Genomic DNA, 72,089 nt, shown 5'->3' with positions numbered 1-72,089 from the left:
TCTGGAGAACAATGAGGGAGAGGGCAGGGCTGTGGAGCACCCACCCATATCTTGCTGTGCCTCAGTGAAATGTAAGTGATGCCCCACAGATGTGCGTGGACTTTCCAGGACATGAATGCTCAAGAGGTCAGTGGTGCCAGCTGTGAAAATGACCACCTCCCCTTTGCTTCCCAGAGGCCTATGGACCAGTGAGAAATGCCCAGTGAGGCTCTGGGAACCCTTTTCCACAGGATATATCCAAATGAATGCCACGCTGCAGGAAAACAGTGCATGAAGGAACTAAAGTGGCTGCCAGCACAGAGAGTATACATCACACCAAACACCTCCACCCTGCACCCAAGCAAATTGGAAGCAAAGCTTCCTTGTGAAAAATAAACTAATCAAATCCACACACCAACAGCTAGGCCCGAGTCTCCCATTATAAAAATGTCATGACTCCTCCTGTTTTTTTTATTTAAGAAAAAAAAATAAGGTTAAACCACTTCCAAGACTCAGATAAATAAAGCTCTAATAAAATTTAAGAACTCTAAATAGCAATGGGAAAGAGATTCCTGAACTAAAGGGTTTCCCTGGGAATTCTTCAATTTTTTCCTGCTGTAAATGAACGCTTTTGTGAAAGATATGGAAAATATGAAGGCCATCTAATTACTCTTTGTAAAAGGATGCTTTACCTTCCTAAGCTACTTTCCAAATTACATTGAGAGGATTTTCCCCTGTAGGTTTTTAAATAGACTCTAACACATTCACCTCTAGTTCTTGCTTCCATGTGTCCTAATAAATCACTGCCCACTTTTACTAAAGCAGTTTCCCTCTGGAGATTTGGATGTCCTGACTTGAATAATTATCTTTTACTAACTGGACTTGGTACCTCCTCAAGCCTTTCTTTCTTGTTACCATCATATTTTAAGAATCTGTGTCTGTGAACTGTGGATAGAGATGTCCTGTTCTGTCCCGGCCTCCAGCCATCCTGTCTGCTGCCTGAAGGGCAATTGAGAATGTCTCAGAGCCTGTGTCTAGACAGGCAGAGTCCCTCCCAATGTGGCCATGGCACCGCCTCATTTCTTTTTTCTACTGTTGCCTCAACCTCCTGGACTCAAGCAAACCTCCCACCTCAGCCTCCAGAGTAGCTGGGACTGCAGGCACACACCACCATGCCTGGCAATTCTTTTGTTCAATTTTTTTTTGTAGAGACAGGGTCTCCCTTTGTTGCTTACGATGGTCTTGAACTCCTGGCCTCAAGCAATCCTCCCACCTCAGCCTCCCAAAGTGCTGGAATTACAGGCATGAGCCACTTATCTGGCTGAAGTTCTATTCAGCAGGCTTATTCTACAACAGTGGGTGTCTGATTTGACTACTGTTCTTTTGCCATGGTTCACTTTTCCAAGAGCAAGTAGATAAAGAACTTAGCAATAAAACCTAAATTTTATTGAGTACTTGCTACATGCTAAGGCATTGTTCTAAATGTTTTGCTTATAATTTTTCATTCAATCCACCTTATATTCCCATAGTATAGGTACTACTGTTATTCCTATTTGCCATATGGAGAAACTTGTTTGAAATATCACCATATAAGCAAAGCAGATGGTGGTGGTGTAACCAAAAAGCATGTCAGTTGCTCACTGCATGCAAAGTGTGATTAACAAGAGTGAGGTCTAATACCAAACATAAGTAAATGTATTCCAAAGCTGGTTTGGGGGAAGGGGCAGAAAGTGGCCTGCCTTTAAATGCACCGTCTTCCCTTGGAGGCAGAAAGCGGGCACTTTTACAAGGAAGGGTGGAAGTGAGCAAAGGTAGAGGGTCTCCCTGCTAGCCTGGTGCCTTATCTACTGAGCTGGTGCTGAGTTGGCACCTTCCTGGGCAGAAGTAAGTTGTGAAAGAGGCCAAGGGGATATGCTTTCCAACAAGCCCTCCGGGGGCAAAACCCCCTGGAGGTGAGCGTGCCATGGCGACTTGCTTTCCTCTGCAAATCCACTGTCAGCTCTATGGGGGGAGGAGAGATCCCTCTTAGAACATATACATGAACTTGCCCTGTAGGGAATATCTGATGAGGAGGAGGTGAAAGGTTATATTTGCATTTTCCAAAAGGCTAAGCAGGAAGCCAGGAAAGGGTAAAGAAGAAAAGAAGAGAAAACAATTAAAAACTAATAATTAAACTATCTCTTAGAAAAATGGGAGTATTCCATTACAGTGGTGATCAGGGAAGAAAAATATTGTATTCTGTTTTGTGTTTTTTTGATTCTTTATTTATATATGTTTTTTGAATAGCAGCGGATATTTTCTGAAAGTTTAGTTATTGAAAATATATTGACTGAAATGTACAGATTTATTGACCAAAATATACCATTTAATCTCAGACATACTGTGTCTTACAAATCCAGTAAATTTCTTCATCCTTATGAGTTAGTTTTAGGAAAAACATATTCATGAAGTTTGGTGGTATTTGCAGCATTCACTACAAAAAATAAGATACCAATAACGACATGAAAATGGTTGATGATCTCACTACTCTTAGACATGCATATTATGCATCTTACATTCTATTTATATCTCTGTAAGGTCTTCATCATCCCTGCATTTGTTGTCTGATCCTCTCAAGTTATCAGATTCCATAAAGATGGAATAGTTGTCAGCATAAGAAATGTCAATTGCCGAAGTGACCTCTAATAAACTAGTCCTGTGGGAAAGAGCCATACCTGCCTTCTCTGATCCCGTCAACATCTCTGCTATCTTCCCTGGTCAGACTGTAGCCAATCATCCAATATAAACAGGAGCAAATCAATTGCAATGTGATTTGTATACCTTTCAAGATTACATAAGTTCAGTACAAGTGATATTGGAGAAGCCCTGGAATTAAGCAAAGCTATTGACAATGAAGATCCAGGCAGGATCCAATCTGCTGCAAGACATACAAATGCTGACAGTTACCGACTGATGACAAAAAAAGTCAACAAAGGCAATTAGTGAGCACAAAGCTTTAATTTGAATATCAAAGTGTGACAGACTCTCCCTAAGGTGGCTCCTTATAATTTAGATATCAAAACATATACCGATAGATATTTCGAGTGTACCTGAAACTGCACTAACATTTATTATTAGCGGGGAATCAGTATCCCTCTCTGATCTTTGGCCACACACTTGTTTCTGTCCATGCTGTTTTTCTTTTGAAAATGATCACTTCACTCTCTAGGCTCGATTGACTTTTGTCCATCCTTTAACACTCAGTTCAGTTGTGACTCTCTCAGAGAAGCCATCTATGTCTCCATCCAGTTCTGGTCTGCCTCTTTCATGTCATTGCACATTTAATAACAAACCATAATTAAATACTTAATCATTTAATTGGCTATTTAATACCGCTTCCCTCGAAAACCTCTAATTTTTATAGCATCAAGGACTGTGGTTGCCTTGATTATCACTGTTCACCCAGCACTTAGCATGGGTGTACAGCAGGTGCTGTATTCCCAGCGTCTGCTTAATTATGCAGCGAGTGAGCCCCAGAGGCAGTGTAAACATGTTAGTCTGAGATGTGTTAGAGTAACGATTGGAAACTAGCAATGTGGCAGTCACTGAAGGCTTGTAACTAACACCCACTCTTAATTCTTTTGTGCCTTGTCTACCTCCACTACATTGGTTGAAAAAGTAAATACTCATTTTTCCAGGTGCTGATATCACACAGCTCTGACCGATGAGACAGAACGAGGTACCTGCCGGGGGCTTCTGGGACTGCGTTGCTTTCTTGATAAATGAGACAAACATCACTCTTCCACATTATATGGCCTGCTTGAATATGGCTGTGATGCTTGGAATTACAGCAACCATTCTATGGCCCTGAGGGAACACCTGAGCCAATCATAGAAACTCCAAACCTAATATTTTTTAAAAAAGAACTGATGCCAGTAGCTGCTCACCTCCAGGCATCTTGCTACATCAAATAAAATAAAACACTATCAGTCTAAGCTGCTTGAGTTATCTGTCACTTGCAGTCAAAGCATTTGTAACAGACATAACCAATGTGTATGTGATTAAGGCATCTCAACATTGAGTCTCCATTTCTTCATTTGTGAAATTAAAAAAGGATCTAATATTTCTTACATCCAACAGTACTAAAATGAATTCTCAGGCAATTCACACTTTAGAATCTGGTGACTTGTAGAGGAAGGAGGAGGAAAGATTAAAACACAGAGTTACATAGGAGACATTTTAATTTATACGCTGGTCTCACCAAAAGTGAGTCTATCATTTTCTCTCACTCCCTCCATATTACTATGAATAGTTCAGCAATATCAAGTAAAACCTTCTAATGATGTGATACCAAGTATAATGTATACTTCTTCAAAACAGTAGGAAGCCACTACTGTGGCTTCACCCCTGACATTAATTAAGTAACTAACTGACATCCAAATACTTGAATTCTGATCTTTTGATTTCTTCATGTCAGTTCATTTTTTGAATAAAAAAAGCAAAGAATGGTGTTTCTCTATTCTATGAATAGGTATAATTAACTCCAGAAATATCTGTCATTTAGCAATACACAGAACTTCTTACAGTCATCATGGGTGTCACTGATGAAATACACATTGGCACCGCACTCTAAGAGCTCCTAATAAGGCAAGGCTTAGATGTTACTTCTCCACTGAAAGTTTATTTCCTACCTTTGAGTGGCTGCTAAATTATCAGCAAACCTCAACCACTGTGATCACAGATCAATTTCAGGATCCGAGATTTGGTTACTTAATAGAAATCGAGAATGAGCTGGATTTTTCATATGCACATATACCCACAGGCTGCCTTTTGTTGTATCTTTGTTCAAATATTATAATGCATTGTGTGCTAACTGCATTTACATTTCTAACACGATATCCATTATATGGGAAATTTACCTAGAAATAGCAAATAAACAAATCCTGCTTCTGTACCTGTGGTCTGCGGTTCTTATTGCCAGCAAATTTTATTAAGGTCTTTATTAACCTACTCAGTGATGAAAACATTATATATGCTCATAGATTTTCGCTGTGCAATCCAGCTCTGTTGCAAAATGGAATCTAACTCTTTCTTTTTTTTCTACAGCATGAGACCAACAAAATTGAGTTATTGAATTTATGCCATAAGAAACTTTGGAAATATCCACCCAATTTCATTTCTTATCAAGTCACCAATGTTCTCCTTTCCCCCTTCATTCAGCACATAATTATAAGTGGCTAATAATCACCAAGGGGTACAAGTTGACCAACTAAAACTTCAAAATATTGCCAAGCAGCAGTAAGACCAGACCAGAAAAAAAAAAGGAATACGGGTCTTTGCATTAGAAATTGCGTTAAGAAGGCTTGGATAAATACCCTAGAAAACCTCTTTAGTGAGACAATATTCCACCTCTCTCCCAGTCTCAGGTTGAACACTGGAAAGAAACATCTAGGACCCACAGAACTGATAAATTACAAGGCTGTCAAATTGCTATTACTTTTAAGACTAACGGCCTTCTATTTCTAGACAGTGAAAAAAAAAACTATAGTTCTTGAAGATGAGTGGAGCTGAGATGTGTATCATACAAATCCTCAAGAAAATTGAGATGCTGAAGAATTTCCTTGTGCCTTAGTAGAACTTACGTTTAAAAATTTATTTCAGATTTAAGGAGGAAGAAATTCCAGAGAAATGGATTTCAGGAAGTTGGAAGATTTTAATGCCTTTCTTGTTTGCTAACAATTTCTTCCACACGAATCCTAAAGGAAAATCACTGATAAGGAAATCCAAAGTCCAGAGCAGGATCCTGTGTATCTTCCAAGCAGAGGCACCAATTAATTCATTCATTTCACAACTAAAATCTGTCCTCTTGAAATCTCTAAACTGATGATGATCATGAAAAGTATGAGTCAGGCAGCCAAGACAAGGATCGAGGTTCTGACTTAGAGAACCTGGGAGTTGGTTGGATTTGTCCAATCTTACTTTATTACTTCCTATCACAAGGTACGACAGCACAAGAGTTAATTATTGGATTCAAAAGCTGAACCTGTGTCCATTTCACAAATACTTACCAAGCACCTATTACATGTTGAGTACTGTCCTTAGCTCTGGGTAAATAAAGTTGGAAAATTCAGACACAGCCCCTGATTGCATAAAGCTGGCATTCTACAGGGGATCATGGATGCGAAATAAATTAGATTATTTCAGGGAATGAGAAATGCTAAAAGCTGGGAGACAGGGGAGAGAAAGAGAGTGTTGTAAGGTCTCTTTGGTATGGAGAGGAAAGGCTCTTTAGAAAGAGGCATTGTTTGGGCTTAGAACTCACTGATAAGAAGCCAGTCATGTAAAGACATGAGGAAACAACCTTTCAGACAATGAAAAGAAGAACAACAAAATGTCTTGAGGTGAGAACAATCTTGCAATTCAAGAAACCCATGGAAAGTCCACGTGACTGGAACACCAGACCAAAGGGTTGGAGCATTGAGTGTTGTAAGAGGGTGTCAGAAAGGTTAGCAATGTGTTAGAGAAGTTCTTGAGTTAGTGAACATAGGGTCTGGATTTTTGTCACACTCTGCCATGGCCCACATATTCACAACCCAGTCTTTATCAAGTTTACAAAGGGAAAGAAACTCCTTTTCCTCTTTAAGCCCAATCAAAATTTCAGATAACAAGATGATCATTAAATCAGACCCTTTGGCTATATAATGAGAAGGGGGATTGCTGGATCACATGGTAGTTCTATGTTCAGTTTTAGAGAAATCTCTATATTGTTTTCCAAAAAGGCTGTACTAAGTTACATTACCACTAAGAGTACACAAATGTTACCTTTCCTTCACATCCTTGCCAACACTTGATATCTTTCATCTTTTTGGTAATGGAAATAATAAGTATGTGAGGTAATGGATATGTTAATTATCCTGATTTAGTGACCCTACAATGTATACATGTATCATAACATCATACTGGAATTCATAAATGTATACAATTATTTGTCAATGAAAAATTTGTTAAAAGTTAAAAAGTTCAGATCCTAAGCAATGTGAAATCACTCAGTAGTATTTCTTTCTTCTAAGGAAGTAACTCCTCATATTGATCCTGAAGTCTCAACACCAAGAGCAGGCAGAAATGTCCTTAAGTGAAATTCAGCAGAGTACAGGCACTGTATAAAAGTTTGGAGTTCCATTTGGAGGGAAAGTATCAATATATTTAATAAGTGTGGAATGCAAATACATTGCCATAGTGAGAACAAAAATCACTGCTAAGGACCCTGGAGGTTGGTGCAAGATTTTTAATACAGTATTTCAAATTTAATTCAAATCGACAAATATTTAATGAGCTCTAACAAGCTGCCAGTCCTGTGCTGGGGATGCAGAAACAACCAGTCAGCAACTGTCTGCAAAAGGTACATAATCAGAGTGGCAGACACGAATTCAGATAATGCTCTGAATAAAATATAAAGAGAACAAAGAAGAAAGTGTGCATAATGATTTGCAAAGAGCTTTGTGGATTTAGACTATGTGGCTCAGAAAGCATGCAATCTTACATAATTAAAATATCTAATTTCATAATTCTGGATTATAAATTATAATAGTATGTAATACATTATCTTCTTCCTTTCTCTAAGTGATCTTTGAAGTCTTCTAAGTGACAATAAGCTGTAATCAACCTAAAACATGACAAGAGTAGTTTGTTTTTAATGGAATTATAGAACTAAAATGTATACTCCACTTATAGAAGAAATCAGATGAAACTGTCACCGAATGATTCCCCTCTAGGTAGAATAAAAAATACCACAAAATGCAATTTGTAAGCCTTTTTAGTGCAGTCATGTTGAATTTCTTTAGACTTGCTTGCTGCACAACTCATTAGTAGACAAAAATAAAACTTTAAAATGTGGAAGAGGCAAATTAAACCAGCTATGTATAAATGAATTAAATGCAAAATTGCAAAAATCTAATAGACCCAGTCAACTACTTTTTTTTAAGCACAAATCTCTAAAGTGAGTGAAAAGGGGAGGTAGCTATTCAATGGTTTCCTGGAAATGCGCATGGAAAACTGACAAATTCTTTTAGGCCCTCAGGAAATAAGGCTGTCTTTACCTCAAAATTCTGGAACTCACAATCTCATTTCTGCCTTTGCACAGGGTCAAGTTAATTTCAGCATTTACAAAACAAGAAAATAAAATCCGAGTTAGATATTGGGTCCCTCTCCAGGTATAGGGTGTGTTTTCTCATCTACTTCCCAGCAAAAATGTCTTGAAAGAAGATGATTTTGTCTTCATTCTTTGTACCACATTTATTTTACATTTATGTGACAGAGACTGCTCCCTGTGTATTCAATAGAATTCCACTTCTGTTTCTAGGGAACAGAACCCTGATTTTGTTGGGGCTGGAAATACATCAAGCCTGAAAAATTACATCATCCAGATCCCCTTGGGATAAGATTAGCTAAATGTCACAGTTCAGGGCAAGGAGACATGGAAACAGGTGCTGGGTAGGGGAAATGGGAAAGTACCTTAAAGGGATGTGGACTCAGTTGCTATGCGTCTGTTTGGCCCCTTCTTTTCCTGCTATCTCTTGCTTGGATGACGTGATGACTGCCATTTGAACTACCTCCTTCTAGGTCTTTTAGACCTCAACTCACATATCAGCTCCAGAGGCAGATCTTCCCTGACCCCATCAAATTGTGGTACATGATAGAAGCTTCAAATCAGCCATACTGAAGTATTTACACCACAAACATTGGCAGATGCTATAAATTGTGGGCTTTTCCCCAGAGAGCTACTTGTTAATCATTTACCAATACACCTCTGCCTCCCATGCAAGATCAGACGATCTCCTCAGCAGGCTTAAATTTTCTTGTTCAATATCATAGTGCTCAAAAATGAGTTAAATATGCATAAGGGAAGATATTATACCTGACATGCTCTATTCCTACCACTCAGAAACATTAGCAACTAGAATAAGTGCTTTATAACATTCATGGAAAGGAGGGTGGGAGAGAAAAAAGGGATTCTACAAAGCTGAAAAATGAAAAGCAGGATAAGTAGGTAACAAATTCTGGGAACATAGATTTTAAAGTGCATGCCACAAGTATAAAATACTTACAACCACAAAGGATTAAAATCTAGACTATATAAGTAATTTTTGCTAATCAATGCAAAAAGGAAAGCAACCCCCAAGGAAAACTGGACAGAGGAGATTCACAGAAGAGAAAATCCTGAAGTCTAACATGAATATGAAGAGCACTTCCAACCCATAACTGTCAAAGAAATGCTTCTGAATATACACCATAGAAATTCATACTGGTATCCATAACGTAATCCTCGTAAGAAGATAAACATCACGGAATTATTTGGGGACCAGGAAGTTGGAGACAATCTATAAGTCAATTTGGTGGGTGACCCCCATAGAGAGCAGCCTTTAGAAGCAATGGTTGTAGCACAGCAAGATGGATGGGTATAAAAAAACCCAATGTGGAATATGGACCCATATGTATATATAATTTTATAAAGCAATAACATTTATGCAGATTATAAACATATGCAGAAGAATCAACAATATACATCCTGAAAATAACACCTACACCTACACACACACCCATACACCAAGACATGCATTACCTATGGGTGAAAAAACAAGAATGGAGAATGGAAATAAGATGAATAGATGAATGAATCAACCAATCAATCAAGGGATTGGTGTTGTGTGGGGTTGACTAATTGTAATAATCTGCCGTCGACTGAGTTGTGTGATTAACTCAGCCTTTGCATCCTGGGTCCAGCAAACCACACACAACCCCAGGCTCTTCTAGTTCTACACATCTCTGGCAGCAAGCTCCACCAAGCCCAACCCCATGCCATTTCCTATTTCCTCTTCTCCTGTTGCCTCCTTCTCTGTCCATTGACCATATGCTCATCTACCAAGGTAACAACTTGGGTTCAGAATCACCCTTGACTCTCTCCCGCATTCCAAATTCAGTTGGTCACTAGGTTCCAGTGTGTACACCTCCCAGAGAAGACACAAATAGTCCTCGCTGTCCATACCCCACCTAATCACTGCAAAGAAGGACCTGATTCAGGCCTTGGGCATCCCTCTGGGTACTGGTGGCATGCTCTCCTACTGGTCTTCCTGTATTCATTCACCCATCCACCACCACAGTGATTTTTCACAGCAGGAATAGTTATTACTCCATTCTTGAAAAGCTACCAGTTGCAACACTTTACCTATAGATTTACTTAGCTAATTCTTTGCCAAGACATACTGTGTCCTGCCCATACTTCCTAAAGCCCTGGGCTCCAGCTGCCACTGTCCCTCTTTGGTGCTTTGGGTCAGATTGTCTTCAAGACTAGCATGTTCATCTTCACCGTGTGCATTGGATGAAACTTTACCATCTTTTAAGGTCTTGGTCAAATATCGCCTCCTCCCTAGCTAGAGTTTATTTGTCCCTTTTCTATGATTTGAGCCTCCGTCATACCCCTTCTCTCACAGATCTCTTGTGAAATGCTCCTGCCTCAAGTCCTTTGCACTTTGTGGCTTCTTCCGCCTGCAATCCTCTCCCCTGACCTGTCCACGGCAGGCTCCTTCTCATTATTCAGATCTCAGCTTCATCTCCTAACAAAGACTTTCCTTCCTAGATTACAATTTCTGACTATCCCTTTTCACCACTCAACCCTGCTGATAACTCTCTCACCTATTACTGGGGCTTATCTTCTCCACATTGCTTTCTACCATTTGAAGTGAGCTTGTGGATGGATGGGCAGTTATGGTCTTATTCTGACTTTCCCTCTACAATGTATGCACTTGACAGCAGGACATGTCAGTTGGGTCACCGTTATATGCAGCATGGGCTAGAACTGAACCTTAAACAAAGTAAACCCTTGAATCTCCCCACACTGTAGATGAGGAAACTGAGGAAGAGAGATGTTAGGGGACTCATCCACAGTTGCAGAGCTAGAGCGTGCTGGTGCTGCAATTCCAACCCACATAGTCCCAAGCAGCAGTGCGCTGCCCCCTTGCTCACACCCATGTCGGGGCTGGAACTCAAAGAGGAGTTATGTTTCCGACCTCCCCAGGCCAGGGTGCCTTCTGGAGCCCTGGAGATCATTCCATCACCAATAGGAGAAGGGGCAGAAATACATCTTGCTCTGTTAGCAGCAGGCTCCCAATACAAAGGAGAGAGATCAGGATGTCAAGTCAGAGGGTGACTTCAATGACCTCAAATTTCTACCCCAACACAATATCTCAACATTTGGATTCACTTTCGTGGTAGGCATTGTCCCCAAAGATGTTCGTGACCTGAAACTGGAACCTGTGAACATGTTACACTGCATGACAGAAGGAAATTTGCAGATGGAATCAAGATTGGGGGCCTTAAAATGGATTATTTTGGATTTTCTTGGTGAACTCATAATAATCACATTATTAAAATGTGATTATTAATTAAAATTATTAATTATCAATTAAAAGTGGAAGAGGAAGGCAAAAGAGTCAGAAAGGGAGAGGTGAGGCCAGAAGAAGAGGCGGAAGAGACCTGAAGCATGAGAGGGACTCTACTCGCTGTCTTTGGCTGATGAGAAGGAGAAAGGGAACTATGAGGCAAGGAGTGAGGACATCTTCTATTAGTAGAACCTGGGGGTGGCCCTCAGTTAACAGCCAAGAGGGAAACAGGAACCTCAGCCTACAAGCACAAGAAAGAACCTGAATGGGCAAGGAAACCAATTATCCCCTAGAGCTGCCAGGAAGAAACACAGCCCTGCAGACACCTTGATTTTAGCCTGGTGGAATTCACAGTGGATTTTCAACTTATTAAAAAAAAATGTGAGATAATAAATTCGTGCTGTTTCAAGGCACTATGTGGTAATGTGTTCTGGCAAGAATCAAAAACTAATGCAGATTTAGGCAGAAAATAATGTTTTGCCTGGATCACGGAGCTCGTCAATCTTTCAGGAGACTCATGAATTGATAAGCTTGAATTTGTAAAGAGACCAGCAGGGGTTGCAGCAGGCATCCTCATCAATCAGATGCAGCTTGATTGGCAGGCCAGGAGCATTAAAAGCAGTGCATTGCCTTCAGCCTCATCTTAGTGCATTGTAGATGGTTCTGTCTGCCTCACAGATGTACCTGGGCACAGATGTACTTCTGATTAACCATTATATTAAAAGAAACCACTCAACATCCCAGTGGAGGGAGCCTTGTATTCCTCCTGTGAGCCCAGGCTGCGTGACATGCCATCCCTGGAAACCACCCAGCTGTCAGCCAACCACAGCAAGCACGCATAAAGTGAGGAGTTCTGGCTCAGAATGTGTGGCCAGAAGAACTGAGGCAGAAGGAAAGGCTGTGGTGAATGAACTTCAGGAAATGAAGAAAAGTTTGCAGATAATGTCAGTAGAGTCTCATCACCTAATATCCAGTTATCTCCTGTTTGTGGAAATGTCTCCTATTTTCTTACTGGGAAGCCACCCTGACTTGAGTAAGCCCATGTCGCCTGGGTGGAGCCCAGTTGCTCTAGGGATGGACATAGGACCAGAATATTCCATTCTCTGTGTCACAGGAATCTGTCCAGGGATAAGCTTCTATCTCAAATTTAGCCAGCGAGAAGCAGTCCCGGTATCTGTACTACAACCTCAGTGTTTAGGACAGCAGCTAGCACATAGTAGGTATAAATAAACATTCAATAAATAAATGAACCACAGTAATTTGTGCTGTTACTTAATATATGTATTTATTTGTCAATGGTTTAATTAATGTTTCCAAGAGTCATGGTTTGGTATAATTTGACAATGGTTTAATATAATTCATATATAATACAGTTTGTCAATGGTTTAAATTGCAATATAATAAAAAACCCATAACAAATAAATTGTCATGGTTTTGTATAATTTGACAATAATTTGTCAATGGTTTAATATAATTTACTTATAATTTGTCAATGGTTTAAAATAATATAATTTTGTCAATAATTTGTCAATGGTTTAATTAATGTTTCCAACTCTGGTCTGTATGGGTGTGCTTCTCTCTTTTGGTATATTTCCCTTGAAAGAGTCTATGTTCCACCAGGGGAGGGACCACATTTCTACTGCTTCCTGTTGGATCCCCAGTGCCTAGTAGAATTCCTGGCACACTGTCGGCACTCAGGAAGTACTTGCTGAGTGAGTGAATGAATGAATGAATAAATGAATGGCCTCTAATTCTCAGCCTTAATACTGGTGTTCTTGCTGGATTTTTGTTTGATGCTCTCTGGGTATTTAGCTTGGCTTCTGGTTCTTTGATCTGAGAATGTGGAGCCCAAGGAGATACAACCTTTTCACCCTAATTCAATAACAAACAAGCACCAACAGCAGACCCACACTCTCTGGCCTCCAGGAAAGCCCTGGCCAGCTCGTGAGGTCCCCTGGGGGCATAATTCAGTCCAAATAACTGAATATTTAATATGCATTATATGCCAAGCTGAGCCCAGACACATGTTAATGTACCTATCTGTCTGTCACCAACCACTTCAAAAAAAATCCCTTTGTTTTGGAATTTACAGACAATGTGCTAGCAAGACCACTTGACTGCCATTACTTGAAATTTATAATAATGTAGTATATAGAAAATAATATGACACCCATGTTCCTACCACAAACATTAAGATTTGTCCATGTTGAAACATGCAGCATGAATTAATTTTCCCTGCTGATTAACATTTCCTTACATGAATATAGGAATACGTGTGTATCCATTCACCTGCTGTTGGGCATTTGAGATTAACTGCCTTGTGATAGGTGCATCCATGAGCACAGCATAGCAGTGAGAATTCAGATCCAAGAATAAAAAGACCTGGGTTCAAATTTAGCTTGTTTAATTTTATTCCCTTATGAAAAAAAAACTGAGCCTCAGTTATCTTATCTGGAAAATGGGGATCATAATCATTAATATTTCTGAAAACTATTGTGAGGAATTGAATAAGATGGGTGAGTAAACAACACTTAGCAGTTTTCACACCTCTGTCATATGGACAGAGTTAAAAATTCTAGGGGTGTAGAACTTCCAACCACATTTTACCAATGTCCCATGAATACCATTAGACTTTCACCAGGTTGCATTTTTCAAACCTACCCTGACTCCTCCCTTCAAGCCTCCTCCTTTAGGAAGGTTCCTATGGTTCCCCCTGGGCTACACTGATCTCTTCCTTTTGTGAGGTCACACCCTGTCTGCATCACTTCCTCAAAACCTTAAACAGTAGACCACATGGTCACAGAATCTCTGGCTCAATGGTTTCTAACTCTCACTGCCCTGTGAGATCTGAGGCTCCTTCTGTGATGGGAGAAAGGGCTGTTACTAGAAATCAGGAATGAATTTTCACAGGATCTCACATTTTCCACATACCAAGCTCAATTTGATTCCAATTCAGCATTGCCCTGCCCCTAGTACGACACCCATTCCAAAGCACTTATTTAATGTATCTAAATATAACTCACTGAAAAATAAATTCAGTTTTGGCTAAAGCTGTTGTTACTTCCCAAATTCAGACCGAATTAGCAATGTAACATGAAAGCAGAAATTTCACAAGAAAAGATACAAAAATGGCTCTCAGACATAAAAATGAGTTCAAATTTACTCATAATTAGATGACTATTAAGAAAACACTGAGATATGCAGATTGGTACAATCCTTCTGGAAGGAAATTTGGCAATACTTGGCAAAACTTCATATTCTCTTACCTTTTGGCCCAACAATCTTACTTTTAGAAATCCACCCTGAAAATACACCTCCAAAAGTATATTTTTAAAAGGTGCAGTTTATTCACTGCACCATTGCTTGTAATTGCAAAATATCAGAAACAATAAAAAATGTTCATACAGAGAAGACTAAATTATGTTACACCTACACATGAGGTACGACGCAGCTATTCAAAATAATACCGAAGAATGCTATGAACTAAATTGGAGTAATTTCCAGGATATACTGTTAACTGTACAAAGAGAGAGAAAACACTATGCTATCCTTCATATAAGACAGAAGATCTGAGAAAATGTACAGCTATTTGTTTATTGCTGCAAAACAATTACAGGAACGATAAAACAGAAACTGAAGAGAACGAAGGTGATGTGGAACGAAGTGGAAACGGTGGGACAGGGATGGGGAGGCAGGCACTCCTCCCTGAGTAGAGTTTTTCTATAATTTTAACTCAGAACCACAGTTATGTTTCTACATACTAAAAACGAATAAATGGTTTTTAAAACCAGGATGGGAGGGAAAGCAAAATGGAATATAAACAGTAACAATGAGCCTAACTGTATTACAAATGAGTAACATAACCACACGAAAAGAAGTGATAAGGAAAAGAACTAGCCTAAGTAACTTTAGAAACTACATTTTGCCGGGCGCGGTGGCTCACGCCTGTAATCGCAGCACTTTGGGAGGCCGAGGCGGGTGGATCACGAGGTCAGGAGATCGAGACCATCCTGGCTAACACGGTGAAACCCCTTCTCTACTAAAAATACAAAAAAATTAGCCAGGCGTGGTGGCGGCCGCCTGTAGTCCCAGCTACTCAGGAGGCTGAGGCAGGAGAATGGCGTGAACCCGGGAGGCGGAGCTTGCAGTGAGCAGAGATCGCGCCACTGTACTCCAGCCTGGGCGACAGAGCGAGACTCCGTCTCAAAAAAAAAAAAAAACAAACAAAAAAAAGAAACTACATTTTGACTCAGTCTAGTAAAGCAAAATACAGTTAGCAATTCTGAAACAGACACTAGGATTAAGCCAATAAGTAAATATACAAGGAACATGAGAGCAAGTTTTCTCACTGTCAGAGGAAGAAATGTCAAATAAGGGAAAGGGGAAACCTAGAATGAACCTTGGTGATATATCCAAATCAGGGGTGCCAATGCAAATCATGTTTTTAATAGATAGAAGATAGATAGATAGACAGACAGACAGATAGATAGATAGAAGATAGAAAGATAGATGTATATGTGTATACAATAATTAGTATAACATGTATATCTCTTAGCTTTCTGTACCGAAGGGGATTAAGAGCAATGATACCCCAGTGTCAATAAGCACACCTGTGAGACTTTAGTGCAGAAGGACATTCAGCAAAACTCCATAAGAATATTCTCTCCAGGCACAGTGGCTCACACCTGTAATCCCAACACTTTGGGAAGCCAAGATGGGAGGATCACCTGAGGTCAGGAGTTCGAGACCAGCCTGGCCAACATAGTGAAACCCCATATCTACTAAAAATACAAAAATTAGCTGGGCATGGTGGCTCATGCCTGTAATCCCAGCTACTGGGGAGGCTGAGAAGGAGAATGGCTGGAACCCAGGAGGTAGAGGCTGCAATGAGCTGAGATCATGCCACTGCACTCCAGCCTGGGTGACAGAGTGAGACTCTGTCTTAAATATATATATATATACACACATATATATATACATATATATACACATATATATATACATATATATGTGTATATATATATGTATACACATGCAAGATAAAAACATTTGAAGCAGACATACTGACAACCAGGTTTGGGAATAAAACATTCAAACTGTATCTTTTAAGTAAATATTTAAATTATCCATGAGTTTCACACACAGAAAAGGAAATTAAGGAAATGCAAATCTTAAATATGTTTTCTTTAATTATCAATGGGCTTATTAACCCTAAAATATACCTCCCAAACATTGATTTACACAAGAAATTTCAGGCAGCATCCTCCCTCTTCACAATTACAGTAAATTCCTCAGGGAGTTCTGGGAGGTTTATACTCCTGTCCCACCATGCCACAAGCAAAATGTAAGACAAATTTTGTCTGAAAGCTTTTATGGAAAGTCATAAACATCAGCTGGCAGGTCCTCATTTTTGTCCTCGAACCAGCTTGCCACAAAATGTGATATCAGAATTTAGGAACATTTTATGAAGCCACAGGGCTGTGTATGGAGAAATGGCTTACGCAGTGACAAGCCATCATTCCTCCGTTTAATCTCCAATGCCAGTATACTAGCATCAGTCTTTTTCCCATCAGTAGGTGACACACTGTTGTCCATGTCGCTTTCACCACCCTGCTGTATGAGACATATCCAGGAGCATGAGATCGCCTTTTCAGGGGCCCAGCTATAAAAGGCTTCTTGACATTGCCCTCATTATGAGCCATACGAAGAATTAAGTTCAGAGCTTCCAAAAGAGAGCAAGATCCCATAATGTGCACCAGACAGAAAGAAGCTCCCAGAGAAGATATCCTGCCCTGGCAATGCCAAGAAAGCTGGCTTCCAGAAAGCCCCAGAGAGCTTCAAGGAAAAATTCATGGCCTTCTGCTATGCACGGCACCAGGAATCCTGCCAGAAATGCCATGACACAAAGGGCTTGAGTGCACAAAACTTCCTTGTGCAAATCTTTACCTGGAACATATGAATCATCCTGGAAAAGTGTCATATTCAGGATGGGCACAACCTCTCCCTCCAAGTACACAGGCAGTGCAGTGTGAACCCTGCTACAATATCCAGTCTTAAAATTGACCCTTTCCATTAAAATTCCACATGTCCCTGCAGAGCTAACTACCAATCATACGGCTGCTGGTCACCAACCTGAGAGTGAGGACCTGGGTGTTTCTGGAGTTGAGAGCATTTTTCTTACTCATGAAGGACAGTTTAGAACAATTAAGCTTATTTGTAATGGCCTTACTAGCTGTAAGGTTGTGAATAAGTGTATGTTAAGAATGTAACAGTATGACCTCTAACTTGGTTTCCTATGCTGCTGCATAGGAAGAAAACTATCATAAATGTAGTAGCATAAAGCAACACCAATTTATTATTGTACAGTGCTGGAGGTCAAAAGCCCTGAAACCAAGATATCAGCAGGGCTGTATTACTCTGGCAGCCCTTGGAGATAATTCAATCCCTTGACTTTCTCAGCTTCTAGGGCCACCTGTGTTTCTTGGCTCATGGCCTCCTTCCATCTTCAACACCATCAAGCTCATCACTTCAGCTTCTGCATCAGTAATCACATTTCCTTCTCTGATGCTAACTATACAACCTCTCTTTCACTTATAAGTACCCTTCCAAGATAATTCCCCATCTCAAGATCTTTAATTTAATCACATTGCAAAGCCCAGGATACTATGTCAGCAAACGTGTTCACAGGTTCCAGTGTTTAGAACATGGACATTTTCAGGGGACTATTATTCAGCCTGCCATAGACCTCAACTGCCTTGAACATTCACCCATTTAAATATTGTTTATTTGTTCAGCAAGCCCTTGATTTAACCTCTAGTACAAATAAAAACTTAAGCCCAATGCCTAAATTAATTTCCCAAGAAATGGTGTAAATGTTCCAACAGAGAGTATTCCATACAGAGCTGTCAAAACAACAACAATGAATGGAAGAAATCGTCCTGCTCTCAAAGGATTATAAAGGCACAGAGAATTTAAGTAGCTGGTCCCATGTCACAGAGCATGTGATGGAGTTGGGATTTGCAGCCAGCAGGCTAGCTCTGGGGTTCACACTTCTACCAATATTCTGTGCTACCTCCTTTAACATTTTAGAGATGGTTATTCCCTTTTGGCCAAGGAACTGCTGGAATCCTAACCCCCATCTGCCACTTTCTTTGCACCCACACAACAGCCAGTTATGAAATTTAGTTTAGTCAGGTCTTCATCATCGCTTCTGACCTCCAATGAGAAAACTCTGTGGAATAAATTCAATGAAGAGAAACTCAGGAGATAAACACACACACACACACACACACAAATCATCACATTAACCTCAAGCATCCACGCTATGATCTCCCCAGTCAAGGGATCAATTTTCAACAGATTTACTGGGGTTATTGATGGCTAAAAACCCAGTCCTTCATTCCCTATACGTAACAGAGTGCTTGCTGTATCAGGCCTGAACTAAACACTATCAATGTGAAAATGAAGAGGACATAGCCCCCGGCCACAGAAAGCCCTTAGGCTGGTGGAGACAGCAGATCCAATCAGAAATTAATTAGACACCTTAGGACAAACCACCAGTGACAGAAGAGCAGACCAAGAGTGGGGATCAGCAAGGGAGCAAGAACTCTGAGAAGGCACAGCCAGTCATGCAGGGCCACAGCAGGGCCACAGCAGTTAATTAGGTGTGGGTGGCAAGGTGCTTACTCCTTTTATCTTTTTATTTTGAGATAACTATAGATCTGCAGGAAGTTGAAAAAATAATAGAGAGGTCTCTGTGTGCCTTCACCGAGCTCCCCCATGGCGGTTACATCTTACGAAGCTATGGTACAGTATCAACATCAGGAAACTGGCATTGGCCCAATGTGTGTGCATAGTGCTATGCCATTTTATCACGTGTAGTCTCTGTTTCCCAGCCCCATAAGTTTATCATTTCAATAAATTGTATATACATGGAATCATGTATGGCATTTTGAGAGTGGCTTTTTTGTTCCACTCAGCATAATGCCCTTGAGATACATTTGAGTTTCTATGTCTGTCAGCAGTCCATTTCTTTTCATTGCCGAGTCGTATTACATGAGATTTAACCATTCGCCTATTGAAGGAGTTGCTTTCAGTTTTTGGCTATGATAAATAAAGCTGCTATGAACACTCATGATAGTTTTTTTTTTTTTGGTGTGGATATAAATTATCTCTGTGACAAACACCCAGGGGTGCAAGTGCTGGTTTGCATGGTAAGTGCATTGAAATGTTTATGAAATTGTCTAACTGTTTTCCAGAGTGGTCATAGCATTGTACATTTCCACCAACAATGTACAAGAGATCCAGCTTCCAACATTCTCACCAAGCATTTGGTATTTTATGTTTTCGTTATTCTAATAGGTGTGTTATTTTTCATCTTATATTGGTCTTAATTTGCATTTCACTAATGGCTAATGATGTTGAACATATTTTCATGTGCTTATTTGTCATCCATATTCTTCAATAAAATGTATTTTCTTATATTTTGCCCATTTTCTACTTACATTGGCTTTTTACCATTGACTTTTCTATCAGATACGTGGTTTGCCAACATCTTATCCCAGTGTATCATTTGTCTTTTCATCTTCTTAACGAGCCCTTACATAGAGCAAACATTTTTACATTTAACAGAATCCAGTGTATCTTTTTTTCTTCAATGAATCATGCTTCAGTGTCATGTTTAATAAATGTTCACCAAGTCTTAGTCCCAAAGATCAAAGATTTTCTGCATTTCCTCTTAAAATTATATCGCTTTATCCAATGATACATTCTGAGTTAATCTTTGTATAAGGTGTGACATTTAGGTCAACATTCTTTTTTTTTTTTTTTTTTTTTTTTGCCCTTGGATGTCCAATGGCTCAATATATTGAAAAATACTGCTTGTTTTTGTTTTTGTTTTTTTTTTGTTGTTTGTTTGTTTAAGACACGATATACCTCTGCTGAATAATTTTCTTCCCAACAATTTTATATGAATATGCCACTGCTGCCCTGCTCTATTAAGTGAGATTTTCCCAGGTCTTAACTTGCTAACACTGCATCTCGACAAATAAAATGAGTATGGGTTATTGTCATCTTTTTTAAAAAATAAAAAAATGGGATGTAAAAATACCTTTCCCTTACACTCTCTGCATGCATTCTACCATTCTGCTAGTATTCTCGTTTCTATGAAGGAAAATGACATTTTTTTTCTCTCCTGCACTGATAACACACGCTCTGTTTGGCATGTAAAAGTCCTCTCTTTTTGTTGATACAATTACGGCCCTCTCTTCCTTTAAGTCCACAAGATAGAGTGTGTACGTGTACATGCACATAATTTGGTCTTCAGTATTAAGACAAAGCCTCCCTGAAATTAGAAACTTAATTTCTTTTCTTATTTTGAATATGCATCTCTCCAATACTGAGCAGACTCTTACCCTCTTCATGCCTCCTACCACTGGCTGACCACAGGACAATTTCCTCAGGATGAATGAATTAATGATGAAATGCTGGTGATTGTTCTGGGGGCATTGACCACCACATCTTCATGTCTGACTGCCTTGGATAGTTGTCCTTACAACAACATTATCTCCAACCACAGCTCACTGAGCTGAGAATGTTCCTGATCTTCATGAAGGCCAAGGGCACCTCTTCCCTGCAAGCTGGACTTGGTTTTATCCAGGCTCTCTTTTCCTAGCTGGATGGCATTGTCTATCCTAAAGTTACTGACAACACAGTGACAATGTGGTTGTCTGTAGAATAAAGCCTTCAAGATTTCATTCTGACTGGTCCACAGACAACTCCAAGCAACCACTGTGGGTGCAATGAATCATCTGGACAGGGGCTCCAATTCCTCAACACACAGTTCAAGGCAGCTCTTCACACCTTTCTGATATCTCTGAAAAACAGAAATTTTTCCGTGGTGCCATGATTGTGCCAGTTCCTTTGCACAATGCAGCGTAGAATCTGTATTATAGCTCAGCTCAAAAGAGATTTTACCTCTTATGATGTGGACTCAGGAAGATTGTGTCTCTTATGATGTGAACTTTTGGCCTCCTATTGAAAAATAAACTTGCTTGTTTGCCCTAAAAAGCTTAAAGTTGACATTAATCTCAGAGATACAACTTTTATTTTTCAAAAGAGAAAAAAAAGCACAAGAACATAGCTAGCATTTATTCTCTGCAGCCATTTAATATAAATAACAACTCTAGATTGTGAATTTTAGTTTCTCATAAATTCCTGGTGTCTTTCAGAGGAAAAGAGGTCTCTTCACTGATGCTTTGACAGATCACAGGTAGATGGGTTCATAGTGACAAAAATCTTTGAGTACTCTGACTTCTTTTGCCTTTTATCGTTCAACGTGAAAGGGAAGGAAGGAAGGAAAACCACGAAGAAAGTATTATGAATGGGTTCCTTGGAAGCTGAGTTAGGTCAACATGCAGCTTACAAATGAGGTAGAGAGATTCCAAGTATACTTCATTAGAAACATCACATTTTTCTGTGATCAGCCAGAAAATAAGTCTCTATGGTTGGTTAGCCCCATAGAAGGGAAGCATGTTACACAGGAGCAACATTTGCATGAATCATGATTCACATGTGTTTAAAATGTATTTGAGTGGCTGTCTCCCTCCTCTTCTCTTATTCAGAGTTCGCTTTTTGTGACCATCCAGGACAGCCAGCCCACACATTTCCACTTCAAACTCTTGCGATCCCTCCCTCCCCATCCTTGAGTAAATCTGCCTGCCAATCCAGTCTCTGTCCACTGAGACCTCTTAACCCTGGGGCCACCGAGCTGGGATCCATTAAAGTCCAAGCAGACTAAGGCTCTGGGTAAAGGCCAGCCCAGCTTGGTCACAGAAATTAATTCCAGGATCCCCATGTGACCCACAGGGAACAGAGGGAACATGCTCTGGGAAGGAAACTTTTCTTTCTTTTCTTTAAGGGGCAGGGGCTCGCTCTGTCACCCAGGCTGGAGTGCAGTGGCATGATCTTGGATCATTGCAGCCTCGAACTTCTGGGCTCCAGTGATCCTCCCACGTCAGCCTCCTGAGTAGGTGGGGCAACAGGCATGTGCCACGACACCCAACTAAGGAAACTTTTTGTTAACGAAAAAAGCTGAGAGACCAAGAACTTAGTAGTTGCCTCAACTGTTCACACAAGTCTGCACTAGAACCAGTGAGAACCCAGCTGGAAGTTGAGGCCTTCTCATAAGCTGTGACATTGAGAGGTGGCCATTCCAGCAGCGCCAGCATTTCCTGTCGCACCATCTTGGATTCCATCCAGGACGCTGGGCTTCCATAGAAGCCCTGCTCTCTGGAACTTTCACTTGTATCTTATTGGGCAGATCACTATCACATGACCACATAAAGGTCGCTGGGAAATGTAGTTTTTTTTTGTTTTAAAGCTGAGCACATTATAACACAAACAAAACCTGGATTCTATAGATAAGAAGAGGAGAGAATGGTCACAGGCCAGTCAAGTATTGGCCACATGAATAAAGAGTACTATAAGGAGGTAAAGATAAAAATACTTTTTTAAAATGAAGAGTTTAAATAATCTCCCCTTTAGGAGCAAGGCTAGAAATAGGAACAATGGAAAAGAACAATTGCATTTTTCATTGCATGCCTTTCTGGATCACTGTGTTTGATTATAAATTACATATAGTCCCATGAGCTGAGAGAAGTCAGCAATACTTCCACTCAAGTGCACTTCCTTACTCTGTTCCCATGTGAAAATTGCACTTTGCATATTTGTTCTGACTCTGCAGTGACTTCCTCTTATCTGGACTCCTGACTGACTTGAAATCCACTCTCTGAAATGTGTATAATTTTTTCTATACCGTCTTTTTGAATAAGAATATACATTTTCATTGGGAGTAGGAGGTAGATTTAGGGTAATTATGAAGAAAATATTTTACCAAGACAAGAATGGCTTTAAACACTTAATTTCAAAGAAAAGAAAACCAACTAAGGTCAGAGACATGTGTGTTCACTCTAGGCATGTATACAAATGAATGAATACATGAATACATGTATTCAAATGAAACCAGATAAAGGTGCCCCCTACCACCATGATCACAGCCCTGCTTACCACCAGAAGTATTTGTGAGGACAGGATATGGTATTTCCTGGAGTGTTTGGAGGTGGGTGGGGGGCGGGAACCTGCACCATTTTTAAAATCATGGAGAGCAATATTTGTAAAGAACTGAGTCTGTTGAGCTATCCAGGAGCCTGTAGTCTCAAGAAAGGTAGATTTTCCCAGGATTCTGGGCTGTGTTTAATAAATTCTGAAATGCAAATGCAGCTGTTTAACATCAGTTGGCAGCAAGTTTCTACCAATGTGTTTCCATCCAAGCTTTAAGAGTCTCAGGAAGGAGGGTGGAAGGAAAGAGCAGATGATTCCCATTGAGGAGGATTTGACTTTTACTGACTATCAGGCCCAAGCCACTGGAATCTAACCTGAAGCCCAGCAGCAAGAAGCCAACCCAAGTGAGTATAACCCACCCGGCGGCAAGAAAAAGACATTCTAGCTTTTTCCTCCTAGGACCTCAGCAGTTGCTGTAGGCTCTGCCACCTTTCTGGTCAAGCTGAGGTCTCTCTCCTTGCCTGCCCTGTGGCCACCACTTCTGTGCCAGGTGGGAAAGGCTTCTGGTGCCAGCTGTTCCTGAGTAACTCGGAGACTGTCTGTCCCACGCTCCTTGCCTAGTCTGCACTAGGCAAGGACCCCGACCCCACTTGCACATCATAAAAATGGCAATAGTCATTATGCCAGCTGGTCTCATAGTAAACGCTCCAGAAACTATTCTAGGTGCCTACCTTGCCCATTAAATTCCCTCCTATCCAAGAGGCCATGAACTCCCATGTGGAGACGACAGGACTCTCGGGAAGCCCAGGCAGGTTCCAGAGACTCATACCCAACGCTCCCAGACACCAGCGTCTCTGAGCTCCACAGTCCCTACCTGCCAACTCCAAATCACACCGGACCGAATCTGGCACTTAGGAGGAGTCGCAGATTTCTGCCAAGCTGGGGTTTGCGGTTAGCTGCGTTGTGAGCACGGGTTCCTCCTTGGTTGGAGGGAAGACGCTCAGAAAGCCAGGCTCTCCGCCTGGGCACCCCAGTCCCAGTTTGACAAATTGAGAGTCGAGTCGGGATGGGAGGTGGGATGCGACCCTATGCTTTGGGCAAACGAGATACACATAACCGGGCCCCACTTCCTGGATCTTGGGTGCCACGATGTGCCTCAGTTTGGAGTGGAGGACAATAAACATTATGCCTCAGCCATTCCGCCTCTCACTTCCCGACAGCACCTGGCCTGATTCCAATGCTGCAGGTGGTTCCAGGTTGGGTATCTGAAGATCTCAGAATGGCCACATTTGCCCCCACTCTCCTACCTGGTTGCTAGCCGGGTCTGCCCAGTGAGGGGAGGAGCGGCTCCACGCCCCAAGGCAGGCGCTCCTTGTGGCACCGGCGTCCTTTCTGGCTCTCCCCAACAACTTCAAGTTCAAGCTCCCTCCGACCCAGCGTCCCGCGAGAAAGACGCCCACTCCTGCCTTACCTTTGTAGGGCACCGCGCCCAGCAAGCAGCTCTGAGCCCCGCACAGCCCGGGGGCCACACCCTCGGAGCGCACCCAGCATCCCCGCTGCTCCTGTGTCCGGCCCCGGCCCATGCCCCATGCAGCCGAGTCCGCTGCACCAGGTTGCGTCTCTAAGGGTCGCTACCCGCCCCTGCAGAGTCCTGGCCACGCTGACTCGGGCTCTGGTGGCTGGCGCTGCCCCCAAGACAACTCTTCCGCAGACCCCGCCGCCACTCTGCCACGCCCGAACTCCAAACCGCGCCCAGCCCACCTGTGCTTTGCTCCCAGCTGCGCCACGCCTCAGATGCAGGCGGGGAAAGTGCGCCCGCGGGCAGGGAGGGGCGTGCCTGGGAGAGTCCCGCTAGGCCCAGAGAGAAAGGCTGGTGGCAGAGCCGGGCGGCTCCTGCAAGCCTTCGGGAATTCGCTCCTGCAGTCCCTAAACTTAACTGTAACCACCTCTGGTTTTCGCTGTCTGCGGCGCAGCTCTGGAGAGTTCTGGCCCAGATCCGCGCGTCACTTCGCTGGAGGCTGGAAGGCGCGTTCTCCCTGGGATGTGCGGATGCCTGGAATTCGAAATTAGAGCTGGGTATTTGAGTGTTTTGTTTTGTTTTGGTTTGGTTTTTGTTTGCTTTTTTTTGTTGTTGTTTTGTTTTTTGTTTTTGTTTTTTGACGAGCCTGGCTCTGTCTCCCAGGCTGGAGTGCAATGGCGCGATCTCGGCTCACTGAAACCTCCGCCTCCTGGGTTCAAACGATTCTCCTGCTTCAGCTTCTCGAGTAGCTGGGACTACGGGCCCCCGCCACCACGCCCAGCTAATTTTTGTATTTTGGGTACAGACGAGATTTCACCACGTTGGCCAGGATGGTCTCGATCTTTTGACTTCGTGATCTGCCCGCCTCGGCCTCCCAAAGTGCTGGGATTACAGGTTCGAGCCACTGCTCCCGGCCAGGAGTTCTTAAATAAAGGTTTCTTCAAGAAAGGGACTGGAGAGTGGGGATGGAATAAGCAGTAATTCTTCTTGACTGCAGGAGGTAGAATGCAGCAGAGAAACTTCTTCAACCAAAAAGATTAACTGTAAAATATTGATTCTTACAGTTCTAGATGATAGCAGAAAATGATTTTTTAATGAATTATGCAAATCTCTCAGTTCTCCACTACAGATGGCCACTCCATATCTCCACTACAGATGGCCGCTGCCACTACACTTTAGTGTCAGGGACGATTACTTTTGCAGCCCAAGAGACTGGAGAATTTTTCTTTTTACGTCAAGCTGAATGTATTTCTAGCCTCTCAAGATGAGTGAGAATTAAAACGCATTCCATTGTTACTGACTGAGAGATTGGGACCTGCTGGGCCTTCTCCTACACCTGTTTAAAACAATAATAGTATTTTTAGAAGCCAGGAAATTCTCCAGCCGCTGATCTACTTTCTCTTAGCAGTTTCACGACTCGCAGCTGGCCTCTCCACCTCCCCACCCCGCCGCCCCCCTCCGCCACACACCTTTCCACACAGAGGAGCCAAACACAAGTCCTGGACCAAAAATACAGTGAGGAAATCGTCAGGGAAGTCCCAGCCTGGCTGACGTCACATAGTTGGGGAGTCCTGGCTGAGAGAGGCTTTCTTTGCTTTCTCTGTCCCTACTCAATCTCACTCCCTCATGTGTGGCTAAAGAGAATACTATTTACTCGCCGTTTATTGTGGGCAATGCACTTTCTATTATTTTGTTTATTTAGTTAGTTATTTGCTTACAGTCTGTTCTGAATGCCTCTGTCTGCCCCTACTCCCCATCCAAAATGTAACCTCCGTGTGTTTGACTTTCTAAGTGCTCAGGCCTGAATTCTCAGAACCTTAAACCGTGCCCGACACAGTGTATCCACTCAAAAAATTGTCAAAGGAATGGATCTTGTGTATTTGCAAATTATCATGACCCATTTTACCAATGAGGAAATCTAGATTGAGAAATAGTAAGGGAAGATCAGCTAGTGGTAATAATGATGATGACGATGAAAATATTTACTGAACACTTGCTTTGAGTAGGGTATTGTCTGAAATGTAACACTTGGGTTAAATCATCATGTTACAGGAAAGGGGTCCTGATCCAGATGCCAAGAGAGGATTCCTGGATCTCACACAGGAATCCAGGAAGAGTCCACAGTGCAAAGCAAGAGCAAGTTTATTAAGAAAGTTAAGTGGTAAAAGAACAGCTACTCCACAGACAGGTAGGGCATTCCCAGAAGTAAGAGGAGGAACGCATCTACCCTAGGTAAAATACTTGTTTATATACAGGATTAAAAAAGATCATGGGGAGATGTGCTCTGCTACAAGGATTTATGATAAAGGATTAATTTTCTTAATTCCTATATTTTGCAAGATTGATATTATGATTTTTAAAGCAAAATTAGCAATGTTTCTGTTCTCAAAGATATCGGGATATCAGGACTCTCAAGTCTGGGTCTGTTTAGTAATGTTATCCATCTGTTCCCTTAACCATATACATCTAGAGGCTAGGAATACCTAACTTCCTGGGAATGCAGCCCAGGAAGCCCCAGCCTCATTTTCTTAGCCCTCACTCAAGATGGAGTTGCTCTGGTTTGAATACCTCTAACAATAAGTCTTCATAAACAGCTATGGGTATACACTCTTATTATACCTGTTTCACAGGCAAGAAACGAGGTGTAGTAACTTGCAATGCCACACTGCTAGTATGTGGTGGAGCTGGAATTCAAATGCAGGTGTTCTGCCTTCAGAGTCCACATCTATAACTCCTTCAGTAGACTCATTTGTGCTAGGAAGTGTCTGGAATTCATGACCCTCCCTTATACCAGGTGTCTTGATGATCTGTGTTGCCTATCCCTTGTAGGTTGTCCTTCTGTGTCAGGTCTTACCTGCTAGACTTTTCTACTTCAAGCAAAAGGAGGAGAAGCATTGATTGATCACTTCTACTACACAGTGCAGAAAAGCACACAGAACAATTTCCTCTCAGGGCTGAGATCTACACTAAAGTTATCCTCTGTAAATGTCAAGATAACCAAATTTTTTTTTTTTTTTTTTTTGAGATGGAGTTTCACTGTTGTTGCCCAGGCTGGAGTGCAATGGCATGATCTCAACTCATTGCAACCTCTGCCTCCCGAGTTCAAGAGATTCTCCTGCCTCAGCCTTTAGCCCAGCTTCCCTGGCAGCTTTTGCCCTATGTTATTAACTTTTCTGATTGATAGCCAAATGCCTATTCTTGTCATTTAGACTGGTCCCCTCCTGGCCGCTGCGTGAAGCACTGGTTTTAGCAGAAAATCTGTAGTCTGGAGTGTTCGCCTACCACATTCCACTCTGGGCTCAAGATCATAAAACCATCCATTTAGTGCCAACATTAGCATGATAATGCTCAGATTCTGTTACAAATGGAATTAATTCATCACATAGCCATTCTCTTTATTCAGTTTGCACACATCACGATAAGAGCTAACACTCAAGTGGCCCTTCACATGAGCTGGCTTTGCATGTATTGAGTCCATTTAATCCTCACAGCACCCCTATGAGGTTACTATTTTTATTATTCCTTTTTAAAGGTGAGAGACGGACATGAAGGAGTTAAGGTTTATAAAAATAGTAATTGGAAGACATAAAATTCAAACTCAGGCAATTTGGCTTTAGAGGCCACATTTCAAACCACATCACTAGTCCGCCTCCCTGTGTGCGCTCCTAAAAATATGAGACCCAAACTCAATTTATCAAAAAACACCACGTTTTGGTAAACTTTTTTTCTTTCACAAAACCACATTTAATGCACTTCATTCCGGCAGGATCATAGCACTCTGTTGAGATGGGTTTATTTGTTTTGCACTTAATTTATGATATGTATTAAGTGTGAGTCACAGAGAACACAAAATTTGGGGTGGAAACACAAAAAGGATTGTGTTATGAAAGAACTAATTAACCCCACATGACTCAAGGCCAGAGTGGTCACTCAGAGGTCATTTTTCATCGCCGCAGTGCTAGTGACAGCAGAATTGGCTCACATGGTCTCTGTAATAACAAACCAGACAGAATATTCCACGTTTTCTGTTTCCTCTTTCTTTATCTCTGGAGCTTTGTTGGTTTCTACCACCCCCAGCGCTAGTCTCCCACCATGCCACCACATGGCTGTGCCTACACATCCTCCTGAACATGCTCCTATTCTCAGAGGCCAGAGCCAATCAGTTACTTACAATCCACAAAGCAGAAATTGCACTAGGCAAAATTAAACAGACTTGTTTAATGCATGACTTGTGCAATAGGAGAGAAGGGCCAGAACTTAGACTGAGCTCGACTCAGCTAAAAGAAACGTTGTGAGGATTTTTAAATATGAGAGTAAAGGGGAAAACACAGGCCGTCTGTGTTTGCTCTTTGAATAAAAAAAAAAAAATTAAAAAAATCAAAGAGCAAACTTTCTCCTGTCTTTGTAACAGGAGTGAGTTTTACAGCTTAGAGCAAGACTCCCACCCAAGCTAGGATCCTTTCCTCCCACAGAGACTGGGAGATGGGACTTTATCTTCCTGGATGATCTTATTTCAAATCAATGGTTCCCAGTTCCTTGAGAAAGATATTGCTGGATTATAAAACTGGCAGAAGACTTTATAAAAGATTTACATCTCAAAGGGGCAGAAAAAGAAGGTACAATTGCACGTTTTCTAAAGTAAATGCTCTATAAAAAGGGAGGGAAGGGGCCTCTGTGGTTGGGCCACCTGGGTTCTGTAAGGTCTGGGTGAGAGGAAAAAAGCCTAGAGTCAGGACGGTCTGGATAAGGTTTAATCAAGCTGAGGAGGACATTAACCCTGTCTAGATTACAGCGGACAACATGGAAAACAGCCGTCATAACAAGATCAGGTTCTAGGACCTGAGCCAGGGTTAAATCTTAAAGTATTAATCTGTGTATTTTTAGGAATATTTCCTTTTTGTTGTGTTTCTTACATGTATCCCAGAAGGCATCTTTCCCTCCCACACCACACACAGAAGAGGAAATAAACACTCAAAAAAGACATATATTTGAGACAGAAAATTCCAGATGCCTGTTGGTCGAGTGGCTTTTTTGATTCCAAAGACAGGAAATAGAAGAGCTGGAGGAGCAGGTAGTTGCAAGGAAGAGGAGAGACTAAGAGGAGAAGGGAAAGCAATGAAGAGCCTGGGAGGGCCCCAGGGATAGAAGAAGTCCCTAATGGAGCGGCAGCATGTAAGCTACTCAACACTGAGCTATCCTTGAATGGGGCCCCCTCTGCCCCGTTGTCCTGTGACCTGTGGATGTTTTCTCACCAGCAGTCTCAGACAGAGACAAGTGCTGTCAACAGAGGGGTGAAGAGTTTAGACATCTTTGGAGGTTTGGGGATGTGAACAGAAAACTTTTCCAGGCAAGATGGCTCATGCCTATAATCCCAGCATTTTGGGAGGCTGAAGTGTATTGCTGGAACCCAGGAGTTGCAGACCCACTCAGGCAACATAGCAAGACCCCAATTCTGCAAAAATAAAATAAATAGCTGAGTGTGGTGACGTGTGCCTGTATTCCCAGCACTTTGGGGGGCCAAGGCAGGAGGATAACTTGGGGTCAGGAGTTCAAGACCAGCCCGGTCAACATAGTGAGCGCCCATCTCTACCAAAATAGAATTTAAAATGTAGCCAGGCATAGTGTGTTGTGTGCCTGTAGTCCCAGCTACCTGAGAGACTGAGGCAGGATCCCTTGACCCAAGGAGTTTGAGGCTGCCGTGAGCTCACTCAAGCCACTGCCCTCCAGCCTGGAAAACAGAAAAAGCCTGTCAAAAAGAAAGACAACTTTGCTTTCTGACCAAAGTGGAAATTCTACAGTAAACTGAGTAGAAATTGTCACACCTCCACTGTTACTTCTGCATTCCTGGGCTAGACTTCACCCACTCAAAAACAATAATGATGTCACTTGCTGTGGTTGTTTTAAAATTCAGTGTTAAAAGGACATGTGCAAGTTCGTAGAAAAGTTCATAGTGCTGTTCAAATATAATATCTGTACTAAGAAAGTGCTTACAAAATAAAACCTTAGTACCTAGACATAACAGAGATGTTCTGAGAAGATCATGCTGAGTCTTGCGAACATGTGAGATACTCTCCTAATCAAAAGCAATCATTAATTGATCTCCAAGTCTGTTTACTCAAGTAGGTCAAACACTTTTCATAAAATCCTACTCAATTTTTAGCAAACCCTCTGGTTATACAGTAAATCAACATCCTAGTTTGTAATTACTGCAGCCTGGGTTAAGTAATTTTTACCAGATGAGAATTCTAATTAATGAAAACAATTCAAAATGTGTGTCAGTATCTTAGGATAGTGATAATCCTGGGCTATCAAGTGTGGGATTTCTGGGAGGTCAGGTGGTACAAAACAGATGGTGGGAAATGAGGCAGGTGGATTAGCATCATGATTGAAACCAGCAATAATGTTAAATATAACCAAAATTGGCATAATAACTTTCAAGCATGATTACAGCTTTATTCCTCACTCACATCGCCCAAATGGAAATACAACACACAAAAATTACACTTACCAACTCTTAAATTTTTCAGTTGACATGACAGATGTTAAATATCCTCATCTCACGTGATGCTAAGACCTTGGCTACTTTATTACTTATACCTTGTTTCATAATATAGTACCTCAGAAGTCTCATCTCATTACAGCATTACAACATCAACTCAAAGTCCAGAATCTCATCACCTCTGTCAGATAATGATGCCTGGCTCCCTACATGTGGTTCCCTAAATAAAACTATTTGTGTGCAGTTTCTCTCAATTTTAAGGCTTTTGGAACTAAATATATAACTTGTGTTCCTGCCCCCATGCACCCAATGTACAAAGCTTAAGCAACTATAGAATAATCACTGCAGACACTCTTGCTTAAAGGGAAGGAAAATGAGATCCATAGGAGAGTAACTGTTGTGTAACAACTCTGAAATACAAGCAGAGGTATATTGGGAGTTTCTTGATTGGGGCCCAAGACCTGGGGATAATTCTCTGTGGCTCCCAGCTCCAACTCTAGAATGGAGAAATCATGAAAGAAAGCATGGGTTTATAGCTGAGTTGTTTCCTAAAGCTTGCTTTCTACCTGTAGAATTTTGGGGATAAAAATGATGTATTTTATTTGATGTTCAAGATGACAGTATTTCTGCTAATATGATTTTCTCAAACTCTTGTGGAACCCCTGTGAATCACACTGGTGTTCACTCCATCAAACAAAAGCTACCATCATGACAGTCTCTTTTAATTTTAATTTTTTTTTTTTTTTTGAGACAGACTTTCTCTCTTGTTGCCTAGGCTGGAGTGCGATGGTGTGATCTCAGCTCACTGCAACCTCCACCTCCTGGGTTCAAGCGATTCTCCTGCCTCAGCTTCCTGAGTAGCTGGGATTATAGGTGCCCACCATCATGCCTGGCTAATTTTTGTATTTTTAGTAGAGACGGGTTTCACCATGTTGGCCAGGCTGGTCTTAAACTCCTGACCTCAGGTGATCCATCTGCCTCGGCCTCCCAAAGTGCTGGGATTACAGGCATGAACCACCATGCCTGGCAGAAATTATTTTATATAAGATATAATTTCATAAATTTCACAGAAGCTCACTTGTGTAATAGGCAGACTCTAGACTTTTCTGAAGGGCCTTTTGCGTGATGGAATAGTGCTCTAATGTACCAGCTGTGAACTTTCTAAGGTCTTCACAAAGGTTCTTAGGTCAAATCCCCAGTTTCAACCCAAGAAAATATTTTTCTGCTAATGCTTTGAATTTCTTCTTTGTGTGAGAGCCATTTCTTAATTTTTGCAATCAGAATTAATGTTTGCAATCAGAAGAGGCAGAGAATTTTAAACATCACTGAGCTCTAGCTATTATTTTTTAAAAGTCCTTCCCTCATTTTGTCTCTTTCTTCACACATTTTACAATAACTAGCACCTTCAACATTTTGCTTGGGAATCCGCTTAGCTAGATCATCAAGTTGACTTGGCACATTTTCTACTTTCCACATTGTTGCAGGTGTCAGTTTTGCTAAGTTTCTGCCACAACATAACAAAAATTCCCCTGTTCTGCTTTCTAATAACATGTTTCTCACTTACTTCTAAATTCCCAGAGCCCAGAACCACAGGACTACAACAATCAATTCAAGGCAACCTAAGCCTTCGCTTATACACTCCTCAAAATCGTCTCGGCCTCTGCCTGCTCCTCGGTTCCAAGCAATGCTTATATTCTTATATTCTTTATGATTAGCATCTCACTTCCAAAAACTAACGTATTAATTTTTTTATTGCTTCATGAAAAATTACCTAACATCATAATGGCTTAAGAAAACGATGATTTGTTATTGTATCATTTCCACGGGAAGTTTAACTGGTTGCCTATGGCCCGAGATCTTCATCAAGGCTGCAATCAAGTTGTTGCTCAGAGCTGCAGTCATCCCAAGACTTGATCGGAAGGGATCTGCTCTCTTACTCACTTGCTCTGAGAAAATCAAGCTGCCATGTGCTAACCTGCCCAGTAAAGAATCCCATGTTGCAAGAAAATGATGTCTCTGGCCAACAACCATGAGGACTTGCCAACAGCTGTGTGTAATTACAAGTTGGCTGGAAATAGAGTTTGAAACCATATTTGGAGGAAGATACATTGGTTTGGCCACCGGAAAGAAGTTAGGCTGCCTGAGATTTTGTTAACAAATGAAAAGCAAACAAAAGGGCACTGTGAAATGAGATAAAAACATAAGTAGGGGAATCACAGGTCTTCATGTAGATGTCCCAGAGCTGCCATCAGCCAAGCCTGTCCCAGTGCCAGGGCTGGGGCCTATGCTGGTCAGAGGCTTGGGCTCCTCCCATATTACAGAAACACATGGGAGCTATAAAATAACCTTCCTGTAAGTTCTTATCAATTAGGGTCCCAGGAGAAAACAAATGCATGCTCAAATTGGGTAACTTAAAGACAGTTAAAGAGATTGTTTTAAAAGCAGAATAAGGCTGGGCGCAGTGGCTCATGCCTGTAATCCCAGCACTTTGGAAGGTCAAGGCGGGCGGATCACCTGAGGTTGGGAGTTCAAGACCAGCCTGACCAACATGGAGAAACTCCATCTCTACTAAAAATACAAAATTAGCCAAGTGTGGTGGTACATGCCTGTAATCCCAGCTACTCAGGAGGTTGAGTCTGAGACAGGAGAATCGCTTGAACCCAGGAGGCAGAGGTTGCGGTGAGCCGAGATCATGCCACTGCACTCCAGCTTGGGCAACAGAGCGAGACTCTGTCTCAAAACAACAAACAACAACAACAACAAAAAGCAAAATAAGTATTTAATATGGTGAAATAGGAATAGCAGATCAGGGGCTAGTAAGAACGGGAAGGTTATATATATATCCTGTTCCTCAAGGGAAAAGAAGGGAATGGTTTCTAGAACCAGGAAAGGGGGTTTCTGGAAAGATTTCTACAACCAGGAAAGGGGGGCTATTTGACAGAAGCCATGACCTTTGGCAAGAGGACGCACAATATCTCCAGGGACCTAAAGGGACAGAACTAGGGAAATCGACACCCCCCCTTGATCTTCCCACTAGCCAATCTCCTGGAGATGTCTCTCTTGGGCCAAACCCATCCGGGAGCCGGAGGACAAGGAAGCTCATGATATTGTCCACACAGGTCCACTTCTCTGGACACAAGCAGGGTGCAGAGCATGGAAAATTGATCTTGAAGGCAAATGGAAGATAACTAGCACTGCTTATGGCTGGTAGACACCACCTACGATAGGGAGGTAGACACAGGAACCAGACAGGTACAGACAAGTCTATCAGATTTATTAATGGTAGAACTCTATCAGAGGATGTCCCTGGCCTGTGCACACAGTCAGGTATCCTAAGTGGACCTCCCACCAGAACTCTGGCCTCTCCTGACAGGCACAGGCCATGCCAATACTCTTCCCCACAGAGTTGGGGAGAGGCCCACAACTCTGAAAAGAAAGTGATGAATGGCTGTTCTGAACATGCTTAGCTCCTGATCCCAGGCTTAACTGTCATGTCAATCACTCTCTTCAAGGGCAGAGATGAGGGATGCAGGGAGAACAAGATGGAAAGAGGCCCTTACTATCCTCAGCATAAATGGGGAAGAAGCTCACTACAGGAAAGCAAAACAAAACAAAGCAAAACATGATGGAAATTGAATATCCTCCCTTCAAAAATTTACAAGGTGAAAAATGGAAGTTGTATGTGGTCAAGTATTTATTTGAAAATCATTTTCCTTTCCTCCAGAACACAGGAATGTGCTTAGTGTCATGGACAGCTCACACAGAGAGAGGCCTTCAGTTCATGCCATTCATGTGAAGGAACATGAGATTCACACCTCCGCCCTCATCACACTCTGAGACATTCGTTCACACGTCCACCCTCATCACACTCTGAGGCATGTATTCACACCCCCACCCTCATCACACTCTGAGGCATGTATTCACACCCCCACCCTCATCACACTCTGAGGCATTCGTTCACACCCCCACCCTCATCACACTCTGAGGCATGTATTCACACCTCCACCCTCATCACACTCTGAAGCATTTGTTCACACCTCCACCCTCATCACACTCTGAGGCATTCGTTCACACCCCCACCCTCATCACACTCTGAGGCATTTGTTCACACCTCCACCCTAATCACACTCTGAGGCATTCGTTCACACCCCCACCCTCATCACACTCTGAGGCATGTATTCACACCTCCACCCTCATCACACTCTGAAGCATTTGTTCACACCTCCACCCTCATCACACTCTGAGGCATTCATTCACACCCCCACCCTCATCACACTCTGAGGCATGTATTCACACCTCCACCCTCATCACACTCTGAGGCATTCGTTCACACCTCCACCCTAATCACACTCTGAGGCATTCATTCACACCTCTACCTTCATCACACTCTGAAGCATTTGTTCACACCTCCACCCTCATCACACTCTGAGGCATTCATTCACACCCCCACCCTCATCACACTCTGAGGCATGTATTCACACCTCCACCCTCATCACACTCTGAGGCATTCGTTCACACCTCCACCCTCATCACACTCTGAGGCATTCGTTCACACCTCCACCCTCATCACACTCTGAGGCATTCATTCACACCTCCACCTTCATCACACTCTGAGGCACTCGTTCACACCTCCACCCTCATCACACTCTGAGGCACTCGTTCACACCTCCACCCTCATCACACTCTGAGGCACTCGTTCACACCTCCACCCTCATCACACTCTGAGGCATTCGTTCACACCTCCACCCTCATCACACTCTGAGGCATTCATTCACACCTCCACCCTCATCACACTCTGAGGCATGTATTCACACCTCCACCCTCATCACACTCTGAGGCATTCGTTCACACCTCCACCCTCATCACACTCTGAGGCATTTGTTCACACCTCCACACTCATCAAACTCTGAGGCATTCATTGAGTGGAAGAAAGAACAGAATCATCTGTCATACAAAATGTATCTCTCTCTCCCTTTCTCAGTAGGGAACATAAGAGTTAAATTTGTATAAGCTCAAATTTTGGTTCTTGTTGTTCACCGTATAATATAAATCCACTTCGGAAATAGATATGCATAGAAAAAGTCATAAAAAATGTTCACAAAATGTTAACAGTGCTAGAATGGGCAAAATATATCTGCTTTCTTGGACACTCTATCCAACATTTTTGGGAAGGAACATATCTTGCTTTTACAACTTAAAAATAAATTAATAAATAGTTCTTACTTTATTACAGTTGACTTTCCATCTAGGAAGCTTAATGGAGGGTCTACTGGCACCACATTTTCTGGGACTCAGCTCCAAAAAGAGCCATTGAAGTCTATGTAGATACACAGACTAAAATACAAAGGATTGTAAAACCCAAAGCCCTGAAATTCCAAGGAGGATTTTGAATAGGCTGACGCTCTTGACTCCACATGGAAGATGGTTACGATTTGCAACTTTTCTTTCCTTTAACCAGTTGGGACCTCAAACTTGATAGTTTCAAGAGAGATTCTAAATATACTGACTGTGGTTTTAAAAGACATTTTAAAAATCCATCCCAAATAATGACATTTGAGCAATCGAATTTATAACCACAGGATGGCAGCTCCAGGCAGGTAGGACCTTAACTTCAAAGTATTTTATTACCCTAATCTTGATAATTATTTTTTTCTCAATCAATAATGGACTCATATTATGCAAACACATTGAAAATAAACTATACCCAGTTTATACTTGAAGTAAAAATGGAGAAAGTAAATGTATTTATTTCCCTCTTAATGTGTTCTGTCTGTTAGAGATCTCCATGCAGGAGCCAAAAGCAGGGAAGTTTCTTGAGACGTTATCTATCTTTGTGTTGTTGGTCAAGACCTATTAGTGGGTCATGAAACTGAATTAGTATGTTGCCATCAGCATTCAAAAAATAATATAAACTTCTAGTTTCAGCTGTGACATGTAAAGAACTTAGAAGTCTTGACTCCCATTCTTACAAAAAGTAAAAGGTGAATGAAGTTAACACCAGTAAATTTTTTCTAACCCATGGGACCTGAAGTTTCAGGGTAACCTTCACCCTAAAGTCTGGAGAGGGAGGTGAATGGAGAGAGTCATAGCCGAGATCTGCTTACCTTGGGCAGAAGACTCTGGGTGCCATTAACTGGCATAAAGACTTAAATGGCAATTCTAGTGGCTGAGTGTGGATTGTGTGAGAGTCAGAAACTGGGGTGTATTACACGGGGCCAGATGCATCTTTTCATGGATTTTACTTCCAGAAATCCCTCTATATTCTTATGGTGAAGATCAGAGAAAAAATCCTCTAATGGCTCTGGCAGTGGGAGAGAAAGAATAATCATCGTGAAATATTTCCAGGATGTTCCCCATAACAAAGAAATTATCTTCAAGAAAAATAATTTGCCAGAGCTCATTCCTGATGTGGGAAGGATGTTGCTTCAATGCCAACCCCCTAAGATCAGGAATAAGACAAAGATGCCCCTTCTCACCACATCTACTCCACATTGTACTTGAAGGACCAAGGTAATAAGATAAGGAAAGGTTTTTAAAGGATATAGATTTGGAAGAAAGAAATAAAACTTTAAAACTGTATTTTCTCCCAAAGATGACATGGTTGTCTGTGAAGAAAATTCCAAAGAATCAACAACAACAAAACACTCTTGGAATTTACAAGTGATTATAATGAGGTTGCAAGATACAAAGCTCATAGATTAATTCAATTACAGTTCTGTATACCAGTGATGAAAACTTGGATTTTGAAATTAAAAACCTATTATTGACGTTAGCACCAAAAATGAAATATTTAGGGAAAATCTAACATACTAAGTACAGGATTAATATGAGAAAAACTATGAAGCTCTGATGAAAGAAAGTAAAGAACTAATTAAATGACGATTTTATCTGTGTTCATGGATAGAAAGAAAATATGGTTAAAATGTTAGTTCCCCTGAATTTGATCTACAGATTATTTTCAATTTCAGTCAAAATATTATTAAGGTTTTATTTGTGGATATTGACGAATTTTTTCTAAATTTATATGAAAACAAGAAAAAACTCAGAATAGGCAACACAATATTGAAAAAGAACAAAGTCAGAGAACTAACACTCCCTGAGTTCAAAACTTATATAGCTACAGTAATCAAGTAGCATTAGCAGAAAACAATAATAGTAATAGAGAAATAGATAATGGAACAGAAAGAAAAGTCCAGAAATAGGCCCACATAAATGTAGTGCACTGATCTTCAACAAAAACAAAGATGCAATCCTATTGAGAAGGATAGTGTTTCCAACACATGATGCTGGAACAACGGACATAAATATGCAAAAGATGAATCCAGACACAGGCCTTACACTTTTAACAAAAATCTGCTTAAAATTATTATAAACCTAAATATTAAACATACACTTTTAAATTTTTTTGTCGAAAACGGTAACATAGAAGAAAATCGAGGTGGATTTCGCTTCATAGTTAAAACACCAAAAGCACAATTCATGAAAGAAAACACTGATTCGTTGGATGTCACTGAGATTAGAAACTTCTGTGCAACAAGACACTGTTTAGAAAATAAAAAGACAAGTCACAGACTGGGACACAAAATATTTAAAAATACTTATTGAATATATATATATATATAGATGACATTTAAATATTTTTTTTAAATTTTATATTTCCATAGGTTTTTGGGGAACAGGTGGTATTTGGTTACATGAGTAAGTTATTTGGTGATGATTTGTGAGATTTTGATGCACCCGTCACCTGAACAGTATACACTGTACTCAATTCGTCATCTTTTATCCCTCACCCTCTTCCCACCCTTTTCCCTGAGTTCCCAAAGTCCATTGTGTCATTTTTATGCCTTTGTATCTTTATAGCTTAGGTGCCACTTATGTGTGAGAACATAAGATTTTTGGTTTTCCATTCCTGAGCTACTTCACTTAGAATAATAGTCTCTAGTTCTAGTTCCATGCAAGTTTCTGTGAATGCCATTAATTCATTCCTTTTTGCCAAAAAATACGGGCAAAAACTAGTTAAAACGTGGGTAAGCAATCTGAACAGACACTTCATTAAAAAAGACATACCAATGACCAGTAAGCATATGATGGAGTCAGGACTGGAGTGACACATCTGCAAGCAAAGGGATGCCCGAAGCTACCTGAAACTGGGAGAGAAGCATGGCTTGGGTTCTTTCTAATGCTTTCAGAGGGAGCATGGTTCTGTTGACATCTTGATGTCAGATACCTGGACCCCAGAACGTCAGAAGATAAATCCCTGCTGTTCTAAACCATGCAGTCTGTGGTACTGCGTTATAGTAGTTTTAGGGAACTAATACAAAAACCAATTCCTGTAAAAGATGCAGAGCAACAGGAAGCTGTTGTTTATTACTAGTGGAAATGCAAAACAGTATAGCCATTTCAAAGAAAATTTGACAGCTTCTTACAAAGCAAGATATATTATTAACATATAAAAACAAGCAAATTCCTAGGTATTAACATATAAAAACAAGCACATTTCAACTGATTTGAAATTTTATGTCTATGGAAAAGTGAGTGTTTTTAGATGATTATGAATAATTGCTAAAAACCAGAAGGAGCCATACACTAGGTGAATGGATAAATAAGTTGCTGTACATCCATACCATGCAACAGAATATTATCCACGGAGAGAAACACATGAGATATCAGACATATGGTACATCTTGAAACACGTGGGCAAAACTAAAATGTATATTACTAAGTGAAAGAAATCCAGTATAAAATAGGCTACAAAATCTATTATTCCATTTATATGACATTCTGGAAAAGACAAAATTATGATGACAGTTAAAAATATCGGCCGGGCGCAGTGGCTCACGCCTGTAATCCCAGCACTTTGGGAGGCCGAGGTGGGTGGATCATGAGGTCAGGAGATCAAGACCATGCTGGCTAACACGGTGAAACCCATCTCTACTAAAAAAATACAAAAAAAATTAGCCAGGCGCAGTGGCAGGCACCTGTAGTCCCAGCTACTCGGGAGGCTGAGGCAGGAGAATGGCATGAACCCGGGATGCGGAGCTTGCGGTGAGCCGAGATTGCACCACTGCACTCCAGCCTGGGCGACAGAGCGAGACTCCGTCTCAAAAAAAAAAAAAAAAAAACAATCAGTGGTTGCAAGAGTTTGAAAAAGAAGGAGAGAGTGGAAGCACAGGGAATAGTTGATGGCCATAAAGCTACTCTGCATGATATTGTAATGGTGGATATGTAACATTCATCAAAATCTATAGGACTCAACAGCACAAAGAGTTAATGTTCACATATAAAAATGTTAAAAATCATGTAAAGATTTGGAGAAACCCAAGAAGAAATGGAGAAAGTGGAGAAAGAGCATGTAACTGTATTGAAAATACATGAAACCACATGAGTGGGGTGGAAGTTGAAAGTTAGTGGAATCTGTAAGTCTGTAGGCAAAAAAAACCTGTACATAAGCACTATACCTTGGTTGATAAATGTATCTTCCATATGAAGTGCTGGTTTAAAATTATGATCACAGTATATGGATGTATAGGAATTGAAAAAATAAGCAAAGGGAAGATGCTGAGATGCAGGATTCTCAGTGTTGGCATGGACGGTTACAGATAATGAAGGGAAAGAGAACAGAGTGATTTGTGTAGTAATGGATTAGAGTTGGAGACATCAGCATGTATTCATGCTTATCTTAATATAAATACAAATAAATCTAAGATATTTATAGATATGTATATGTGCACAGGTTAGTATACACATGTAGATTTATATGCTGTCAGTCGAGAGGCCAAGAAGCAATGATATTGACAACAATGAACACACCTAGTGCTCAAAGGTTGCTTTCTAATGTCATTCTCTAGTAAAATGAAAAATGATTCCTTGGAGAAATGCCTGATTATATGACCAGGTCAGGAGAGATATAAAATGAACCTGGGGCCTCTTGCAGGGCATGAAAGAAAGTGTTCAAAAATTAAGAAAAAAATGTAAAGTGAGGTTATATGGAAGCAACACAGGAACTAACTAAAAGAAATCTCAATGGCTAGAGTTGGAACAATTTGAGCAACAAAATAAAGTAGTCTTTCATTGTAACCCACAACGTAAATATCCATGTGTCCATACTAATATAAATACACGATTGAATAAGTAAATTGTGAGAATAAAAAATTTCCCATTCAGAAGGGTTCCAAATAGCTTATGGAAGAATTCTGCCCTCAAAGGCTGGGAGCGTAACCATCCCCAGCCTTGTCAAGGCTGGGCTGTATATGGCAACTTCATTCCCAAGAGTAGAGTATGGAAATAAAGGAAAAGAGTAATTTTACAGTGGAGAAGCTTGCAAGACACTGGCTCATCAGAAGATCGAGATTACCCTCAACAGGGATAACTCATGGTGATGTGCACCCTTGACATGACATCAGTGATGCAATGTTAAGAATGGACTTTACCTCTGAGGGCTTCCTCCCCAAAACACATAACCCTCATGTAATTATTTAAAAAATCAGACAAAACCCAACTGAGGGAAATTCTACAAAATACATAACCAGTGCTCTCCTCAAAACTATAAAGGTTATCATGAAAAAGGAAAGTCTGAGAAAGTGTCATAGCCAAGAGAAGTACGTGGGAACTCTCCCTAAGATTTTTTGAAAGTTTTCTGTAAATGCAATTTTTTTCTAAAACAAACTATATATACATATATGTTTACATACATATATAACGGCTAGAGTTGGATCAATTTGAGCAACAAAATAAAGTAGTCTTTCATTATAACCCACAACTTTGGTTTATCACATCATATTATATATATAAATGTTATATTACATATATAACATACAATGTTTTATGTATATATATAAACATATATATATATATTTTTAAACGCATGTAACTCAACTATTTTCTACAAAATAGTAGTGTTGTGATTTTCGGTAATGGTGCTTAATTAAAATTCAGGTGTTTCTCAGTCTGTTCCAGCAATTCGCAGCCACATCCCTCTCTTTGCTTAGATACTGGGTTACTTCTTCCAAGCTTCTCACTGTATCTCAGAATTGTTTTCTTCTATCTCTGAACAAAAAATCAACTTTGTCTTCATCACCTGACACAAGTGAAAAACTTGTTCTTCAACTCCAGCAATGCAAAAGTTTCTCATAGTTTGTGCATAACTAATGGACTCATCCTTCTGAGGGAAGGAGATGTGTCAGGAGGAATATGATGTGATAAACCAATGTTGACATCTGAGGACAGAGTGACAAGCCAATTAGTAGAACAACAAAACCATGTGCTTCATGATTAGCCACCAAGACAATGTCAATTCTCTTCTTGCTGTGTTCACCTGTCAAAGCAAAGAAAGTTTCTTTGAATCCTTTTGCATGTTCTGAATTTCTAACTCTGAACCCTTGACCCAAGGTAAAGGGAAACTTAAACTTTCCTGCTTGCTTGCACCAAGAGTGAGCTATCTATTTTTCATTACTCTGCTATGTTTTAGAAGAGATCACACCCTTCTCGGTGTCACTGAGGCTGAGATAATTCTGACCAGCCAGGACACTATTACTCTGTCTTGGATTCTGAAGGCCTCATGTGCTGTCTCTTGGGGGTGGCACAAAGATGGGACCCCTAATTGGACAGCAGAACCTCTATGTGCTCCAGAGACCTGGACATGCTATCCCCAGAGTCACCTCCACCCCACTCTGATTTTCCCGCTCCAAACAAATGCTAAAAGTAACAATCAAATGGTCCCCCAAATGGTCAATTTTTTGTTTCCTCTCAAATTCTTTCAGATTATTTGACATATTTTGGTTTCATTTTTTAAAATGTATTTTTTAAAATGTCAGCTTCTAAAAAGTACACACAAATCTCACTCCCTTCCTTGCCATTGCCTTTAGAGTACATTTTAAGTGGAAATTTGGTTACACTGACACAAGCCAAGCATTTTCATCATCTTCTAACAAAGACTTAAGAGAATATTTATTTATTTATTTATTTATTTATTTATTTATTTATTTTGCAATGAAGTTTCACCCTTTCGCCCAGGCTGGAGTGAAGTGGCACGATCTCAGCTCACTGCAACTTCTGCCCCCCTGGTTCAAGCGATTCTCCTTCCTCAGCTGGGATTATAGGTGCCCACCACCACGCCCGGCTAACTGTTGTATTTTTAGTAGAGGCGGGGTTTCCCCAGGCTGGTCTCGAACTCCAGACCTGACATGATCTGCCCGCCTTGGCCTCACAAAGTGCTGGGGTTACAGGGGTGAGCCACTGTGCTCTGCCAACAGAACATTTGAACGAGACATGTGAATGGTGCTCTCTTTAGAAGTTTCATGTCTGCTCCTAAAACCAGGTCAGGTAATAGTGACTTTTTTTATTTGTTTGGTTTTTAAAGGTTTTTTGTTGTTGTTGTTGCTTTTTATTGATACATAATAATTGTACATATGTATATACTTGGATACATGCATAAAATGTGTAATTTACTATAAATTTCAAAATAGCTATAAAAGAAGATTTCAAATGCTTTCAGTAGATTCAAATTTCTGTGCATTTCTGCTCTGGAAAGACAATCCAGCAACATCTCTTCAATACATGTTGTTTCTTCACAGGATATCCTGGAGTCTGAGTTTTAATTCAATAGACTGAAACCAATGCCTAGTTAGAAAGCATTTTTTATATCTACAGCTCTTTTTTTTTTTAAGTGTAGAGTTTTGTAACAGAAACGCTGATAATCAGGTCTAAGTATCCCTGGAGACTGTAGCCCTCTCTTAAGATTAATAAGAAGAGATACTTCTAATAACAATAGCAGCAGGAGATGTGCTGGGAAGTGATCTGGAGATCTTAAAATGTTTTCACAAATACATGACTCAGACTCTAGGTCACCAGTCTCCATCTTAGTTTTAATTATTTTTTTAAAAATCCATCAATTCAGAAAGCCCTCAGTGCTTTGGATGTGCTTTTTCCATATTCCATTCTGCACTCCTAGAGAGCCTCTTGGTGCCCAGTGTTCAACCATAATCACCCTTGCATTATAGATATGATTTCAGCCTGGAGTGAGCTTATGTGCAATATGATGAATCCAGTGGGATCTAACACTGAGAAGATTTGCAACAGCTTGTATTTAGAGAATTAATAAAGGCAGTGATAGTGATTCGCGTTTTTTTTTTTAAATAAAAAACTCTTTCCATTCTTTAAATGTTAGCTTTCTTAGTCCACAGAATTATATTTGCTTACAGATCTTGGGCTATAAATGTCTAGCACAATGCCTACTCTTAAATTGGAATTGAGCAGAATTTAAAAGCTGGCTTGTGCAAGCATGAGAAACATTGGGCTAAAATGTTAGGTTTGCATTGGAGATTAGGAAGGGAGAAGTGACATTTTCTGTTAATGTGAAATAGAGGAAGGTTTATCAAAATGGTGTCCCAAAGGCTGAAGGGGGCAGATACGACATACATTGGTCTTTGGTTTATCTTTGCAAGGAAAGCAGATATTAAAGAGAGGCGTGTCCTCAGGGATCTCCTCTTTTATTGGCCTTAGGAAATACAGGAGAACGAATGAAGAGCATGGAAAATTTCCAGCAGGGCCTAGAAGCCAGAAAAAAAAACGCACATGCTGATTATCAATGAGCCTCTCCCATTCCACCCTGCCCTTCTCCCCTTGGCCCAACCCCCTGCATAGCCTCAGCTCATGTGGCTTTCTCTTGTTTGTGTGTCAACTAAAAATATCTTGCACACTTTACATAAATCATATTTTTAAATACACCAGAGTGGTTCAAATAACCTTTATTGGAGATAGTTAAGAGAACTCACTAGCAGTCTAAGCTCTGCTGTTAACAGGATCTTAGACATATTCTTTTCATCTGTAAAACAAAGTTGTTGGGTAGGATGACGACCAACACTGCTTCGAACATGGGCACTCTATGATTCTAATTTATCAATAAATAATGTGATGCAATATAAAGATAGCTTTCATTTTGCATCTTTTCAGACATAACAGGAAAAATCATCAATAAACTAATTTTAAATTTTAGGCTACCACATCTCTATTTTGGAAGCTATTTCAAGTTTTCCACACTCTCCCCCAAAATTTTCTTCTTTAGATACTGGGGTTGAAGAAAGTTATGCCGGTTGGAATCTTACAGAGTTGTTCAAAGATAGTTTTGCTCAATGTAGCAAATAAAAATACTGGACACCCAGTTCATTCTGAATTTTAGATAAACAACAAATAATTTTAATATAAGTATATACCATGAAATATTTGTGATATACTAAAAAAAGTATCCCTTACTTACATGAAATCAAACTTTAACTAAGCATCCTATATTTGATCTGGCAATTCTATTTGAGGATCAACTAAAAGAGTTTACAAAAATGCTCTGCTTAGTAAATGCCAGTTTGCTTTTACTTATTTAGTATCCCTGCAGAACAACCCAGAAGTGGTATATTTCCTAATCTGTAAGACATTAAAGTATAAAACATACCCTTATTTCTTTAAGAAAATATTTCTGGAAGGGAATCTAACTACTTTCTATCATATATGCATAGGAAATGAATTTTAAAATGGTTTTGTAGGGAAAATACATAATCCTGCTTATGTAAGTATAATATGCTGTATATTATATATAAGAAAACAATTCTGGATTGGAAGTAATAGCCAACTAGTGCTGAGAAATTATAAAATAACATAGTTAAAGGATATATATCATCATCAGTGAATGCAAAAGCACAGCAGAAAAAATACCTCAGGTATGTTAGTAAGTTGGGTCTATCTCTTCTGTGCATTATTATAAAAACAAATGCCAGTACAGTCATTCACAGATATTGGTAACTAACAATCACGGTGCAATAAAAAATGACATTAGCATGAATTTCCATCCTGTACTTGCAGGCTGGGTAAATCAAAAAACAATGACAACAACAAAAAACATGAATTTTGAATGAATTCCCACTCAAGGAATGTGGACAAATTATATGTAGATTATATGTAGACAAAACAATATTTCAGTAAAAACACTGAAGGAACAAAAAACTAATGAAATTCCAATGCTATGCTCATGCATGCAGAAAAAAATAATTTTCCTGACAATTACTATAGAACAAACAACAGGGGAGAAAATGAATGAAATCCTGGAAAAACTAGCTTAATCAAGAACTCACTAGAGCTTCTGTTACTGTTTGGGGCCATCAAGCATTGTGGGAGTAATAATTATAAATCAAACCTATACAAGAAACAAACCCTACCTGCAGTTTTCCAGGTATCCCAGGTCTTGATATTTTTGTTAAGCAAACCTCCCTGAGATGTGAGGTTTCTGTGTTTACTCTGATGTTTTTGGCTTGCTCTTCTGGCCATTATGGAGTAGCAACCTTGGTACTCTCTTGAAATCCACTATCTATAGCTCCTATTAGAAGTGGGAACAACTAATGGCTTTCAATGTGCAATATGGGTTGGCTGAACCTACAATAATGGTAACATAAGTTGCTTTCAGGAAAAAAGCTAGCACATATATATATATGATGTGGTGAAGACCATATTTGATTAGAGAAGTTAATGAGGAACAAAATATAAAACTATACTAAGTGTTGGCAACTAATTTTTAAAAATTCAGCCCTGATTAAAATAAAGAGGCCCAGATACATTTTCAAAGACCAAGCAAAAAGGATGACTTTAGAGCTGAGAGGCAATAAATTTATAATTGGCACAGAGATCAAGGAACATCGGCCGTGTCCCATGTCAGCATCATGGATCAGAAAACAGTGGTAGAAGTTAGAAGTGAAAGAACCCAAGAGTCTATTAGGATACAGAGTTGGAAATGACTGGAAAATAATCTCCTGGGCAATGGAAGACCCATAGACATTACTACCAGCTTTCTCTCTACCCCAGGTCCTGTAAAGAGACTTGACACCCAAGGAGCATTGGTGAAATAAATGAACAAACAAAAATGAAATTTAATTCCCTAGTGTCCAGGAAAATACAGAATGAAGACTTTGAACTTCCCTATGGATATAAAAGTAAATGATTAGCCAATTATCTATTTTTAGTAAAATATCAAAAAGTTAAATTGACTTCAGCTGGTGTGTGTGTTGAAAAAAGGGATGTGTTTAACAAAAACAAAAATCTACTATCTTTAAATGGTATATTTTCAGGTGATTTTTAAAGACATTTTTCACAATGCATATATATAATTTTATGGTAAAAATTATGTTTATTTGAATTAATTTTAGGGAAGCACAAACTAAGTGATAATCGAGCAATGAGCAGATGGGATATTGATTCCCAGGTCACCAACTGTTGCCCTAAAATGACTTTCACTCAAATCTCAAGCCTGGGATCGATGCCCTAATCCCCAAGAACATGTAAGGGTAAGGAGAAAAATAAAATGCAACACACTGCATCACTACTTTGTAAACGCTGTGATGCAGGGGCTGTTTCCCTGATAAGAAAAGCTGCAGCATCTGCCATCAGGCATCCATCCCGCCTCGTTCCTTCCCTTCTCTCAGTCCACGCATCACAATTATGACCCCAGCCAGCCTCCCACCTTAGTGGTCCTGCCAGCTGCTACCTGGAGCCAGAACTCAGAGGCTAGATTTATTTTCCAGGATGAGGCCCCAGTGGCCTTAGAAAACATTCACCAAAATGATGGTTGTCTTCTCCATAATTCTGTCTGGAAAGCAGCGTCTGACCTGTAGCTTATGTGATATCCCAGGGTGGTGTGTCATGACAGAGGCTATCAGGGTGGACAAACGATGTGGCATCTGGGAAAGGGCGATGATCCAAACTGCAGGGCTCCAGAAGAGGGATGGGAGAGCCCAGGGCTGGGCATCCAGCCTGACTTGTGCTTTCCCATCATCAATTCCCCACCTCTCTTCGGGAAATGCTCCCAACCACAAATGCAAGTAAATGAATGAGCCTTTTGCTTTGATATCAATGGCTGGATTTGCCAGTGTCCAACCCTGCAGGAGGGTGTGGGTGGGGCTCAGGCCTCTGTTGCAGTCACCAGAGACGGTGTGCGGCTTCCTTCCTACGTGCTAGAGTTGCAGGCTTGAGATTAAGGAGGGCCGAGTTAGGGGGATGGGACCCCTGAGAGAAGAGAGACATTTTTTGCTAAGGTAGTCCTTTAGTTAAGATGTCAGCACCTAAACAAAACAAGAAGGGTTGGGTGCAGCGGCTCATGCCTGTGATCCCAGCACTTTGGGAGGCCAAGGCAGGTAGATTACTCAAGCCCAGGAGTTTGAGACCAGCCTGGACAACACGGTAAAACCCCATCTCTACAAAAATTAGCGAGACATGGTGGTGCATGCCTGCAGTCCCAGCTACTCAAGAGGCTGAGGTGGGTGGATCACCTGAGCCTGAGGAGGTCAAGGCTGCAGTGAGCTGTGATTCTGCCACTGCACTCCAGCTTGGGTGATAGAGTGAGGCCCTGCTTAAAAAACAAACAAACACAAACAACAGTAAAGAATAGAAAAAGAAAAAATAAAGAAAACAGGAAAGGTATCCAAGAAGAGACTTTGCAGGCATGGGTGAGTCACAGGACTTGGGTTCAAGTCCCCCCTCTGTCATCTGTTGACACAAGGATCTCAGGAGAGTGGCTTTCCCTTTAGGCTGTGTGCTTCTCTCTATGGGGGAAATAATAGTTCCTACTTCACTATGTTTAGCAATATTGATAATACACATAACACACTCAGCACAGCATTGACACATTGCAAATACTTAAATAAATGTTACTGCTTAAAAAACAAAACACAAAAGCAGAAGGAAGAGGGCCAGAACCCCAGAGAGAAGATAAAAGTTTTAAAGATGTCAGAAGTGCAATGTTTTATGCTCATACACTTGCAGGTCCATAGATCCAAATGTGGGTAAACTGAGCCAGTGTGCGTCATCTCTACACCACCTCAACGATCTGAACAACCGGGCATCAGCATGGTGGGCAGCTTGTTTTCCTTTAATAACCTCCTTAATCATCTCTGGCTACAGATTAACTAGCCTATTAAAATGAAGACAGACATGAGTTGCAAACTTCACGCTCTTTCTGCAACGGAAACTACAACCAAGGTTGTAGCTGGTTGCCTTCTCAGGGTGGTACTGAATCCTCCTCCAAGTAGCATTTGGAGGGTAATTTTTCTGAGCGTCCTAGTGGCGCAGACATCTTAAAATCCAAAAAAGGTGAACTGTGGTTAAACATTTATTGACAACTCATAGAATGATAATTTTCTCCCACCACTAGCAGGAATCCAGTAGGAGTCTTTTGAAACAATTGTTGATTTGAAAGTCCGGTGTCTTGTATCCGAAACCGAGAACATAGTAATGAGATGCAAATAAACTAGAAACAAAGGAAGAGATGTATACATGACTGTAAGCTGATCTTTTAGGAGTTTGTTGAAATCTGCAAACCTTTTTCATTTTGCTCATTTGCCATGATTTGTCACCTTCACCAAGATAAATACAATTATCTCTTCCCCCAGTTCTTCTATCACTGCCTGGTCTAAGGTGAGAAAAACAACCTTAACTCCCTTTCGTCTTTGGAGTTTATGCAGGATATTTATGAGGAAGTGACTGGGTGACTTTATCCAGGAGGAACTCATGTGACATATGCCCTTTGTCCGTGGTTCACTAATCAACATCAACTGGCCCATACCATCTACTCAACTGGCACAAAAATAAACAGTTACTTGGAGGTATCAAATAGATACCCACATTACAGTCACACTGGATGAGTTTATCACAGAATTTTCTTTGTCCTTGGGTCAGCAGAACTGATACTGGACATCACATTCCTCCTTGTTTCAATGGAACTCATCAAAATCTCCAAAATTACGTTCAGAGATGTCTTCCTTAGCCTGGTGTTCACTGATGCGCTCATGAAGGTGATGTTCTGTGGGTGTCCAAGGATCATCACCTGCTCCAAAGTCTGATCCACCATTGGCTGGCCAGTGGCCAATCAGATAATCTCAATGGCAGGAACCAACAGTGAGCTGTGGGCACTGCACTGTGATGTCACAGAACCTGGGACCTGTGGCCATGCTGGGCTAGGACAAGAGGCAGAGGCAGAGAGACAGAGAGGAGCCACCCTAAGAAGAGAGACCAGGTGGGCTTTTCTATGTTGGTGCCTTGCATTTTAGCTCTTTTTTTACTGTATGCTCCCAGATCAACCCCAGATGAACTGCTATGGCTTTCAAATACCTGTTGTTTCTTGGGCTTTCCCAAGTAATCATCTCTCCTTCCTGATACAAGATAACTCTCCCTGGAAGACCACTCCACAATCTTCTGGTAACTTTGTGAACTTAGACAACTTACTTAACTTCTCTGGGCCTCAGCTTCCCCATCTGTAAAACAGCAACAATAACCCTCCCCCTATCCCACAGAGTTGCCCTGAGGGCCAAAATAACAAATTCATGTGAGAGATTTGTGTGTATTGCCTGAGACATAAAGCACACTTAATAACAATGAATGATTATACTGGGTACTTCATTTTTCTGAACGCCTACTGGAGGATTGGAATTAGGATGGGGTCCACCTGCATCCAACCCACTGCTCCCTCTGGTTTGGGAGTGGCGCAATGGTGTGGTAGTTAATAGCAAAACCTCTGGGGCTGGTCTGAGGTTAATCCTGGTTCTACCACTTACTAGTTTTGTGGCCCTGGGCAAGTTACCTAACTTCTTTGTTCTATAATTTCCTCACTTGTGAGATGATAATAATAGTAACTATCTCACAAAATACATTTTAATAAGAAGGTAATGTATCTAAAATGTTTAAAGCAATGTCTGAAACATGCTGTGAGTGCTGTACAAAGGTTGGGTATAATTATATTATGTTATCCTCCCAGTTGTCCCCAGCATCCAGACTGGTCATTCTAAATCACAGGTCTCTCCAGGCCCTGCTTCTGCTGCACACCCCTCAGTGACCCCTCAAAGTGCCCTTGAAGTTTGTGCTCCTTGCCTCAGACACCACACACTAGTGAACTGACCCCTGCCACATCTCCAGCCTCATCTTACTCCACACAGCAGCCACAGATGCACTTCCTCCCCCACGGTATTAGTCCATTTTCACACTGCTGATAAAGACATACCCAAGACTGCGTAATTTATAAAGAAAAAGAGGTTTAATGAACTCACAGTTCCACATGGCTGAGGAGGCCTCACAATCATGGTGGAAGGCGAAAGGCACATCTTACATGGTGGCAGACAGGAGAGAATGAGAGCCAAGTGAAAGGGCAAACCCCTTATAAAACCATCAGATCTCATGAGATGTATTCACTACCACAAGAATAGTATGGAGGAACCTCCCCCATGATTCAGTTATCTCCCACCAGGTTCCTCCTACAACAAATGGGAATTATGGGAGCTACAATTCAAGATGAGATTTGAGTGGGGACACAGCCAAACTATATCATCCACCCACCCTAGGCCTAGACAGATGCTATGGCCTCTGCCTGGCAGTTGTTCCCAGCATCCATGTCTTCTACAGTAGAGCAATGACACCTGTTCATCTTTTGAGTCTCAGCTTAGGGTCCACCTCCTCCAGGAAGCCTGTCTTGACCTGTCAGGTTCCATCAGATGCCCACTCTCTGAGTTCATCTCTGCCAGACCACTTACCATCTGTGCTGTAATCCTTGGTGTATACATCTGCTCCTCCACTCGTGCTTGTTTGTTTGTTTCTTTGTTGTGTGTGTGTGTGTGTGTGTGTGTGTGTGTGTGTGTGTGTGTGCTTGGATGCTGTATCTGACTAAAGGTGACCTCATCAGGCAGGAATTTTTGTCACCTAACAAGAGGCAAGTCGTTCTGGGGTGGGCTTGTATAAGGTGCATGGATGTGCTTTGGTCAAGAATTAGGCCGAGGCAGACATCAGGCCTGCATGACTCTGTGGGATTGGTGAGCAGGCGCACACCTCCACTTGTTATATAACCTGTTTGTGTAAACTCATACATGGCTCTACACCACTCTTGTCTTTAAAAGGTATCACTAACCTGCTGATGCTGTACAGGTGCTGTTCGTCTTGGCTCAGCTCAGTAAGGCATGGCATGGCACCACACAGCTCGGTGCTGGTGCCCAGAGAGATAGTATGAAACTGCTGATGCCTGTGAGAGCTACCCACCTTGAAGGTGGGCAGTTGGGAGCCAAGAACTGGCTTGTGCCTGGAGAGAGAAAGAGTTAAGCTGTGAACCCTGACAGAGCTGGCCTTGCAGGTCAGGAAGAGCAGCTCCAGGCGTGGGGGTGGCAGGAGCCACAGAGCTGGAACAGACAGCTGAGATAAAGGTGGACAGTGTGAGAGAGCTGCTGATGAGAGAGCTGCTGACAAGAGAGCTGCTGAATAAACCATACTCACCTGCTTGCAGCCCCCCAGGTGTTCTCCCTCTCTCCTCCTCCTCCTTCTTATTCTTCACCCCCTCCTCCTTTTTCTTCTTCCTCTCTCTCTCTCTTTCTCTCTCCATCCCTCACTATTTTCAGGAATGTTAATAATGCCCAGAAGTCTCAAGCGAACTTTCTAGCTGCAGGCCTCATTCCCATGTACTAGCACCAAGAGATGCTGAGAGATGGACATCTGGGAGAGAAGGGATCCATGGGCAGGGAGAGAGGGCTGGGATGGATGCCATGTGGCCAACCCAGAATGCCATCCTTGGGACCCCTGAATTCTATAAGGAAAGGACAGGACATGAAGCTGTGTGTATTCCCTGGAGGTGCTTATTGCCTGTGTATTAATAATAACATTAAAACAACAGCAAGCATAATACCTATTTCAGAGTCACTATATTGCAAAGTTCTAGGAGGCTTATTTACCCTGAGAGTCCTGAGACGGGTCCCCTCTGGGAAGGTGTGATTGGAGCTACTGCCATGCATTGGTCCCCATTGTGCAGTGTCTGTACCAATGACCTAATTCGTTCCTCACAAAACAGCGCGATGGGAGTGGGTGTGGCTACAACTCCCCTTTATAAATGAGGAAGTGAAGAATGGCGAGGGTTTTTTCCATAGGGATGAGAGGTTCTGATTTATTCTGGGCTTTATCATCATTAGTACCTGCAGCCAAAACATGTTTATTGTAGGGATTTTCAAACTAGTTGGACCAGGGGCAAGGATAGCAGAGGTTTACTCCCTAAACACAGGTGGTTCTCTTAGGGTGGCCTAAGGGCCTAAGCTCACCTGGACCAATTCAGCTTCTGCAGTTTGCCAGCTACTTGATTAATAGCTACTGTCATTCACTCTGGCCTCAATATAAACCCAGGTGTTGAGCAATTAAAGTCCCAGGGAAAGATGTATACAGTTTGTTCTCCTTGAAAATCATAAGCATCACCAGTCAACAATACAGGCTCACATAGCAAGGCAGAGAAATCTGGATGATTGGCAGCTACTTGTGTGTCTCTTCTATAATTCAGGGTCGTCACTGACCGTCCAAGGGCTTCATTTGCAGACCCTGTGCATGTGGACAGGGCCATGTGGTTAGTTCCCACCAAAAGACAGCAGACTGGTGTGTTTCACTTCAGAGATAAGGACTTTCTATGCTGAAGAGATGGGCATCTGGAAGAGAGGAAATCCACAAGCAGGGAGAGATTCCTTCTCACACTCTTCTTCTTTTGCAATGACTTTAGAAGCCATGTGTTGACTATGATGAAGCTACAAGAGGGAACACATCAGATCCCTTGAGTCACCATGTGAGAGAGAGGGCTGAGGATGAAAGCAGCCAGAGACAAAACAAGAGCATTGGGCTGTATATCAAAAAGCAAACAAATAAACAAAAAATCCCATGCCTTTCTTGCTGGGCTACTGATAGGTGGGGGATGGTTGTTACAGGACATTAGCCTATCTGGCTAATACACATATCCTGTCTCTATGACATGAACTAATTTAAAGAGGAAAGAAGCTCAACATCCAGTTAATATCTGGTTACTGACCAGTTTCAATACAACAGTTTTATCTGCAAACAAATTTGTGTGTAGATGCAGCCAAATATGCACAATTACACCTTTCTTACACCTCATTGCAATGATATAGAAAAACAGTACATAGAATGATCCTTGAATTGTGAGTCTTTCAGGGTATTGGCAGGAAACACATCATGCACTAAAAAGGGGAAAGTGATGAGAGTCTAGGGAACAGACTATTTTCATAGATGAGAGGAGACTTGAAGGTAAAAACAAGGAACAGGGAAGCACATCAGGGTGATAGTAGGAAGCCCACTAGCTCTGGGCCAGAAGTGAATGGAAAGGAATATGTGAGTGGAGCCCAGAGGGAGCTGCGACTGTCGGATCTGGACACCCAACAGGAGCTGTGGTCTCCGGTAAAACAACTGAGGCTCAGCCACCTGTGGCCAAGCAGACAGCGTGGTAGGCACCTTGATATGCTGCTGCCCAGACCCTCTTTTGATGAAAGGTGTGTTGCTGCAGCTTCAGGGAGTGCTGTCACGATAGGTAGACTCCAGCTGCAGCCCCTTCAGGGAGTGCCTGAGCTGCTGCGAGTCATCATCTCCAGGGGCAAGCCCCTTCCCAGTGGGCCCACAGTGACTTGCCCTGGGAGTATAAAGGCCTGACCATCTCAGCCCACCTCGGGGAATTCGCTAGGACCATCCTAGCTCCCAAGCTCACTCCAGAGTTGGCCATTTTTTCTGGGCCTGCTTCACAGCTCAATATTTCCCTCTGCCCACTCCTGCTTCCTTTTCTTCCTTTCCAAGGAATGGGTCCCGAAGTCACTCCCTAATAAGCACCCTGCACACTAATCTCCATTGCAGAGTCTTCTTTCTCAGTGAACCATCCAGCAATGGGGTGGGAAAGCAGGGTTGTAAACACCCTGACCTCTCCCTCTCTTCCTGCTCTTTTACCTGCAGGCACCACTCATTGGCCAAATCCAATTGAAAGCAAGAGGGTGAGGAAACTGAGGTGATTTTCAGAACTTGTTCAAAATAGGGCTGGACAAGGGTGGGGAATACATGTTTGTTCTTAACCATAAAAAGAGATGATGTATCTAGGGAGGAAGGAGAGGGGGAAGCCATTAGCTGACAGTGTAACAAAAGCAGTGCCCCTGATGAAAACAAGCATCTGGATAATAATCTGTTCCAGATGAACAGCCAGATGCTGATGAGAGTTTATACAGTCCCTTGTTAATATAAATCTGTTTTTCTTGTGTGGTTTCCTTTAAGAATCAAAGCATCAGAGCAAAACGTGGGTGATGCATGTTATCCACAGACTCATGTTCCTGTAGTAGGATATCTCATTCCAGACAAAAACCTAGAGGTCACCTGCAACCCAGGGTTGTCCCTGGTATGCTCCAGTCTGGTCAGTGAGCATCCGTCATGCATGTGCCCAGCAGTGGGTCGGTTTCCATGTGGCACACCTGAGACCCTAGTGGCCTACAGATGTATTTTTTATCATGTACAGTATTTAGAAAATGAAGCGTTTGGCAACATTTGCAAATTGGAAGATTTTTAATAAAAATATGGAATTGTGGTTTCCCTTGGAAAGGCCAGTGCTGTGGTGCCACTGGGACTCCAAGCCTACTGAGTAGCAGGTGTCCTGCAGACCCCACCTATCCCTATTGTCCCCATCACAGAAGCTGAGTGTTAGATGCTATTTATCATTGCACATGAGCAGACCTAAGGGAAGAGCAAAGTATTTCTTCTACCAAAGTCCCTGTCCAAGTGGGAAAATAAAAAGTAGCGTGGACCAGGTGTTTCAAGAAAAGTGCGAAGGAGCATATTTCTTTGAGGTAACGATAAATATTCCTTCATGCCCCATATGTAATTGTGTCTGTGTGATAAGGGTATATTATGCTCCACTTGTTTACTTTCCAGGTTGGCATGAGGTTATTTCTGCTTGGAATCCTGTTATGGGGCTCTGTATTATACCAGAGCCACTGGAAAGAGGAACAGTCCTGTAGGAGAGGAAAAACTCATAGGAAACACTTGTTGACTGAACAATGGATGGAAATTTTATGCAGACTAACAAAAATCAGTGCAGGGAAATACAAATACAAACCTAGGCTTTCAACTGGCTGGTTCAAAATATTCAGAGATCGGAGCAGATAATATGAGCTGGAAGAGAAAAGGAAGCCTCCTGGAAACCGTGAAAGACTGGGTTAGGAACAGCAGATTAGGCTTGTACTTTTTAGCTTCTTCATCATAATCCATAATAAGAAATAATGCTGGACATGGTGGCTCACACCTGTAATCCCAGTACTTTGGGAGGCAGAGGCAGGAGGAATCCTTGAGGCCAAGAGTTCCAGACTACCCTGCGCAAGACAGCAAAACCCCATGTATACAAAAATAAGAAATAAAAAGGTTAGCTAGGCATGGTGGTGCACACTTGCAGTCCCAGTTATGTGGGAGGCTGATGCAGGAGGATCACATCAGCCCAGGAGTTCAAGGCTGCAGTAAGCCATGATGGAGCCACTGCACTCCAGCTTGGACAACAGAGCAAGACCGTCTCTTTAAAATAGAAAAAGAAAAATAAATACATTTTACATTAGGATTTATCCACCCCCGCATGCACACACAAACACCTATACAATTTAAACCAAAATTTCATTAAGAATATACACCTTTGTTCCAAGAATATACCCTAATATATTTTATTCTATTCCATGCATTTTAAAAATGATAGTGGCCTGTAAATTGATGTCATTGATTACTAACAGTTGAACCATGGTTTACACCTAGGAAATAGTAATACCCACTGAATTCAGTACCTGCAACTGGAGCATTCTACAGCCTAGAAATAGTTCAGGTCTAGCTCTTTTCTCCTCTCTTTTCTGAATTTTCCCTGTCTCAGGCTCTGTAAGACTGCCCATCAGGGAGGATCCCACCATGGCACAGATCTGGGTTTTTAAGCATTTAACTGGTGACTCATTTGATGAATCTTTGATTTTTCTGGTAAGCAAGAGACCTCTCGAAGCTGCTGACCTCTCATGATAAGAGGTTGTTTCCTGTCTCAAGGTGTCCAAGGAACGTTCGAGGCAATAAATCATTGCCAAAACTAATGTCATGAAGTTTCCTCCTGTGTCTGCTTTTACGCGTTTTACAGTTTCAAGTCTTATGTTTATATTTTAAATTCATTTTGACTTGATTTTTGTGTAAGGTGTAAGATAAGGGCCCTGTTTAATTCTTTTGCATGTGGCTATCCAGTTTCTCAAAACCATTTGTTGAAATCCTCTCATCATTGGGTATTCTTGGCACCCTTGCAGATGATCAGCTGATGATGTGTATGGATGTGGCACCAAAAGCAGAGAGGCAACACCAGTAAAAATGGACACTTGGAACTACATCATATTGACAGGCTTCTGAATAGCAAAGGAAATAAGCAACAAAGTGAAAAGGTGACCTACAAAATAGGAGAAAATGTTTGCAAACCATATATCTGAAAGGGATTGAATGTCTAAAAATATAAGAAACTTCCACAACTCAATAGCAAAACAAACAACTCAGTTTAAAAATAGGCCAAGGGCTGGGCGCGGTGGCTCATGCCTGTAATTTTGGCACTTTGGGAGGCTGAGGCAGGCGGATCACTTCAGGTCAGGAGTTCAAGACCAGCTTGGCCAATATGGTGAAACTCTGTCTCTACTAAAAATCCAAAAAATAAAAATAAAAAATAAAAAGCCAGGCATGGTGGCATGTGCCTGAAATCCCAGCTACCCAGGAGGCTAAGACACAAGAATCACCTAAACCTAGGAGGCAAAGGCTGTGGTGAGCCAAGATCGTGCCACTGCACTCCAGCCTGGGTGACAGAGTGAGACTCCGTCTTTAAAGAAAAAAAATATAGGCCAAGTATTTGATTATATGTTTTTCCAAAGAAGACACATAAATGGCCAATAGGTATATGAAAACATGTTCAACATTACTAATTATCAGGGGAATGCAAATTGAAACCACAATGAAATATCACCTCACACTTCCTAGGATGACTATTATAAAAATAAAATAAAAGGTAAGTGTTGGCAAGGATATGGAGAAACTGGAACTCTTGTACACTGTTGGAAGAAATGTAAAATGGTACCGCCACTATAGAAAAGTATAGAGGTTTCTCAAAAACATTAAAAATAGAACTACTGTATATTCCAGCAACTCTACTTCTGGGTATATGAAAAAAAAAGAATTGAAATCAGGATCACAAACAGATATCTGCACATCCATGTTCATTTTAGCATTATTCACAATATCCAAGATTTGGAAAAAACCCTAAATATCCATAAATGGATGAATGGATCAAGAAAATATGGCATATACATGCAATGGAATATTATTCAGCCTTATAAAAGAAGGAAATTCTGCAATGTGCAATAACAGAAATGAATCTGGAGGACAATATGCTAAGTGAAATAACTGCTGCTTACATGAGGTATCTAAAATAAACTCACAGAAGCAGAGAGTAGAGCAGTGGTTTCCAGGGGCTGCGGAGATGGGGGAGGGGAAACAGGTATCAAGTTTCAGTTACGCAATAAAAATGGGTTCTAGAGATCTTCTGTACGACATAGCGCCATATTGTACACTTAAAATTTGTTAAAAGGATTTGAGAAAAGGAACACTAGCTGGCTCTAGTCGGACTAAAGCAAGGTCCTCTGCATTGCCCAAGAGGAGAAACAGCCTCAGACTACCCTGGTTTGACAAGGTCACGTTCAGGGTCAGTGGCAGGGACATCAGCTCCCTCAGGCCAGTAAGCAGTCACCAGTTTTTGAGAGAACCAAGCTGATGTCCCAAGCTGAGACTTCTTTCACACAAGAGACTGCACTCCCTCTCTCTTTCAGATTCAATGAATATGCATCCAACAGGAGCACCTCTGGGCTGCCACCTTCAGACCAGAAGAGACTGCGGCGAATTTACTGATTCTATTACGTGACTGCCCCAGACACTTGGCAACACATTGCCTGCAAAGGAGCTGCTAACTCATGTGCTGAAGCTACATGGAAAAAAATCAATGCCCAAAATGTTGCTGCAATTAATTAAGCCTTCACAAGAAAACAGGGCTGTACGTTATCAGTAGTTGAGCCTTCCCGGCCTGTTTCATAAGGAACTGGCTTCTGTGACCCAAGTCTGATGAGTCTGAGACAAGCTTGGGTTTACAGCATTGAGCTGCAAAAGGCAGGTCGAAGTCACTGTGTGGAAACCCTGGGCTCCTGCAGACCTATGGTTGTGCTTATTTCCGAATGCCTTAGCCCCTTGGCAGGGCTGAGAAAGCGAGAGCTCAGTAGGTCACATGACCACTCGTGAGCCAATCACTGTTGCACTGGGATGGCACACACTGATTGGCCAGCCCTGGGCAGCGCTCCCACCCTGCAGGTGTTTGAAGTCTGTGTATGAGGGATGTGGTCTGGCTATGGGAAAGCAGGGAGCTGTTTCAATACCAAGGGGGCAGGATTTCAAAGAAGAAAAATAAATCCTTTCGATTACCTAGAGTGTGGAGGATTTGCAAACGTTTCTGAATTCTCAGGAGCATTTCTCAATCCTTGAAACATAGTTTCTGGACGCTGTTAGTGCACACTACAGTGGTCCGCACTTAACCACAGGGGTACGCTCCGAGACTCACAGTGGGTGCTTGACAACAGGATAGTACCAAGCTCTATATATGCCATGAATGTTTCTTATACATACATACCTACGATAAAGTTTAATTTATAAATTAGGCACAGGAACAGATTAACAAATAAGGACTCATAATAAACTAGGACAATGTAAACAACATACTGTAATAAACGATATTTGAATGTGGTTTATCTCTATTTCTCTCTCAAAATATCTTATTGTCAGTAATATTTTTAGACCGTGACTGACCATGAGTAACTGAAACGGAGGATAAGAGAGGACTGACTACATGCACATTACAATATAATATTCATCATTGGGGCAAAACTATTTTTACACATTTATACAGCACTGTGCAACATTCTTCTAGTAAGGAAGCGGCATATGCACAGAATGACATACTTTCACGCACACAAAAATAGTGACACTCTCTCTCTCACACACACACGCACACCAGCAGCCTGAGCAAAGCTTACATTTTGTAAAACCAGACACTCTCCCAAGCTCTGACCCTGGTCTCTCAGGACACACTTCATTCAGGAAGTGCAATTTCACTGCCAGCCAACATGCAAATTCTTCTAATCCTGTTTTTGAAATATCTAATATGACTAGAAGTTTATAAGAAAAGATTTTTCTAAGTCGCTCGCACTAATGGACCTTTCAGAATGCTAATTGTTCTGTTTCTGACATGTGTCCTTGAACTAAGTTCATTTTGTTCTTGTTTTTAATCCCTGTAATTTATCGGCAGACAGTAATTAGCTCAAAAAGGAACACTCTGGCAAGCACACAACTCACAACTGAATCATCCTTTCTACGGAAAACATGTCCCTCATGTCCCACTCTGCTCTGGAAGGCAGATTTCCCTCAACGTTTCCAAAATGAGCTAACTCCTGGCCCAAGTTAAGAATCAATCTCGGGCCGGGCGCGGTGGCTCACGCCTGTAATCCCAGCACTTTGGGAGGCCAAGGCGGGCGGATCACGAGGTCAAGAGATCGAGACCATCCTGGCTAACACGGTGAAACCCCGTCTCTACTAAAAATACAAAAAAAAATTAGCCGGGCGTGGTGGCGGGCGCCTGTAGTCCCAGCTACTCGGGAGGCTGAGGCAGGAGAATGGCGTGAACCTGGGAGGCGGAGCTTGCAGTGAGCCGAGATTGCGCCACTGCACTCCAGCCTGGGTGACAAAGCGAGACTCCGTCTCAAAAAAAAAAAAAAAAAAAAAAGAATCAATCTCTCTCTCTCTCTCTCTCTCTCTGTGTGTGTGTGTGTGTGTGTGTGTGTGTGTGTGTGTGTGTGTGTGTGTGTGTGTGTCTGTCTATCCTTTCCCGGATACCTGGATAGGGCTGAGGACCCGAGTGCTTGTGACTACATGGTTAGGCTATCAAGAAAGAACTTGGGTTCTTTCAAGTTCCGTAAGCAGAGTGATCATGTAATCTACCAACCAAGCCAGGACACCATGCAGAGTAAACAGGGCCCATTGATATAGTCTTAGGACAACTGGCATATATCCCACTGTCCTAGGCAGAATAAGAGGTATAGACACCCGACAAAGCAGCACTTCCTCACCATCCTGTTCCAGTTCCTACCATCCACTCTCCATGGATGCCTCTCCTCTCTTTACTCTCATGCCCCATCCTGGTCAAATGCCACCTCCTCCATGGAGACTTCCTATCCCTGCTTAGCCCAGGTCCGGTGAATTCTCCATCATCAACTTACCTAATGCTTTGCCTCTTGTAGTAGTGACTTTGGTGTTGATTTTGCTGATTTCGATCCGCCTTGTATTGGTACTGAGAGAACTCAACCCAAACCAGCTAAAACAAAAAGAAAATAAATGTGAATGTTAATTGGCTCACTGACTGAAAAGTTTTGTGTATTGGTTTTAAGTGCCCCTTGATCAAGAGATTCAAATAAATATTGAAATCTCCCTTTCTCCCTCTTTTCCTCCTTCTCATGAACTCTTGGCTCTGTGTTCCTACGTTCTGGCTTCAATTTCAAAACCTCTATTTCGGAAAATCAAGGCTGAGTTGCTATTGGGACCCCATCCCCTGAGTAGCTTCAGTCCCATCCCCTTCAGATGAGACACCCTTCTCTGCCTGACTGCAGTCTTCTTCTTGAGGAACCTGGGTGTTATCAACTGCAGAGACAGAGGGAATGATACTGGGTGGGCAAAGAGAGCAGATATCAGCCACCCCACCATAACTTCTGCTGGAAATATATTCCCCTGGGGCTAAAAAATTGTATCAGAAAGGCCAACAAATATGCACCCCTGACCTGAGTCTCAAGTCCTCTCTGTGACAACTGTGCTCCTTCTTCGGGGACATTTCTCCACCTGGCTGAAGAAAATCATTGTCATTAGGCAGCTCCCTTATTAAAAATCAGCAGATGGCAATGGAATAAACTGTTCTTATTAACACTAATATTCTTCCCCGGCTCAGTCCCTGGTAATTTTCTTTGCCAGGAAAGAAGGAAGGCAGGAGGCATTCCCAAATCAAGCCTGTGGTGCCTAAGGAGATTAATCTCATGGAATGGTCAGCATTTGTAGCAGAGATGCCCTCATGTCATTACACCGTTTGGGTTGTCCATGGGCAGTCAGCATGATTCCTAAGGCTTCCAGAGCCAGTGCAATTCCCATGCCTGTGTGTGTGTGTGTGTGTGTGTGTGTGTGTGTGTGTGTGTGTATGTGTGTGTACTTCTTTTTCTTTGTAACTTCATTTTCTTTATGACTTTGTTCTCTCTGACCACATCTAAGATTCCTTCATATGAAATAGCTAAAAAGGTGGAAGGTAATGTTTGAATTGTTTATTATAGAGTGGGGAAGGGAGCTGAGGGTGATGGCTGGTGTAAGTCCCAGAGTCTAAAGAGCCAAGAACTAGGAGCTCCAATGTCCAAAGGCAGGAGAAGATGGATGTTTCAGCTCAAGAAGAGAGAGAGGGAGAATTCGCCCGCCATCATTTTGCTCTATTCAAGCCCTCAAGGGATCTTTACTCAGTCTACTGATTCCAATGTCAATCTCTTCCAAAAACACCCCCAGAACTAATGTTACACCCACCATCTGGGCATCCCTTAGCCCAGTCAAGAAAATAAACATTTTCTCTCTTGTATATTTAAGTTTCTCGAAATCCATCCACTTGGCAGGCTGTGTTTAGGACTCAAATATCAGTTTATATTCAGCCTCTGGCCCAGAGCAGAGCATCTTTCTCCAGGACGGGTTGGCCTGCTGCTGTTCCCCTTCTCACCTGGAGGGACAGCCTGTGAGCCTGAGCCCAAGGTGTCTCTGCAGCTAAGGAGACACAGAGTTCTGTATCTAGCACCAAACTGGACTTGGAGTCTCTGTTCACAGACTCTCAGCCCCTCCCTCCCTCCCTCCCTCCCTGTCTGGGTTGGGCTTGTGGAGGATGAGTGAGCTTCCTACAAGGACCACACTCTTGTTCTTCCCATCAATGCTGGGTTCTTGCAGGATCACAGGTCTCTTTGTGTATATCCTTCCTCCTGTTTGGAATAACATCTTCCATTTTCCTTCTCTTCCCAGATACCCTTTTCTCATCCTTTGAGTTCAACAGATGTCTCTTCTGGTTGCAAGTGACAGAAGCCCACACAGAAAAGGCTCAGACCAAAGAGAAATTTATGGGCTCCTGAAACAGTATGTCAGAGAGAGATTGGGCCAGGGCTGGGGTGTGACCCCGGCTCTTTCTTGGTTTCTCCTCGCCGCTTCTCTCTGTCCTGCAGCCTCACAGTGTCAGACAGGATTCTTTCAAGAATTGCAAACTTGGCTGAAGACACTTCCTGTCCCCTTTCTTACCTCCCATGTACAGGATGGGGGTGATGGTCCCACTTCTCTGACTCTCACCCAGAAGTTAGGAACTCCTTAAGGTAAGAAGTCTTTTCTGATTCAATTTGGTACAAATTGTGTCAAGCAGCAAGCGTGGTAGTTGTGATTACTGAACACCTGCTGGCTAATAAATGGAGAATGTCAAAATGGTAATTTGATCAGAAAAAATTAGCCAAATGTGAAAAAAAAAAACTAAAATGTGCTTTTTGTTTCTGTTAGATGGTGACAATGGGTTTATTAAACCCACAGGTGTTTTTTTTTAATTTATCTCAAACTCCCATTTGTGTCATGTTTTGTCATTTATAAGGAGCTTTCACATAAGCCCATGTAATTCTCACGCAACTTGCCTGAGCAGGTGGGTCATTTCGTGTGTTTCTGGGTTTGGTGACGGACTCCCAAAGGCTGGAGCCCACCAGACCTGGATGTCTCATGGGGGTGTCTCGTGGAAGTTTCTAACCCCTGGGGTCCTTAATCTCCTTATCTATGATATGGGGGAAAGACCAGCAGTAACAGATTCCATCCCACCCCCAAGCACGTTGTAAGGATGGACGAGATGCTGTAACGAATTGCCACCACCAGCGACTTAAAACAGCGCTGATTTATTCTCTCGCACTTTCATAGGTCGGAATTCCAGCATAGGCCTCACTGGGCTAAAATCAAGGCATCTGAATGGTGGTGCTTCTCTCCGGAGGCTCCAGGGGAAGATGCTTCCTTGCTTATTTGGGTTGCTGGGAGAATTCAGCTTCTTTCATTGTAAAACTGAGGTCCTCTTTTCCCCGCTGGCTGTCGGCCGAGGGCCATTTTTTTTTCTTTTTTTTTTTGAGACGGAGTCTCGCTCTGTCGCCCAGGCTGGAGTGCAGTGGCGCGATCTCGGCTCACTGCAAGCTCCGCCTCCCGGGTTCATGCCATTCTCCTGCCTCAGTCTCCCCAGCAGCTGAGACTACAGGCACCCACCACCACGCCCGGCTAATTTTTTGAATTTTTTGGTAGAGACGGTCTAGATCTCCTGACCTCATGATCCGCCCGCCTTGGCCTCCCAAAGTACCGGGATTACAGGCGTGAGCCACCGCGCCCGGCTGGCTGAGGGCCCTTTGCGGCTTCTGGAGGCCGTCAACACTCCTCGGCTCATGGCTCTTTCCCCTAACTTCAAATCCAGCAATGCCAAGTCAAGTCCTTCTCACCCTCCAAATCGCTCCTGCCTCCTCTGCTGCGTCTCTAGGACTCTTCTGATTCACTCTCCTCTACTGATCCGCTCTCCTGGATCATCCAAGATAATCGCTTTATTTTCAGGTCAGTTCAATGCCTTGTGACATATCCTCAGGCATAAAGGCAGCGGGGAGAAGGTCACAGGAGCCCAAATCCCACCTATCACAGGGACTTAGGCTTTCCACCTGTGAATCTCAGCACTGTGCTTCTAGAGACTCGGTTTGTCATGGCTGAGAAATACGGTGATTGCAAGAGCAGATTCGGATGCCAAACTTGGCCAGGGTTAATCCCATCTCCAACACCTCCTAGTTGTGTGATCTGGGGAAAGTCACTTACTGCCAAATACCTCAGTTTCCCCACCTGAAATATGGATATGATAATTATGTTTCTCCCTCATAGGCCCCTTGTGAAGATGAAATATAGCTGTCAGTTATAATCATTAACACCATATTTGCACAAATATTTGCATTTATTCATTTTACTGGTGTCCTTTCTATCTATTCTTGAAAAGCTATCTCTAGAACAGTTTACAATCATCCCAAGGACAAGGCAGGGATGATGATAATGACCTTCCACTTTGAGTAGAAAGCATTTTATCTACATTACCTAAAAGTACCCTCACACACACACACACAAAAAAAAAGCCTGTGAAGTGGATACTCCCATTTAACAGATGAGAAAACCGAGGTGAGGAGAGGTAAGGGGCTTGTTGCATATCTTTGGATAACCTAGACAAGTAGGGGTGGGGTTAGTCTGCCCTGATGAGGAAGAGGGACATGGGAACCCTACGAGGCATCAGTAGAAGCTGTATTTTTTATAGATAAAATAATTTCTATTCAAAGTAAAAGGTAGTTATCATCATCCCTGCCTTGTACTTGAGATGATCGTAAACTCTGTTCTAGAGATAGATATCTAGTAACAGGTAGAAAAGACACCAGTGAAATAAATAAGTACAAACATTTGTGTAAATATGGGATAATAATTACAGCTGACATATATTTTTCATCTTCACAAAAGGCCTATGAGGGAGATACAAGCCCTGCAGCCACACTGATATATAGAGCTGCAGTTTCATATGGAAATGAGTTTACAGCTCAAGTTTTAGGGAATAAAAGGTTGAGAAACTTTGGACCAGACCAGTGATTTCCAACTCTGACTGCACATCAGAATCAAGAGGACTGGAAAAACAGACCAAGGTCCAGCCCCTACGCCAGTGAGATTCTTAAATAGTCTGGCATGACATCGACTGACAATATTTTTTTAAAGCTCCCCAATAAGATTCTAAGACCCTCACATCTTTATAAAAAGCAAGGACGGATTTTTTGACTCTCTCTCTCTCCTTGAGATAGGGTCTTATTTTGTTGCCCAGGCTGGAGTGTAGTGGTGCCATCTCACTGTAACCTCGACCTCCTGGGATTGATCAATCCTCCCACCTACCACACCTGGCTAATTAATATCTTGACTCTCTCGTGACTCTGCTGGGTATCTTTTCCTCCAAGTTGTTTTTGTTTTGTTGTATTTTTTTTCTTCCCACCTTTGTCTTTCCTGTTAGAGGTTTTCCTCCAGAGTTTGGGGGCCCTTTGCTGACTGTTCATATTTAAAGGAGAGAAACCGGCCAGGCACGGTGGCTCACGCCTGTAATCCCACCACTTTGGGAGGCCGAGGCAAGTGGATCATGAGGTCAGGAGATCGAGACCATCCTGGCTAACACGGTGAAACCCCGTCTCCACTAAAAATATGAAAAAAAAAAAATTAGCCAGGCATGGTGGCAGGTGCCTGTAGTCCCAGCTACTTGGGAGGCTGAGGCAGGAGAATGGCGCGAATCCAGGAGGTGGACACTGCAGTGAGCCAAGATTGCGCCACTGCACTCCAGCCTGGGTGACAGAGCAAGACTCTATCTCAAAAAAAAAAAAAAAAAAAAGTGACAAACCAAAAAGCCTCCCTGAAACTCTGGGTCCAATAGCAGGGCCTGACAAGTGGGGGGCGTTTCTGGAGGGTGATGTGGCTGGGTTGGCTCATTTCAGGGTCACTGTCAGTATTCACAACTTCCTGTTTGCCATTTCCACCCAGGCTCCTCTGTCTCCAGCCTGGAGGGAGGGTGCAGAGAGAGCTGGTGAGCCTGGCTGCCTGCCTTCTGTAGCTGACCTCCAGAAGTGACCAGGGCAGCATCCAGGCTGGTAGGGGGATGGTATCCAAAGGGTCTAGAGACTCAGGGAATCTGTCACACTCATGCCCCCAACTCAATTCAGTTGGTCATGGTGCCCTCAACACCTGAGACTTTTCGGTTCTCTGCACAATGAACTTAATTTAGTTTTGGTTGCCCCCGGTGCCGGGTTAACCTGTCTTTGGTTGGCTGAGTCAGTAACTACTTAATCCATTTTGCAACTCTCAAACTCCATCACTGCCATTGTCTCTCCCTTTGCTTTGTTCTTGTGCGTTTATGTCATCTCCCACTTTTAAAATAAAATGACTTTCCTATATTTTAATGGTATTTCTGAAGAAAGTGAAGTAAAGCAATGGAAATAAGTATGTTTACCTAGAACCTACGTGAACTTTTTATTTGAACACACAGATTAGGGAGATGGAGGGGAAATTATGTTGACAATTCAGTGCTGCCCCTGAAGACACAGGTCTCTCTCTCTGCTACAATGGAAAACCACTGCCCTCAGGAGGTAGTAGTGAGGTGGGACTGGGCACCTACTGGCTGGGTGATGTTAAGCAAGTGACTTGGCCTCTCTGGATCACAATTTCTCCATCTGGAAAATGAGGATGGTCACAGTGTTTTCTCGTGCCTGGGGTCATTGTGAGGATTAAATGAGTTAATAAATGGAAACACCTATAACAATATCAGGCACCTAATAAGGCTGTGTTTGCTATTTTAGTGTTATTACTTTTTGGTTTCAGGTAGAGGAAAGGTTCTCATTCATATAGACTGAAATGCACTAGCTCAGTTTGTTACCAGCTGCAAAACAGTTTCATCAAGTCAAGAAAGACAAAGCTCAGCTCCACATGATTCTAACTGCTCCTTCTTCTTTTCTCATCCGTTTATTCCCGACCCCCAAGATATGAGTTAGGGAAGCACAATCTCTTTTTTATTTTATGACCTTGTTTTCCTCGGTCGGTGTCACACCATTAAACCAAATGCCCATCCCGGCCTTTAGAAATTCTGCGTAGCTGGGACTTTAATATCTCTGTAGATGTATGAGGGCAACAGCAGTCAAGAATGTGGCTTAAAGTGAAATCCCCTTTTCATGAGCCCATGAAGACAAATGACAGGAGTCAACTGCCACCAGTCAAAAGGGCCATTAGCATTTTCTTTACTTTAGAAACATTTCAGGCACTTCTTTAACTGCACTCCAGCCAGCTCGCTGGATATTTTGTATGTGACATCCTTCCAAATCTTGCTCAGCTGTCTGAAACCAGGCCAGGGAGTGACCACAGAAAAAGTACTATTGCATTAAACAGACAGTGACTGGATTGGATTAGATGGTTCATTTGACATTTAAGAGTCCCTCTGATGCCACTCTTCAGGTTGTACTCCTGCTGAAATGTTGTCATGAACTTACTCTGGCCCCTGACTTTTGCTAAAAGTCAACTTACTTAAGAGTCAAATTTAAATTCGGAAGTATTTCCAGCACAGATTTTTGACTTCTATTGAAAAATCAGAAACTCTGATCCTACTGGCCCCACCTGCCCCCATGGAAGGAAGGAAGCAGCTGGAGCTGAGGATCCAGTGCCATTTCAGATGGGGCTGTCCACCCACCGTCCTCACCACTCGCTGTTCTCTAAATACATTATATGACTGGTCCTTGAAGTCCTTTGGATGTGTGACCCCTTCTCACATTTACTCATCAAAAACATTAATCACTTGCTATGTTACAAGAACTGTACCAAGCCCTGGAAATGCAGAGAGAGACAGAACGTCATCCTTTTCCTCAAAGAACTCAGAATCAATCACAGGAAAGGTGTAGAAAAGAGCCAGATCTAATCAAGTGATATGTGGGTCATAGCTCCAAGCTACGAGGACCTGGAGAAGAGGCTTATTGCAATTGCATTGGTCAGAGGGAAATTCGCAGGGCACATGGTGCCTGTAATAGGCAGAAATAATCCAAGCAAAGAAGCAAGAACCTTTCATCCAGTCATAAGGAGAAGAGTGAACTAAAAGAACATCGTAACATTGTGAAACTGCAAGCATTTCCTAACCCTATAATGACTCTAACCTTGGGAGCACTTAATGGCTCAAGTGTAATTTAAAGTCTTTTAATACTTTTCTGTAAACCCCAGGTTATTTAATGCTATCTCGTTCACTTAACTCTCTATTTTACAGCACTGGGCCCAGCTGACTACAGTTCCACAGGAAAAGGGGCTGTCTTAGTCACTTTTCATCCACATAGCTGCTACGTTCATGAGGGGACCCAACTACGGGCTTTAACTGCTGGTATGGCTGCCTATCTGAGTGTGTGAGCTCTGACTCCAGACTATAATGCTCTCACTGTCAGAGTGGAGGATTATCTGCTCTAGATGCCACAGTACTGAGTACAATGTCAGGGAAAAAGGAAAAAGAACAGGTGTACTTTACTTTTTTTAAATGAATCTGCTAGGGTTTGCATGTGGCCCCCAAAGTTTATGTGTTGGAAAGTTAATCCCCAATGCAATAGTATTGACAGGAGGCATCTTTAATAGGTTACGATGGCTCTGCTCTCATGAGGGGATTAATGTCCTAGCTCAGGAGTGGGTTTCTGTTAAAGTAAGTTTGTCCCTCTCTTGCGCTCTCTCACTCTGCCCTCACTTGCCCTCGGCCTTCTGCCTCGGGATGATGCAGTAAGAAGGCCCTCACCAGATGCCACTGTCATGCTCTTGTGTTTTCCAGCCCCCAGAACCATAGGCCAATGAATTTCTATTATTTATAAATGAGCTATCTCAGGTGTTCTGTTATAGCATCACAAACATACTGAGAAAAAAATGAATAAAGAGATGTCGAAATCATTCCTCAAAATGAGAGAAAATGCGATTTTAAAAGCTGTTTCTCTAATCCAGAAGTTGGCAGACGTTTTCTGTAAAGAGTTATATAGTAAATATTTTAGGTCTCTGTTGCACCTAAACATAACATCATGCTCAATAGTTCTGTTATAAGGTTATTAGATTCTCTTATAATGTGAAAGTAGCCACAGACAATATGCCAATAAATGAAGTTGGCTTAGTTCTAATAAAACTTTATGTATAGACACTGACATTTCCATTTTAAGTTATTTGCATACGTTACAAAATAATACCTTGTTTCAATTTAATTTAAACATTTAATAATATAAAAGTAATTCTTAATCATAGCTCATACAAAACTAGGTGGTGTGTTAGATTTGGACTTCAGAATGCCATTTCCTGAGCCCTGCTAAGTCAATTTAAGCAGATTCTCAGCTCCTGGAGCTCAGCTGTGGGAAGGTAATCACCTGTTGAGTGTAGACCTTCTGTCTTTCATTAATGGAAACTAATATATATGGAAAAATCCATCTGTTTTAATTTAATCTAATGTGGTTATTAAAGGCTCCTCTCCCTTTATTATCTAATGCAAAGTACAGGCAATAAAATTCCACACTGACTCCATTGGGAAGCCAAACAATTAAACAACTAGGCAATTAATGGTGTAATTAAAAACTTTTCCATTATATTATTTAGTACCCATCAAGAAAGGTTGGCCTTCCATGATTCAAACGCCCTTACTAAATGTCATTACTTGGAGCCAAAGGCCTCTATTCACACAGATGCACAGATAGGATGGGGCAAGGAGTGTGGAGTCACAGACACCTGGCTCACCCTCACTGGACTAGCGGCCTGATGAGCATGTGACAGCCCCAAGAAGCCATAACACAATGTGAGGCTGTAGTAGATCCTTTCATTTTCATCATCTCTGAAGACTACTCTGAAACTTCCCCCTAAACTGTCCCTAAAAAACAGCTCACAGACTACGTGCCGCCATGACCCCGATCACTGTTACTTCTGAATACTCCTTCTTCCTCAGCATAACATTATCACCCTGAGAATAGGGACATGCCTGTTACCACAGCAACCAGTGTGATGCTTCACGTGTGGTCTCAGCCCAGCCTATCTGCTCTGTTTACCTAACTGCATCTGGGCTGGGCCCTGCTTCTCACTCCTATGGTCAGATGATCACTTTCCTTTTTTACTTTATCTGTTTAAGATTAACCCAGCAGCCTTTGTGTAGGATGGCTTAAAAATGATGTCATTCACCGTCTATTTCTTCACTCCCATCTAGTCTCCTAAACTTCTTCCTTCCAGCTTACCCTGTCTTCTTATCTTACACTCTGTCGAAAGATCTCTTCATCAACGCCCACCCACCACTCAACTCCAGACCCTGGAATTATCTCACCATGACCTCTATCTTTTCCACTCAGAGAAAGCCAAGTTCTCTGTCAGTCTCTCATCAAGGTGTACAAAGCTGATCAAACTACCTAAGTCAAGGTATAAATGACTGATATGTCTCTGTATTCCCAAGAGATGTTTGTTCTTTTCAGCAAAGTCAACTGAGTGACCAAATTTGAGGATATTCCAAGAAAGCATTGAAAAGGAGGCTGCAGGGTAGGGTGTTTCCGGGGCCTTTGATTGAGGAGGAGGCCTGGGTTGCACCATCTGATGCTCCCATTTGGACATTAATCCATTGAACCAAAGGTCAAACCAAGCACCGGGTATATGAGCTCAAAAAGTAGACAATGCAGAAAAAGAAGCACTGCGATCTTAGAATGCTGGCCTTGGTCCAACAGATACAAATCTTAGAGTAAAATATGTTCCCACTGTGAGCTCCAGGGTCCTCATACATTAAATAGGGATAATAACACCTCCTGCCCAGTCAGCAAGACTTCAGGCACATGGATTGTCCTGGAAGGAGACACAGGCACCCCTCCACTGATTTTCTTTAAATGTTTGCTCAAAGTTAATACAAAGACTAATTTGGAAAGGCTAAGAAGGGCAAGGAGTGGAACATCCATTTATCCATCAATGCTATGAGCAATTGTGCTCTGGCCCCTAAGAATACATCCCACCTAGAAAAAGCAAAATCTGTGAAGTTTACTGAACCCTTCCTAGTTAGGAGAGAATTTTGTATTTCTAATTAGAA

At 41.9% G+C, this 72,089-nt stretch overlaps 2 long non-coding RNA genes across 2 annotated transcripts; one reads left to right on the top strand and one right to left on the bottom strand.

The window, feature by feature from the left end:
* Positions 1–49,595: 49,595 nt before the first annotated feature.
* Positions 49,596–50,339, bottom strand: LOC134756529 (uncharacterized). The gene is made up of 2 exons (XR_010129276.1): positions 50,126–50,339; positions 49,596–49,751 (listed from the first exon to the last, which is right to left on the bottom strand). It is a non-coding gene; the product is annotated as an uncharacterized lncRNA (long non-coding RNA).
* Positions 50,340–50,457: 118 nt separating this feature from the next.
* Positions 50,458–69,392, top strand: LOC129525775 (uncharacterized). The gene is made up of 3 exons (XR_008670246.2): positions 50,458–50,516; positions 63,455–63,795; positions 69,288–69,392. It is a non-coding gene; the product is annotated as an uncharacterized lncRNA (long non-coding RNA).
* Positions 69,393–72,089: the final 2,697 nt, after the last annotated feature.

The sequence above is a fragment of the Gorilla gorilla genome, chromosome 10 (assembly GCF_029281585.2).
Source record: "Gorilla gorilla gorilla isolate KB3781 chromosome 10, NHGRI_mGorGor1-v2.1_pri, whole genome shotgun sequence".
Taxonomy (NCBI): domain Eukaryota; kingdom Metazoa; phylum Chordata; class Mammalia; order Primates; family Hominidae; genus Gorilla; species Gorilla gorilla.
This window is presented reverse-complemented; position numbering and strand designations above follow the sequence as displayed.